The 72,089-nt window shown below is 38.0% G+C and overlaps 1 pseudogene across 1 annotated transcript; it reads left to right on the forward strand.

The window, feature by feature from the left end:
* The first annotated feature begins 26,638 nt into the window (after window positions 1-26,638).
* On the forward strand, window positions 26,639-27,942 carry LOC308550925 (heat shock transcription factor, X-linked member 3 pseudogene; annotated as a pseudogene). Its single transcript has 2 exons — window positions 26,639-27,103; window positions 27,382-27,942. The product of its transcript is annotated as a heat shock transcription factor, X-linked member 3 pseudogene (transcript).
* Window positions 27,943-72,089: the final 44,147 nt, after the last annotated feature.

The following is a 72,089-nucleotide window of genomic DNA, read 5'->3' on the forward strand; positions in this document are numbered from 1 at the left end:
TTTAGTTCTGGGTATGTTGTTATTGAGCTATATAATCTTAGGCCAACCACTTAGGATCTTTGGGTTTTAATATCCACATGTATAAAATACAAGAGCTAAGTTATTAAGATTCTATTCTGTTCTGATCATACTAATTCTATTATTTTACTCATTGTGGGACAACAAAGAGTATAAACGAAGAAACAAAATTATTTAAGTATTGATAAAAATGACCCATGGGAATCTGGGGGCACATATCTTTCACTGAGCAGATTAATTTTATGGCATTAAACTGAGTCTGCACAGAAGACGCAATACCTCTATATAGCTATATTTATATGGGAACTCCTAGAATCTGACACTATTTATTCAAACTTTTATCCCTAAATTTTCATCTGCCTTTTGCTCAAATGGAAATTAAAACACCTTCTTGTTGGTGGCAGCAATAATATAATTTTACCTTTCATAAAAGTAAATTAAGCATAAGATTTACAGGAAATTAAGTGGAAAAAGTTAACTATATAGTAGAAACTTTTTCCTTTCCCAACATGCTGAAACACATTTTAAACTATTAAATACAATAAGTAGGAAAGGTATTTCATTCTTGTCCATGTTACAAATAATAGTAAATGAATTTACATATCCAGAGTATGCACATACCCATATTGGTGAACCTTTCAATGGCACAGAGATGTTAACATTTTTTTCTGTATCTCATTCTGTTTATTCCTTTGTACTGGTCTCTAAATAGCTGAGTATTGAACTTGGTAGGTTTACAAATGAAAAACACAACCTGGTTTGAGCAATTCTGGGCAGCTAGCTTAACAGGCAAATGTTTGAATTCAGTTACTATTTTAAATCTCCATTCACCTTTTTCTTTCCCTTCATTTTCACTGACAATGCTTCTGTAGCTCTTAAGTATTCTACATTTTCTTACTGATGGATAGAGCTACCTGCTTATGACCTGCATCCCCTCTGGAAATGCATATAGTTTATATTTTCTCCTATGTATATAATATTGGTATTTGACTTATCTGTAGGTATTGGATATTGTTAATGAAATATATGGGCCTAAACCAAACATATGCAACCAGTCTGCCATTGGTGTGCAGCTCATGGGTCACAGATGAGCTGAGACATCATTATGCTCGGTCCTGAGGTGGCTGGGTAGGGCCTGAAGCAGCCAGAGCCCCTGGAGTCCAGTTGTTTCTTGCTAAGAGCAGTCTTATCTGGAAATGGCAGTGCTTTACTAATATAGATTATTATTTTCTAGAAACAGAGAAGCTTTTGCTACTCAAATTATAGCCCCCAACAAACTGCAACATCATTAGAGGCTTTAAGAAATGCAGAACCTCATTTCCCAACTAATGAATCAGAATCTATATTTTTACAAGATCCTAAGGTGATTCATACGCACAGTAGAATTTCAGAAGCTCTGGACTAAGATATATCCTTCTTGCCCAGATGTTTTGCAAACTTATCTGCACTTCAAAACCACCTGGGGGTGAAGTGGGGGGCTCTTACAAGTCCCGATGTCCAGGCTGCACCTCAGGCTGCATTTCTGGGACTGGGTCCTAGGCATAGTGTTTTTAAGGTTTCCCAGGTATATGCAGTCAATGTTGGGCACCACTGATCTGGCAAGTTTTTCACTTCTAATAGGTGAGAACTACATGTCATGAGATAGCAGAAATCCAAAAGGAAAGTATAATATGGTAATCAGCTGCTCATTGTGCATTGTGTGATATGTGAGTGTATGTGTGTGGTGGGAGCAATGAATTAAGAGGAAATTGTGTATTATAGAAATGAACATAATTTGTGGAAACCTTTTAGTGTCTGCAACTTTGAGTTGGGTTTGTAGTGTCATATTGTCAATAAAATAATCAAAGACTCTACCCCAAGGAAACACTTTGTTGCTTTTCTCAATTATACCACCCCTGGGTCCATGACTACTGGTACCCTGGTCTGAGTTCCAGGGTAACATATTCAACAAATGCTAGCTATAAATACATTGTTTTCTTTAATCAACTTAGGTAAGCCCTTGCTTTTATCTTTTACTTTGATTCTGCTATCAAATTTTCAAAGACATAACCCATTTCTCTTGAAAAACTGTCTTCAAATAAAAATGCTATTTTGATAGCTATAACTGAGATATTTCTTTAAACTATTTATGTGCATAGACAATTTTGTCAGGAAGAAAAGAACATAACAAAATAAGAATATTGAAAGCTAACAGCCATGGAAATGGGAAGAATTAATAAGTTTATTTCCTCATTCTGGTTTTAAAACTCCTATAAAATTTTTATAATAATCCTTAGGAACAGTAGTGAGTGTCCACCCCCGAGATTTAAGGTGTTGTTTCAGGGGTATGACCTTAGGAACTCAGTTTTTGCCCCCTGTCTCACTTAGTAGTGACTTAGCACCCAGACCAGCTGTTGGCCATGTCAAATATTTGTATAAAGTTTTCTGTGACTGCTGTAACAAATTACCACAAACTTGGTGGCTTAAATCAATGGAAGTTTATTCTCTCAATGTTCTGGAGGCCAGAAGTTCGAATTCAGTATCACTAGGTTGAAATCAAGGTGTGGGCAGGGCCACGCTCCCTCTGCAGGTTCTAGTAGAGAATCTGTACCTTGCCTCTTCCAGTTTCTGGCGGCTGTCAGCACTACTTGGCTTGTGGCTACATCACTCCAGCCTCTGCTTCTGCACTCACATTACCTTCTTTAAGCAGTGCAAAGAACCTGAGGGTATAAATGATAACTCACAGGTATATATTCTAACTACAGTGTATACCTAAGAAGGTTTCTTAGAGAAATCATGTTTCTAGATCCCTTTGTTCATCACCAACGGTTATCATTGCCAGCCCAGCTCTTTCTGCCTGGAATCCCATCACGTCTGATTTCATCTACTAAGTTCACCCTGGTTTTATCAGTAGCCCAAGCCAGCACCTTTACTTTCCCAATGTCCTTTGCCCCAGCTCCACTAAAATGGTCTTATGTGATACTGGCGTCACTGAAATCGGGCTGACCTGGCAGAAATTTGGAACTAGTGAATGCTTACATACTTAAGTAGCTACTTCTAGAGAGTGCTTATGGCTCTAATGTATAAAACTGAAGAGATCAACACTATATATAAATCAATGTTAATATATCATTTCATTAAGAGGTAAACAACACAGCAACTGTTCATTTTGCTGTTCAACAAGTATAAAGTTTCGGTTATACAAGATTAATAAGTTCTAGAGCTCTGCCGTACAACACTGTGCCTGTAGTTTACAATATTGTATTGTACACTTAACAATTTAAGAGGGTAGACCTCATGTTGTGTTCTTACCACAATAAAAGTGAATATTTTAAAAAAGAGGTAAACAGCACATATGCAAAGTGGACATGAATCACATCACAAGAGCTAGTGTCCTATTTTACCAGCCTCCTATGACCTGCTCTTTAACTCTAGAAATGGTCTAATGTTGTCCTTGTTTCCACTGTGCTCTTTTATTCTCTAAATACTCTCAGAGATCAACTGAGCCTGGCAGCCATGTTTCCTTAATTGGAATGAACCTTTCAACATCTGGGGTATGTTTCTCAGATGACTCTTAACTCCTCTTCTATGGCTTTACAACCGTATTTCAGTGCTTAACCCAGAGCCAGTCACATAGTAGGTGCTTGCAAACTGCTTGCTGAATGAATGAAAGGAATGGCTGGCTATCTTCTGATTTGGTGAGGGAACAAACAAACTGGCTTATTACTGATTAAAGCAGACTGGTAACATCTGGTATTGAGCATGAACCGTTTCCCTTTCTAAATTATTTATAGAACTATTTGTTAAAGGCATTGGACTTTCTATCCCTTGAAAATGTTCAAAATATCTTGAACCTAACCAATTTTTAAAAATGGTTTTGGTATCTACCCCATACCCAATATCTAGCTTTGATTCTATGGAATGACCTATACTCGACTGACACGAGAGAAGCTATGGAGTAAGCCATTCTCTTCCTTGTCACTCACTGCTGCTTTTTTCCCCAATTCCTCACTAGTTTTCCTTTCCATGAATGTTTAAATCTGTATTTTTGTCTATTACTGAGTACTTATTATAAATTTATATATGTAAGCAACCTTATTTACATAGTTTTACTTAAGATTTCTGTCTGAAAACATGGATAATGCATACGCCACAAAAGATTAATCATCTACCTAGCTTCATAAAAAAATGTATTCATTGGAATGAAAGACTGGTGTCCAGTATCATAGAATAATATTTTTCAAATTATAACCATGGTAAATGAAAATGTGTTTGAATTGCTATAAAGTTAGTTTGCATTTCACAGCATAAATCCCATCTCGCTTCCCAATTTATAGGCTGAAATTTGTAAACATGACATAATGTTAAATAAAAGGAAAATATACTGCGGTAATAGAAATCTAAACATAATGATTGCAAACTTGTTCATTTGTTTATGACAATTCCCAGATGGAGTTACATGGAGCTGGAATGCCTGGAGAGAATGTTAAATGTCTTTGTATATTGCTTAACTCTTTAGAGCATGAATAAGAGTTAAACTAGTTGGTTTCTTAGGACACATTCATGTAGCCAAATGAAGCAAAAGAAACACAATTACTTGGTGATAGTGAGGACAGCTAATCCCAATATGTTCCCTTCACTCAGTTTATGACATTTATACCCAAAGAATGAAGGAGGCAAAACATTTTGTATAACTAAGATTGCCATAGAGCAGAAGTTAACTCTGAGTACCAGAGCTTTATTTAACTGATTTCGTTTTGTAGAAGTTTCCAAAAATGGGATACACTTTTTTTGAACCTCATTAAGTATGTTACACTGTCGTCTAATTTTCATTAGTGACTCAGAATCATCATTTCAGGCTTGAAAATATAGCGTCGGTTACTCTTGATGGTGTAACGACCTCAGCAAGACTTTGGGCCTTCCTTTCTGGAAAAAGATCCTGAAGTGAGCTTTCATTTTAATCTCATACCTCTCTGTATAGAGGGTTTACAAATGAACATCCTGAGTATTATAATACAGCTATCTTTATGCACAATTTATTAGTATATTGAATGCTAAAACCAAGTGGTTTTCTTATTCGGCGTCTTAATTTCTCCTTGACTTAGATGCAAGATTCAGAACACTATCTCTTATTTCTTCATCTTTAATAGAATATATCATGGACTTATCTTCATCAGTTCATATGTAATTCTCTTACTCGCATTATTTGCTACCAGGGTATAAGAAGAATCCACCATCACCATTTCAAGAATTTGTAAAATTGTGCTCTGCTGGAGGGTATATCTCAAGAGTGACAAATTGTTCATTCCCTATCAGGCGGTAGCAGTCCTGTAGATGAAACATCACATCTCTATTTCCTCAAGCCTTCCATAATATTTGACTTCTAATAGAATCCCAAGCAAGCAATGACATATTAAAATGTCTCTATTCTATGTTAAAATCAGAATGAGAGCCTTGCATCATCCCTGCATAATGCATCAACTTTCCCAAGAAATTTCATCTGTCATAATATATCACATTCTGAAAAGCACCTTGTGTCATAGGATTAGTAAGGTAACATTCTGGGAACAGAGAGGTGGTAAAAAATTGTATTTCCCGGAGAACTAATGATGGTTCACTTGCTGTTTAAAAGTGAGCTCTTAAAAAATCCAAGGCAGTGGCTCTCATACTTAATGAACCATCCCTTGGGAACTGGTTAAAAAATGCCCCACCTCCTATCTCCGGATTTTGTTAGTGTGGGGTGCAAGCAAGAGTTTGCATTTTTAATAAATACTCTAGATAATTCTGATACAAGTGGTCCAGAAACAATGTTTTAATAAACAATGTCTAGACAAATAGTTTTCAACCCTGACTGAACATTAGAATTATCTGAGGATATTAAAAAATGTCAGTGTTTGGGCCCCACAGCAGACCAATGAAATAAACCTCTGGGAGTGAGGCACAGACATTGGTAGTTTTAAAAAAAAACTCTCCAGGTGATTTCAAAGCGCAACTGTGATTGAGAACTGAGAATATAAAGGTAGCTGTTTTCTTATCTTCTGGTTCTAAAGGACACAAAAGATAATGGGACAAGAAAAAAGAAAATATTTCTTTCTATCCATGCATTGACTTGCGCTCTGTTGCAAGAGGCAAAGGGTGATGTTTTTGAAAACTCTAGGATGATTACATTTTCCAAATTTTCTTTTTTGAGAGCTTACAGCATTAAGCTGTACAGATCTATACTGCAACTGGTTCCAGCAGAATCGGGCTGTTACACTGCAGCTGCATGAAACTTCCACCAAATCCAACTGTAATAATATATTTGGTTCCCAGCTCATGTAGCCTCCCTAGCATTGCAGGGCCATGTAGCTCCTACATGTATGTTCAGAATCGGATTAAACCTGTCACTGGGCAGGAGGACTACAAAGAGCCCTACCCTAGTAATTTACCCACTCAGCACTGAATTAGTTATGCTGCTGGTCTCTTTTGACTCTGGTTTTGTCAACTGAGTTCTTGCCTGGTTCCTTGCTGACTAGTCTTTGTTTTACATTCTGGTGTTAAAAACCTGGTTTCTTTATTATCCACTGGAAGCCTGGGCCCCTACCTACAGTCAAGATTTGATACCTCCACACATTGATATTCAAAAGCATTCAAATCCCAAGATGGAATCCTAACTGTCTTGCCTGAGGATTTTTGTGTTTTAAATGTTTATTTTGGTGTAAATTTATATTTACAGATAAGTTGTAAGAAAGTACAAAGAGCTCTCACATATCCTTTACCCAGATTCACCAATTGTTTATATTTTGCTTCTCTCTACTGTGTATTTTCTAGGAACAAGAGCATTCTCCTACAAAACCACAGTTGCTATCAAAATGAGAAAACTTAATATTGATATACCACTATTGTCTATTCCATAGTCAATATTCAACAATCCGACCTCAGATCACCCACTAAAATTAGTAGTCATGTCTCTAGGCTCCTTTAATTCAGAATAGTCCCTCTATCTTTGTATTTTCTGGCTTTGACATTTTTGAAGTGGATAGGCCAGTTAATTCGCAGACTATCCCTCAATTATCTTTCCTTTTCATTCAGGTTGTATATTCTTAGTAGGAGTATCTCACAAATAATATTGTGTCCTTCTCAGGGAATCTTAGCAGGAGGGTTGTGATAGTGGTTTGACCCAGCACTGGTGATGTTAGCTTTGATGATTTGATAAAGGTGGTATCTGCTAGTTTTCTCTATTATAACTTTGTAATTAATAAGTTATTTGTATGGAGGTCCTTCAATGCTGGGGGTATACATTGTTTTTTGTCAAACTTTCACCCATTGGTTTGAACATACATTAATGATTTTCTAACTCCATTATGAACTTGATGTTTATTAGCTGTTTTCCTACTGTAAGAAAGCCATTCCCTTATCCCCTATTTATTTATTTATATCCACATGGCCTCATGGATTCTTATTCAGTGGGATAGAATCTCTCACTATTATTATTTATTTGAATATTCATATTGTTCCTTTAGCTATCCCGTGTCCTTTGGACATGTCCCCGATATTCCTTAAGTGCTTCTTTATTTTCTAGTTCCCAAAGATGTTCAGGGTACATCTTGTACTTTCCCTGTCCTCACTCTGGAATCAGGCATTTCTCCAAAGAGCCTTGGTTCCTTTTTTGGAGACTAATATTTAGAAACCGAGATCTGAGCTTCAGGTGTTCTTATTGTTATTGAGGTGTCATTTCTTTTAGGTTTTTCAGTAGAATGAGCTAGGCAACACATCTTTGTAGGGGTGTATATTCTCCTCCCCCCTCTCTATATATGAGTTCACATGAGTTGATACTGATACTTTTAATTCCAATTCAGCAAAACAGGATATATTTTAGTATCCTTACTTTCCATGTTTTTAATGTGTAGGAAAAGGGGCCACATACTAAACCTGACAAGCTCAGAGAAGGCCAGCCTGGTGGCCTTGCAAACTCAGAGACCTAAAGTAACCACAAAAGATGGTCTGAAATTAAAACTTTTTAACTAAAAGCAGTCTATGGTGGGTAATCATGCCCTAAGGCAGTATTTTTCCTTTACAAAGGTTAATTTTCACCTTAACTAAGCCTGTCCTTTGTCTTTTGCATCTGAGATAACATACCTGATTAACATAGGCCTTTGCAAAACAAAGTAATCCCTCCCCCTCAATGCACCAGGGCAAAGACCTGGAATCTTCTATTTACAACTCCCCCTTTGATTGTAACCTATAAAGCAAGGTCCAAAACTGCCATTCTCTCCAGCATTATTTCAATCCGTTGAGATTTTGTTTTCTCAGCATATGTCAACAAATTTTGCTCAATTAAACTCACAAAAAAATTCTTCACAGGTTTGAATGTCTTTCTAAGTTAACAGTAATTCTCCCAACAGTGAGAAACTTAGCTCTTATTACCCTCGACATATTTAATTATTTGCTCAAGTCTGGAATATACAGAAGACAGTTTCAAAATGTCTAACCCATGCCACTGTAAAAACCTTGCCTGGGTTTTAAGTTTAAGTTCCAAGCCTCTAAAAATGTAATCCTAATGAACAACATCCCAGTTTGTTCTCCCAAAGTCCTTTCTGAGATTAGTCTTTTTCTTAAGTGTTTTCAAGTTCTAACCCACAACATTTGCTGAGACTTCTCTGAATTTTAAGATTTGCTTCCTTGAACCTTTCACTTATTTTCAATAACACTCCCAGTCCCCTAGCAGCACATTGCAAATGATTTCTGCTAGGGCTTCTCCATATCTCTTGCAGGTCTGTGTGATCTCCAACCTAGTTCACTTCCAGTCAAGCCATGGTTCAGACCAATACATGAAAAAATTGATAGGTGATCCTTAATTGTGTTTAAAAGTTAACTTGAACTCTGCGCGCGCGCGTGTGTGTGTGTGTGTGTGTTTGCGCGCGCAGTCACACATATGCGTCTGTGTGTAGAGGAGTTTGTGGATGTGTGTGAAAATGATTTTTTGACAGGCTCTTACGAAAGTCAGAGTTAGCAACTATTGTTGAAACCGTTCAGTTTTACCAGCATTGCAAATATATAACATATTCAGGTAATTTTCAGAGTCTTTTTTTTTTTTTCCTGGAAAAAATTACATTCTTTTGCTGCATCATAAATCGCTGTCTTTTTTTTTTTTTTTAATACCAACTCTATGTAGCCTTCTAATGCTCCATCTCACTTTGAAATGTCAAACTCATCCTTCTAAAAAGTCACATAATTAGGTCAAATATATTGCCTAATAAAAATCTTTCACCTTCTGTGTCAATGAGCACTGGGATAAAGATAAGAGGCTTTTAAGAACCATTCACACAAGATATGGCCTGGGTCTTCTAATTTGAATATCCAGAGTTTTAATGATTCAAAATCTATTTTAAAAATCAAACACTAATCTTTCAGGGAAGACACTGACGAGACACAATATATCATTAAATTTTGTGAATTCTTGAGTCAGACATAGCTGAGTCTAAGTTACTTAACTTTTCTATGATTCGGTTTCTTCTGTAAAATGGGTATAATGATAGTACTTAATTTGCAGGTTTGTTGCATTAAATAATACATTGCAACAAAACATTTAATGGTGTACCTGGCACCTAGGAAATACTCAGTAAATGTTACCTTTTTTTATAAATATAATTCAGATTTGCAATATTTTCCTATGCTTTTAGTTCTCCATTGTTTTGCCTTTCCCCTTGTAACCATTTTACAATTCTGCTCTTTGCCCTTCATTGAAGGGAGATTGTTTAACGATTTCTGTGCTGCACTCGGTTCAGCTGAATTGCTTGCACACACGGTATTGGTTGAGGTTTATTGTTTATTCCAATATAGTTCAGCTTGTGCCTGTGGAGATTCCAGATCTTCAGAGGCACTGTATTGAGGTTTCTAATATCTAAAGTGATATTAATGAGGTGCAAGAGACTCTCAATCTTTGTCCTACCTCTAACTACAGTGCCAAGCAGGTTTTATCTTTTGTCTTTTTATTGTTGGCTATCTTCTCTCTGATATATGCTGCTTTTTGCTCTTCACGCCTCCCAACTGCTTCAAGCCACTGCCAATATACCAAACTTTTCTCTTTTCTTGCTTTATTACTTCTCTAATATTTTCTCTCCTTTTTTGTCTTAAGCTGATATTTTATATAAATCACCAATCAATGGAATACTCTTCACACTGCAAAGTGAATTGATCAATCATAATATACTAGTTGAAGTATTTGGGTCTCTGGTTCTTCTCTCCTTTGTTCATTTATTGGTGGCTATTTAGAAGCCACTCCTTTGATCTTAAATATAGCTTTATTTTGTTCGGATAACTTTTAAGATATATGCTATCACAGTAGACTAAAGCTTTTAAATAGCTTGCTTTTGAAGAACTGAAGTCTTACCACGCTTTAAACCCAGGAACATCTTTTCTATAACATTGTATATATATATATATATATATAAAATCAGGAGTTTCCTTTTCTGGGAAGATAGCAGGAAGAGGCAATATAGGATTTAAGAATGTAGCCTCTGGAGTTACACAGATTTGTCCTTGGAAAGGCTCAGATAACATCCTTTTTGTCTATCTCTTTTTCTTAATTTTTATCTCTAATGAAACTACTCACGGAGGCAAGGTAATCTGAAATCATGTAGGGCCATAATCTCATCACCTTTCTATTCCAAAAGGAGCACAGAAACCTTTTTTAAATAAGGGAATCATATTGGCTATAGGTGCTGGTTTCTGTTCCTCTTCAGAACCAAACTATCTGAGTTTGCACAAGCATGAAGCATGTGACTTAGTCGGGTAAGGGTGCATAAGAACCTGCAGAGGGCTTGGTCTAGAGTAATGATTTCAATGATAATAGCCATCAAAATATAATGTTCCCATAAAAGCAACATTTCCTGAGAGTTTATCATCTATCAGGCATTCATAAGCACATTTAGTTTTGCAAACACTTTTATTATTATCCTTGTTTTTACATATGAGTGAACTAAAACCCAGAGAGGTTAATTAACTTGCCCAAGTCACAGAGGTACAAAGATACAGAGTTGGATTCAGATTAAGTGCTGTTTTACTCTATTTTTTCTTTTTTCCATTGGTTTTCAGAGAGAATGGAAGGGAGAGAGAGAAAAAAACATCGATGTAAGAGAGACACATTGATTGGTTGCCTCTAGCATGCACCCTTACTGGGCCTGGGATTGAACCTGCAACCCAGGTACATGCCTTTGACAGGAAATAGAATCCAGGACTGTTCAGTCCACAGGCTGATGTTCTAACCACTGAGCAAAACTGGCTAGGGCTAAAGCTTATGCTTTTTATCACACTAGTCTGCTTATAGACATACATGAGTCTGGTATACTCTGCCCTACCCTAGACTCACACACAGAGAAGGAATCAGACTGGAACTCATTTGCAGAAATAAGGTTCCAGATGTCTAGGTAAAATAAAGACATATTTATTATTCACCCACGTTCAAAACCAACTGAACAATAAGCATAATACTCAGAAGACAGAGATTAAAAAATCACATTTATTACTGTTATATTTGAGGCAGTGGCTTAGCACCCACCCACCCTTATTTTGAAACTGTCCACCTGAGGGTAAATTTGGTTCTGCAGGGGATACCACTTATCTAGAGTTGCTGCCTTAGACTGATCCGGTGTGAAGAGGGAAGGAGAATGCTTAGAGATTTAGATTATTGGTTCACTAATATAATTTCGGACCAATGGCTATATTTTATCCACCAGATAACTTACAGCATCTCAGGGGAGGGGAGTACAGGGTGGGGCAAGAGGCCTAGAGGTTTAATTCTTACTCAGAGAAACCGGAGTATTGAGGAATAAACATCCCTCGTAATATCTTGAAAGTTTAGAGATTTTAACCAGTGACTTAAACATTAAAAATGACATATCAAGGATATAGTCTATCTGTAGATTTGTTTGAAAGAAAAATAAAGGTTAGGTGAAAAGAAGCCAAATAATTTTGCTTGTTAGAAATATAGCATTTCTATGGCCCATTCAGACATGGCTTTGAGGTCAATTTCCTTTTGAAATCAATGAAACTTACATAAGTGCTTTTCTGCTGAATCCTTTAGGTGTTTATATTTCATGAATAATCCATTTTCCCAAGAAAATCATATTACAGAAATGCATTCTCTTGGTCTTCCAAAAGCATATATTACTAAGCTGTGGGAATATGGAGGACACACTGGGCAAGAAGCAGAAGAGCAACTATGTGAATGTGTGTATATCTCTTTTGTCCATCACAGAAGTGAATAGATATATCTGTACAAATAAATGAAAATTGAACTCAATGAGTTTCTATGAATGATGATTTTTATAAAATGAAAAAAGAATGGTGATTTTTATCTTGTCTGTGTAGTTTTTAAAAGGAATTTCATGACTTTGGTACTTGTATACAAAATCAGATGTTGACAACATATCAATAGTAATAATGAAAATATTAATAATGCCAAAAGTTAATGTATGCATTCTTGTATCAGCAACCATGCCAAGATTTTACATATATGTATTATTTTATTTAATACTCACACATCCCTATTATATATATGACTATGAGTCACATTGTTATGCACATAGAAAACTAAGGGGCAGAGAGTTTAAGTGACTTGCTTAAGTTTACTAGTCTAAGTGACTTACTAGTAAGTGATTCAAGTCTTTCTCACTTCAAAGTCAATACTCTAAACCACTATGCTTTAGTCTTCATATGTTAAGATACATAATTCTAATCCAATGATTCTGGGATTTAAAAACCTGGAGCATTTAGGTATAATTTGTTCATGTAGTTATTTATTCTAGAGCTTTAATACATATTTATTTAGAGCTTACTATGCTAGGCCTTAGCAAAATCAGCACAGTCCCCTGCATTCATGCACCTCACCATCCAGTGCCCCGTTGAGACTCATCTCACTAAGTGAGGGCAGTTTAATTGTCCTGGTTTACCTCTGGATTGGAGAGAGGATGAAACTTTATAAAATACCACAGAAAAGCAAACTAATTCTCAGATTCCAAGATGATTGTAGGGCAAGTGGAAGCTCACTTGCTCCCAGAACCAAACCAAATTTACAGCTAAATTATAGAGCAATCAACTTGAATAACCAACTGAAGGCTAGCTGAACTGAAATATAATAACCAAGGGTTTACAGAAGATGCCACCTAGAGCCTGGCAAGAAGGGCTGAGATGCAGAAAAGGCTGGCCCCTGCACCCACATACAGTGTCTGAGAAGCAGGAGGGATAGCTTGACTGCAAAACTCCTTCCCACCAGGAGCATGGGGTCTCAATCCCATGCAGGGGTCTCCAACCCAAAGCAAAAGATATGGGATGAGGAACCTGCATAGCCTCTGGTGGTGAAAATCAGTGAGGATCAGTCTGCCTGGGAGAGAAGGAAGTCTGCCTGAGAACCAGACACCATCTTCTAAGGGATGGGCACTCTTATTGATACATCACTAGCCTGAGCAGTGCTCAATTTTCCAACTATTGGTGACAACACTCTGCTGTGCTTAGGTCCTGCAGAGAGGTTTGCTGGCTGTATGATGCAGTGACCTTTGGGGCACTTTTTTTTTTCTTTCTGGCTCTTCTTGATAGAGACTCAGACAGTGACTGAACTGTATGGCTTTGGAAAGGGGACCAGTCTTCCCCACCCCAAACTCAACCAAGACCCACTCCTGCCACCTGTTGAATCACTTGGCTGGTCCCCTCCTGATGAGTTCAGTCATGCAGGGGATCAGAGTGCCACAAAGATATGGGACTTTTGGAGTGTGTCTACCAGGGAAGCTTTTGTCCAGGAATCAGAAATGCTGTTGCTAGGTTGTGTGGCTACATTGTAGGGGGGGTCATTCCAATATCCCCTTGGAGTTCAGCCCCCACTATCCCAGGAAGGGGAAGAAGTGCCCACCCCACTCCTACAGGCAAGCTGGCAACACTCACAATGGGAGACTGTTTTGATCTGCCCTACCAAATCCTGGTGGCTCCACCCTGCTGAGCTAGTTCTGTAGGGGGAAAGCTCTGCTGCTTGGAGTTGGGACATTTGCAATGTGTCTCCCATGAAGGATATTATAGGGGACTAGGACAAAGTTCTTGGCTTCTTCCTGTGGGCTTGGCCTGTATGACCAGCAATGGGAGACTCTTTTGAACTGTCCTCCTGAACCCCAGTATATCCGTACTGTTGGACTTGCTTCTGCAGAAGGGGTGGCTGGCTACACCCAATCTGAACTTGCAGTATGCTCCTTGGGGATCCAGAGTTGGGGACTCTGTCAGAGACTGAGTGGTTTGGCTAAGGGACCTTTGGGACATCAAGTGTAACAACATCTGCATCATACAGATGCCAGAAGGTTCTGAGCCAGGGATACAGAACCTATTTGAAGAAATAATGGCTAAAATTTTCCCTATCCTGGTGAAGGAAAAGTTGCAAAAATTCAGTAAGCACAGAGAATCCCAATCAAGATGAACCCAAAGAGGACAACACCAAAGTACATCATAATTAAAATGGCAAAGGCTAAAGACAAAGAGAATCTTAAAAGCAGCAAAGGAGAGACGGTTAACTATGAGGAAGCTCCCACAAGGCTCTCAGCTGGTTTCTCAACAGAAACACTTCAGGCCAGAATGGATTGGCATGAAATATACAAAGTGATGAAAAGCAAGGACCCACAACCAACAACCAAGACTACTTTACCCAGCAAGAATACCATTTAAAGTTGAAGGAGAAATAAAGACCTTCCCAAACAAGAAAAAGCCGTAGGAGTTCATTTCAACAAAACCAGTATTGCAAGAAATGTTACAGGGCTGCTTGAAGAAGAAAAAAGAAGAAGAAGGAGAAGGAGAAGAAGGAGGAGAAGGGGAAGGAGAAGAAGGGAGAAAGAAAGAAATATATAGAGAGGAACATAGGTATAAAGAATAAAATGACAATGAATGAGTATCTTTCAATAATAACCTTATATGTAAATAGATTAAATGCTCCAATGAAAAGATATAGGGTAGTTGAGTGGATAAGAGTACATGACCCAAATATATGCTGTCTACAAGAGGCCTACCACAGAAGAAAAGATACACAAAGACTAAAAGTGAAGGGATGGGGAAAAAAATACAAGAGAACAGAGACATTAAATGACACATAGGATGGGATGGCTTTAATTGATATTTATAGAACACTTCATCCCAAAGCAGAAGAAAATACATTCTTTTCAAGTGCACATGGAACATTGCTAGGACACAAAATAAATCTTAATAAATTCAAGAACACTGAAATCATACCAAGCATCTTCTCTGACTACAATAGTATGAATCTAGAAACCAATTACAATTAAAAAAATTCTGAAAAACACTCAAACAAATGGAGGCCAAATAACATGTTATTAAACAATGAATGGGTTTACAAAAAAGTCAAGAAAGAAATCAAAAGTAACCTGGAAACAAATGATAATGAATACATTACAATGTGAAATCTATGGGACACAGTGACAACAGTCCTGAGAGGAGAGTTCATAGCATTATAGGTCTACCTCAAGAAACAAGAAAAATCTCAAGTAAACAATCTAACCCTACACCTAAACGAACTATAAAAAGAACAAAAACAAAGCCCATAGTAAGTACAAGGAAGGAAACAATATAGATTACAGTGGGAATAAATGACATAGAGATAAAAAAATGTATAAATATGATCAATGAAACCAAGAGCTGGTTCTTTGAAAAGATGAACAATATTGACGAACCTCTAAACAGACTCATCAAGAAACAAAGAGAGAGAGACTAAAGATGTAGGCAGATTGAGTGGAAACTACAATGACACTCTCCAGGGACCAAACTGGAATTACAACTAAAATAGAGAAAAATCATCCTGAATAATCAACTGCAACTGAAGGTGAGCTGGAGAGCACCTTCATAACCAAGGATGAAATGTGGAGAATGCATAGAGACTGGTAGAAAGTGCAGAGGAACCAGAGGGCTGGCTGGGCTCCCACAGGCAGCAGCTGAAGGTCTGGAGGGATATCTCAGCTGTGGGGGATTCCCACTGAGGACTCTGGGGCCTAAACCCCAGGCTGAGCTTCCCAGCCAAGACCTTCCAAGCAACTTTTGCCTGAGGGGGAAGCAATTGCCCCACCCTGGTAGAAAACCCGTCACCCCACCACATGAAGTTTTTACAGCCTGAGGTTCATTAAGAGACTGATAACAATCAGCCACACCACCCTGTGGAGATTCTATAGCCTGAGGCTTATTAAGAGAATCAGACTAATCATCCTGCAGGTAGAGGCAGACTTCAGAGAGCTTTAAGTATGCCTGATCTGCTTCTGGACCCGGGCCTTGGGAAAGCACACTTTGAGTGCATCTTGGTCCTGTCCAAATGCACCAAGCCCCAACAAACAGGACCTCAAGCGGTGGGTTGTTGATAGTTCCAAACAGGGTACTCAAGGCCAGTCACAAACAGCGTCTGACATTGGCCTGCACCAGACATCCTCCAAAGAGACTGAAAGTCCTTGCAAGCCTACTTAATACATAGAGACAAACCCAAATAGGCAGGCAAAATGGGGAGAAAAAAAACAAGCCCCAAATGAAAGAACAAGAGAAGTCTCCAGAAAAAGAGATAAATGAATGGAGATACACAATATATCAGATATAGAGATCAGAATACTGATTGTAAGAATGCTCAACAGCATGTAAAAGATATGAAAACTATAAAAAATGATCAATAAGAAATGAAAAATGACATAGCAGAAATAAATAATACATTGGAAGGAATATACAGCAGATTAGAGGAAGTTGAGGATTGTATAACTCAATTAGAAGACAGGGCAGAAAAAAAATCACTCAATCACAGATCCTAAAAAAAAAAAACAATTAAAAAACAGGAGGACAGTTTAAGGGAGCTGTGGAACAACATGAAATGTAACAATATTTGCATTACAGAAGTGCCAGAAGAGGTAGAAAATAAGCAAGGGTCAGAGAACCTGTTTAAAGAAATAATGGCAGAAAACTTCCCTAACCTGGTTAAGGAAAAAATCCCACAAGTTCAGGAGGCACAGAGAGTCCCAAGCAAGAATAATCCAAAGAGGCCCATGACCAGACAAATAAAAATTAAAATGCCAAAAATTCAAGAAAAACAATCTTAAAGGCAGCAAGAGAAAAGCAATCTGTTACCTACAAAGGAGCTGCCATGAGGCTGTCAGCTGACTTCTCATCAGAAACTCTACAGGCCAGAAGGGAATGACATAAAGTATTCAAGGTAATGCAAAACAAGGATCTGAAACCAAGACTACTCTATCCAGCAAGGCTATCATTCAAAATAGATGATGAAATAGAGAGCTTCCCAGGCAAAAAAAAGGCTAAAGGAGTTTATCACCACCAAACCAGCATTGCAGGAAATGTTAAAGGAACTGCTGTAATAATAAGAATAGAGAGAGAAACATAGGCAAAAAAGAATTAAAATGGCAATAAATAAGGACATATCAATAATAACCTTAAGGACTTTAAGGGAGAGATCAACAGCAATTCAATCAAGTCAGGGACTTTAACACCCCACTGACCTCACTGGATAGATCTTCCAGACAAAAAGTCAAAATAGAAACAGTGACTAAATTGCACACTACATCTGATGAATTTAATTTAAGAACATTTCACCACAAAGCTGCAGAATATACATTCCTCTCAAGTGCACATAGGTCATTCTCAAAGATATACCACATGTTAGGACACAAAACAAGTCTCTACAAGTTCAAGAAGGTTGAAAACATAACAAGCATCTCAGATCAGAAGGGCATGAAATTAGAAATCAACTACAGTAAAGACACTCAATAACATTCAAACACATGGAGGCTAAATAGCATGTTATTAAACTATGAATGGGTTACCAATACGATAAAAAAAGAAATAAAAAACTTCCTGGGAACAAATAAAAACGAACACACAACAACCCAAAATCTATGGGACAGAGCAAAAGCAATTTTAAGAAGAAAGTTCATAGCACTACAGGCCTATCTCAAAAAACAAGAACAATTTTTAGTAAACTATCTAACCCTACATATTACCCATGTACCATTTCATCAAAAAAATTAAGATAGTTAGGAATAAACTTAACCAAGAGGTAAAAGGCCTGCACTTGTAAAACTATAGGACATTGCAAAAAGAGATAGAGGAAGATATAAACAAGTGGAAGAATATACCATGTTAATGGATTGGAAGAATCAGCATCATTAAAATGTTCATATTACCCAAAGCAATTTATAAATTCAATGCAATCTCTATGAAAATACCAACAGCATATTTCACAGATCTAAAACAAACACTCCAAGAATTTATGTGGAACCAAGAAAGACTCCAAATAGCCAGGGCAATCTTGAGAAGGAAGAACAAAGTTGGAGGAATCACAAAACCAGATATCAAGTTATACTACAAACCCACCATAATCAAAACAGCCTTGTACTGGCAGAAAAATAGAAATATAGATCAGTGGAACAGAACAGAACAGAAACCCACAAATCAGCCCAAGCTATTATGCTTAATTAATATTTAACAAAGGAGGCAACAACATACAATGGAGTAAAGACAGTCACTTCAATAAATGGTGCTGGGAAAATAGGACAGATGCATGCAAAAAAAATGAAGCTAGACCACTAGCTTACACCATACACAAAAATAAACTCAAAATGGATAAAAGATTTCATTGTAAGACATGTAACCATAAAAATCCTCTAGGAAAACATAGGCAGCAAAATCTCAGACATCTCTCATAACAATATGTTTGCAGATACATCTCTTAGGGCAAGAGAAACAAAGGAGAAATAAACAAACGGTACTTCATCAAAATAAAAACCTTCTGCACAGCAAAAGAAACCATCAACAAAACAAAAAGGGAGCCCACTGTATGGGGGAACATATTTGCCAATGATACATCTGATAAAGGGTTAATATCCAAAATATATAAGAACTCATACAAGTGAACAAAAGGAAGACAAACAATCTAATTTGAAAATGGGCAAAGGACATAAATAGACACTTCTCCAAAGAGGACATATGGATGGCCAAGAGACATATGAAAAAATGCTCAGTCACTAATCATCAGAGAGATGCAAATTAAAACCATAATGAGGTATCACTTCACATATGTCAGAATGGCTATCATCAACAAATTAACAAACGACAAGTGCTGGTAAAGGTGTAGAGAAAAGGGAACCGTATTACACTGCTGGTGGGAATGCAGACTAGTGCAGCCACAATGGAAAACAGTATGGAGCTGTCTCAAAAAATTAAAAATTGAATTGCCATTTGACTCAGTGCTAGGAATATATCCTAAGAAACCCCAAACACAAATCAGAACAAACTTATGCACCCCTACATTCATAGCATCACAATTTATATAGCTAAGATCTGGAAACAGCCCAAGTGTCCATCAGTAGATGAGTGGATAAAAAAGCTGTGGTACATTTACACCATGGAATACTATGCAGCTATAAAGAAGGCTCTCTTACCCTTTGGGACAGCAATGGATAGAACTGGAGAGTATTATGCTAAGTGAAATATGCCAGTCAGAGAAAGACAAGTACTACATGATCTCACTCATATGTTGAACATAATAAACCAAATAAACTGATGAACAAAATAGATCCAGAGACACAGAAGCATGCAACAAACTGACCAGTCTCAGAGGGGATGGATTGTAGGGGAGCAATTTATCAAGGAACTTACATGTTTATATGTATAACTTATGGACACAGACACTGGTCTGGGGAAGGCCTGGGGGTGGTGTGGATGTAGGATTGAGGGGATCAATGAGGGAAAAAAAGGGACATCTGTAATACTAAATACAAAATATTAAATTAAATTTAAAAAAGAAACAAAGATAGAAGATCCAAATAAATAAAATTGGAAATGAAAGAAGAGAAGTTACAATCATCACCACAGGAATAAAAAAGAACTTGAGAAAATATTCTGAACAACTATATGTCAACAAATTTGACAACTGTGGCAAAATGGATAAATTCCTAGAAACATACAATCTTCCAAAACTCAATCAGGAAGAATCAGAAAATCTGAGTGGACTGATTACAACCAAGGGAATTAAAGCAATAATGAAAAAACTCCCATTACTCAAAAATTCTGGAAAGGATAACTTCATAGCCAAATTTTACTAAACATTCAAAGAACTAACACCTACCCTTCTCAAACTATTCCAATAAATTAAAGAAGAGGGAAAATTTTCAAGCTGTTTTTACAAAGCCAGCATTATCTTAATTCCCAAACCAGATAAAAACACTTCAAAGAAAGAAAATTACAGGTCAGTATCCCTGAGGAACATAGATGCTAAAATCCTCAACAAATTATTAGTAAACCAGATCCAGTGATACATTAAGATACCAAACTCCATGATCAAGTGAGATTTATTCCAGGGATGCAAGTCTGACACAATATTTACATATCAATAAGCATGATATATCACATAAAGAAAATGAAAAATAAAAACCACATGATCACATCAATATATGCAGGAAAAACATCTGATAAAATCTAGCACCAATTTATGATTAAAAAACAAAAAACAAAAACAACCTCTCAGGGAAGTGAGGATAGAGGGATCATGTTGCAACATAATAAAGGCCATATGTGACAAACCCACAGATAACATCATACCCAATGTACAAAAACTAAAACTATTTCCCTTAAGATCAGGAACAAGACAGGGATGCCTGTTTTCACCAGTCTTATTCAACATAGTACTACAAGTCCTGGCCACAGCAATCAGAAAAGAAGAGGAAATAAAAGGCATCCAAATTGGAAAAGAGGAAGTAAAACTGTCATTATTTGCAGGTGAAGTGATATTTTACATAGGAAAACTCATGACTCTATAAAAAAACTACTAGATCTAGTAAATTTGGCAAAACAGTAGGATACAAAATTAATATTGAGAAATCAGTGACATTTTAATATACCAATAATGAACTATGAGAAAGAGAAATAAAGAAAACAATCCTATTTACTATTGCAATAAAAAGTACCTAGAAATAAATTTAACCAAGTAGATAAAAGACCTGTACTCAGAAAATTATAAGATACTGAAGAAATTGAGGGAGATACAAATAAGTAGAAGCATATATCGTGGTCATGGATAGAAAAAATTAACATCATTAAAATGTTCATACTACCTAAAGGAATATACTGATTCAACTCAATTCCTATTAAAATACCAACAGCATATTTCACAGATCTCGAACAAAAACTGCAAAAACTTATATGTAACTCAAAAAGACCCCAAATAGCCTCAGCTGTTCTTATTGAGAAAGAAAAACAAAGTTGGAGATATCACAATACATAATATCAAACTATATTACAAGGCCATAGTAATCAAAACAGCCTGGTACTGGCATTAAAACAGGAACATAGATCAATGGAACAGACTAGTGAGCCCAGAAATAAGCCCACACCTTTATGGTTAATTAATATTTGACAAACAAGGCAAGAATGTACAATGGTGTAAAGACAGTCTCTTCAATAAATGAAGTTGTGAAAATTGGACATATATATGCAAAAATGAAACTAGACCACCAACTTACACTATATATAACAAACTCAAAAATGTATTAAAGACTTAAATGTAAGTTGTGAAACCATAAAAATCCTTGAAGAAAACAGGCAATAAAATTGCAGACATTTCTAAGCAATATTTTTGCCAATTTATATCCTCACGCAAGGGAAACAAAGGAAAAATAAACAAATGGTAGTACATCTGACTAAAAATATTTTGTACAGCAAAAGAAACCATCAACAGAATTAAAAGGGAAACCACTGAATGCACGAACATATTTGCCAATGACACAAGCGGTAAAGGGTTAATTTCCAAAATATATAAATTATACAATTAAACTCCAAGAAGATAAACAACCCAATTAAAAAATGGTCAAAGGATCTGATAGACACTTCTCCAAAGAGGACATACAGATGGCCAATAAACATGAAAAAATAATCAATGTCACTAATCATCAGAGAGATGCAACTTAAAACCACAATGAGATGTCACCTCATGTCTGTCACAGTGCCTATCCTCAATAAATTAACAAACAACAAGTGATGGTAAAAATGTGGAGAAGGGACCCTCGTGCACTGTTGGTGAGAATGCAGACTGGTGCAGCTACTATAAAAAACAGTATGGAGGTTCCTCAAAAAATTATTAATGAGGAAGTAAACAAGATGGTGGCGCAGGTACCAGCTGCACCCACTGCCTCCCACAGCCACATCAAAATCACAACTAAAATACAAAACCACCATCACTCAGAGACTCCTGAGATCCGGCTGCACAGAAGCCCCACAACCAGGGAACTGAAGCAGCACCTAGACCGGGAGGAGGGGCGGGGACTCGGGCGGATCCAGAATAGGTCCTGGAGACACAACCCCAGATACACACCCGATGCTGCTGTTTAAACCCGGGAGGGGATCTCTGCGGTGGAGGTTTCCCAGAAGCATGAAGGGGCCTAACCCTACAGCAGGCCCCCAGCCCAGGGCTCCAGGGCCAGGAAGAGATGTCCCCACAACTCTGAGCTGTGAAACCAGTGGGGACTATCTCTGAGGGTCTCGGAGGCTGCGGGAGCCCCAGCAGCTCCTCTTAAAGGGCCTGGCACGGACTCACTCGGACGCGCTCCCTCTGAGCCCCGGCACTGGGCAGCAGCCTGCAAGGACCTGGGACACTGGGGGAGGAACTAACCTGCCTGAAGTTGGGGTGAGAGCTGGAGGGGCGGCTTCCTCCCAGGCAGAAGGGCTGGCGGAGGCCGTTGCTCCTTTGGCGAGTCCTCCACGCACACAGCCAGCAGGCAGGCGCCATATTTGAATCACCAGCACCTGACTCACACCTTTGGCCCCGCCCCGTGATTCCCAGGGCCCCGCCCCTCCCCACCTGCAGCTCATCCAGGCCATTTCCAGGGGCTTTTCTGTGCAAGTGGCCTCTCAAGTCTCATGCTTAGGACTTTCCAAAAACCTCTCAAACAAGCAGCAGCAGGCCCCATATGGCTTGACAAGCGGCCCCAGGCCTGGCACTAGTTGCAGCCTGCATTGGCTCATAGCTTGGCCTCTCCTGGACACCCCCAATCCCAGCACAAGTAGCATCCAACTACAGTTTGCTGTGTAGCTCATGCTGGGTGGCCCTGGGCAAGGCACTGGCAGAGGCTGACATTGCGCCTCCCAGGAGGCCCCACAGACAGTGCACCTGGTGGTCGGACTCAACCACACGGGATTACAACCCTACCACACCCACCAGTGACACACTCAAGGGGCACACTTGGGGTACACCAAAGCTCCACTGAAGTAAATCCTGCTCCATAGGGGTGTCTCCAGGACAGCAGCTCTCTGGCTGTAGTTGCAGCTGGTCCTCACAGCTGATTGGCTTGGGGTCAGTTCCTCCCAGTGATGCCAACAGCAACCAAGGCTTAACTACAACCGGACAGTGCACACAGCCCACACAGAGGAGCACCTAGAAGGCCCAGCTCAGGTGGCTGGGGAGGATGGCTCACTGGACCCCAAAAGACACCTACTGCACAAAGCCACTCTACAAATTCCAGGAGACATAGCAGCTCTACCGAATACATAGAAACAAACACCTGGAAGCAGCCCAAATGTGAAGGCAAAGAAACATATCACAAAGGAAAGAACAGAAGAAATCTGTAGAAGAGGAACTAAATGAAACAGAACCAAGCAAGCTAACAGATACAGGGTTCCAAATTTTGTTTGTAAGGATGCTCAAACATGTTATTATAAAAACAACTGAGAAAATTGATGACATGATAAAGAACCAATTTGAAATGAAGGCTATATAAACTGAAATGAAAAATAATTTAAAGGGAATCAACAGTAGAGTAGAGGATGCTGAGAATGAAATCAGCAATTTGGAACATGTGGAAACAAAAAACACCCAACCAGAAGAGCAAAAAGAAAAAAGAATACAGAAATATGAAGACAGTATAAGGAGCCTCTGGGACAACTTCAAGAGGCCCAACATTTGTATTATTGGGGTGCCAGAAGAAGAAGGAGAGCAAGAAATTGAAAACCTATCTGAAAAAATAATTACAGAAAACTTCCCCTATCTGGGAAAAGAAATAAACTTATAAGTCCAGGAAGCACAGAGGGTCCCAAACAAGAGGAACCCAAAGAGGCTCACAGCAAGACACATCATAATTAAAATGCAAAAGGTAAAGACAAAGAGAGAATCTTAAAAGCAGCAAGAGAAAAGCAATTAGTTACCTACAAGGGAGCACCCATAAGACTGTCAGCTGATTTCTCAACAGAAACTTTGCAGACCAGAAGGGAGTGGCAAGAAATATTCAAAGTGATGAAAAACATGGAACTATAACCAAGATTACTCTACCCAGCAAAGCTATCCTTTAGAACTGAAGGTAAGATAAAGAGTTTCACAGATAATAAAAAGCTAAAGGAGTTCATCACCACCAGACCAGCACTACAGGAAATGTTGAAAGGTCTTCTTTAAGAAGAATCTAGTGAACAAAAGAATCTGACGAACTAAATAGGTCCAGAGACATTGACTCATGCAAGGAGGATCATATTTCAGAGGAAAGATGGAAGGGGGGGTGGAGGGGGGGAAGAGATTAACCAAAGAAGTTATATGCATATATGCATAACCCATGGACACAGTCAATGACAGGGTGAAGGCCTGGGGAGGGTGTGGGAACGAAGTGGAGGGGGTCAATTAGGGGGGGGGAAATGGGACACCTGTAAATACTTTCAATAATAAAGATAAATTTTTAAAAAATTATTAATGGAACTGCTTTTTGACCCAGCAATCCCACTTTTGGGAATATATCCTAAGAAACCTGAAACACTAATTCAAAAGCATATATGAATCCCTTTGTTCATTGCAGTGTTATTAACAATAGCCAAAATCTGAAAATAGTCCAAGTGCTCATCATAGATGAATGAGAAAAAAAAAAAAAATGCTGTGGTACATTTACACAATGGACTACTTCTCTGCCATAAAAAGAAGGAATTCTTCCCTTTTGTGACAGCATGGATAGACCTGGAGGTTATTATGCTAAGTGAAATATACCAATCACATAAAGACAAACATCATATGATCTCACTTATATGTGAAATCTAATGACCTAAATAAACTGAGGGACAAAATAGAAACAGAAGCATGTATACATCCTGACAGCTGTCAGAGGGGAGGAGGTTTGAATGAAATAATGTGAAGGGATTAAGCAAAAAATGGTATATATAACACAGATATAGACAACAATGTGGTGATAGCCAGAAGGAAAGGAGGGTTGAGGGTTGGGGTAGGGGGGTAAATTGTGAAAAATGGGGACAGAAAGAGATTTTTCTTGGGGGATGGAGCAGGATGCAGTGTGCAGATGATGTTTTACTGAGTTGTACATGTGAACCCTCTAGGGTTTTGGGGCCCAATGTCACCCCAACAAATTCAATAAATAAGAGGCCATTTTATCTTTCTTTCTTTCTATCTGTCTATCTCTCTTTCTCCCTCTCTACTTTCACCTCTGTAAAATCAATAAGAACATAAAAAGCCCTGGCTCAACTCATCCTATACACCCAAGAAGGTGGTGGGTTCAATCCCCTGGCAGAGCACCTATGGAAGGCAATAGATCAATGTTTCTTTCTCTCTCTCTCTCTCTCTCCTCTCTCTCTCTCTCTCTCTCCCTCCTTCCTCCCCTCTTTCCATTGCCCCTCTTCCTCTGTCTCTGAAATCAACAATGAAAAGAAAGAGGCCATTCATCAGTAGATGAGCAGATTAAAAAAGCTGTGGGACATTTACACCATGGAATACTGTAAAAAATGCAGCTGTAAAAAATAAGGATCTCTTCCCCTTGAGATAGCATGGATGGAACTAGAGAGTATTATGCTAAGCAAAATAAGCCAGTCAGAGACAGACAATTATCACATGATATCAGTCATATGTGGAATCAAATGAACAAAATAAAGGGATGAACAAAATAGAGACTTGGAAGCATGGAGCAATCTGACAAATTTCAGAGGGAAGGCGGGGTGGGGAGTGGAGTGTGGGGAGAGATTAATCAAAGAATTTATATGCATATATTCGTAACCTATGGACACAGACAATAGTGTGGAGAGGGCCCGGGGGGTTGGGGGTGAATGCCTGGTGGGGGGAATCAATGAGAAGTAAAAGGGGACATCTGTAATGCTTTCAACAATAAAGATAAAATTTTTAAAAGATAAATAAAAATTAATAAGTAAAGAAAAAATAAAGAAGCCATCAACAGGCCTCCCCCATGTGTAGGGGTGGGAGTGGAGGTAGAATCATAACTTTTCAATCCATCCAGCCCCTAGCAACATGAAACAATGTGCCTGGCAGCGGATGAGAGTCCTTTCTGGCAACCTGAACCCTATTCTTCTGTACTTTCATCTGCAATGAGAGAAGCTGGGGCCTTTTAGTTTGTATGTCTACCAACACCCACCCCCCCACATGGCCAGGGCCCACTCTCCATGACAACTGTAGCCACCTTTATGACATCATAAAGGACTGTGACTTAAGCAGCTGGTTGCCCCACGACAGAGACTCAAGAATTTTGAGGACAGTGTATATAGGTCATCCCTGCAGTGACCAAAGGCATTTCTGACTCTGGTGTTCAGTGATAAGATCCCGGGTAGCAAATGCAGCAGCTCCATGTCTAGTCACAGTATCAAGGGGATGGAAGAAGTCAAGCTGGCTCCATCAGAGGACAGAGCGCCATCAATAAGGGTCCAATATACATCCCCAGGTCCAGATATGGATCCAAGAGAGACTTTGGCGACACGCGAGGACCAAGCCAGGAGCCAAGATCCAAGCCCCCAAGACAACCCGCAACCACAGGACTCAAATCAAGGTGCCGCCAACATGGAAGTAAACAACGATCTTCCTGGGCTGTCCTTCCTAAGAAAGCTTTGGCGGGTAGTCGAGGATGACGCCTTCAGGTCTGTGTGCTGGAATGAAGACGGAGACAACGTGCTCATTGACAAAGATCTTTTCCCGAGTGAGGTTCTCTGCCGTAGAGGCGCAGATAAAATCTTTGAGTCAGACAGCCTGAAGACTTTCATCCGCCTGATGAACCTCTATGGATTCGTCAAAATACGCCTAAGTGACTCTTCAGTTGCCTCTCCAGGGAACAAGATTATGGTAAAGTAGAAAGTCCTCCTGTTTTTCAGGGTCTCTGTTACTGGAACATCTTCCTAGTAGACCAAAAAGAATGATATACTAGAAGGGTTTCATTTCAGGGGATAACTTTTTCCTGTGAGACAGTATTTATCAAATGATGAGAAAGTATAGATTTTCATATGAAACTAAAAGCCCCTTAGAGATAACCTGCAGGAATGGCTCAAGATTCTGAGAGGCCAGTTAATGTCAAATAGATATATTTTCTCCCAAAATGACTAAAATGATTAATTTTGTTTCAGATCTACCGCAACTTCAGCTTTCAAAGAGACAAGCCTTGGCTCATGGAGAACATTAAGACAAAAGGTAACCAGATGACTTCTACTTGGCCAGGGACCAGCGCAACACCTTCAAAGAGAAAGAAGCAGCTAACCCCTAAAAGACACTCCCCACGGATTCACCGCAAGGAAAGCACCAGAGAAGGAAACCGAAAGGCCCAGAAGAAAGCCACGGATGCTTGGGGACCCAGTGACAGCTGGCCATTCAAGTTCTCAGGCCTGAAGTCCACAAGCAGTGCCATGAGGGTCCAGCACACAAGTGAGCCAGGTGGCCCAAGTGGGGAAGGCACATCTAGGAATGCCATGTTTGTGCCCACGGCTACTGCCGGAACCAATGGCACAGGGGCCCTTCCCACCAGGCCCCCAAATTACCCACTATATGATTCAGTGATGTGTTTGTACAACACCTGTTATTCTCTCCTAATGGCTGCCCTTTCAGTCATTTCCCCATCCGAGGAGGAAGAGGGCTCTTCAGATTATAAGAGTGTATTCTGTGAGCCCGTCAAGGACAACACACGCCCCTAAGCTCACGGGTGACTAAAAACAGTCACCACTCTGTAACCATGAATCCATGGTAATAAATAAACAATCCAATGAGAAAAAACTAATTCTTTAATTGGTTTATGTTCCCCTTATTCTTTGCCCAAATTTATATGTCAACCAGATTCTGTGACTTGAAAGCAAGTGATTCTGTAAAAGAAAATTATCCCTAGGTGATGTTGCATGTGGGAGTTGGACGGTTAATGCCTCAAGAAGGATGCCTTCCAATTCTGGAGTAGCAAAGGGGGGAGGAGCACAGCGTGTGGTGACTTGGTGCTATGTTTTGTCAAGGACACAGACAGATTACTGGCTATATCCCTAGCAATTTCATTAGAAGCCAACTGGTAGCAGCTACACAGCTGTGGTACTCCTCAGTGCTGGCTTTCTGAGTCAGCCCCAACAATGGGAGGGAGTAGGGGCCAAGGTGGTATTTGGCTCTTGGGTGCTAGTTTTGCATGCCACAAGTGTGGAGGGAAGATGGCACACAACAGATAAAATAAGAGCTCATGTATTAACATAAGCCAGCTTTCATCTAAGTGGACTGTGGCTTCTATTCTACCTTTGTACTTCACTGAAGCAAAGTACACTGAAACATCTGCTTCCCACTTCCTGCCTTCATTTATTATAAACGCCTTATGGATGATACTATTGATCTTCCTTTCACTACTGTAATTTAAAAATGAGATATAAAATTTTAAATTTGCATGACATTTGAAGGGCAGTGTAATCTAAAGTGATTTTCTACTAATACATAGGCTATAATATTAAAGACTTTATTCTTTGGGTAGATGTTAATAGTTCTGTTACCATGGGACATTTATTCCTTTAATTTCATGTAAATTTAAATTTTATGATGTTTGCTTCTCCAAGATTATGTAATCTTTTTTTATTATTGAAAAGAATCCCAATTATGAAAATGATTATATCCAAGGAGGCAAGCAACAATTAACTGTGAAAGACAGGCTGTTACTGTAAGAATTGTATTTGCACTGAATGCAATTGGGCTTTTCTTAAAAAAAACCAAAACCTTTAATAAGAAAATTCAGTTAGTGCAATTTTAAAGCCAAGCAATTCGTTAAGACAAGTTTGTACTCTTGCCATAATAGTTTTGCATTTTAATACTTATAGTTTTCTTTTACTCTAGTATGCTTTTAGCTCCTGACTTATAAAATACGAAAAGGACTGCTTCAGCAAGTAAGAAATATGTGCAGACAGAAAAAAATCTCACTCAGGTTTATATAACTTGAACTTAACTACTTACTCTTGTTATTAAGAAAACTGGACAATGATAATCCTTTTAAAGATTTTTTTTAAAACCTAAATGTGCTTCATTTTTATTTATAGCTTCTCTAAAATTAAAACTAGTTTTCATTATGATTCTTCAACATGTATTGAGCTGGAATTTCCCTTGGGCCTACTCTTTGGTAGTAAATTGCACACAGAGTGAAGGGCTTTTACTGCTTTAAGTGGTGAGGCTTCATTTACTGCATTTCTTTCGCTGCTGTCAACAATCACAATTCAAGGTGGTGTAACATACTACTTAAAAGTAAAGATTATTTTAGAACCCAGCAAACTGGGTTCAAATCCTGCTACTTTCATTTATTAACTCTGTGGCCTTGGACAAATTACTTAACCTCTTTGAGTCTCAGTGTGTCCGTTTGCATAAAGGTTCTAATAATAGAACCTTCTTCATGAAAATTAACTGAGTTAATCCAGGTTTAGCACAGTGTCCAGCACATAGTAACTACTCACTGTGATAACTGCTATTATTATTACCTGCCTTATTGAGTAGTGTATACTCTGGAGTACTGAGTCTAAGAAAGCAACATTCTAGTAGCATTCTTTGGTGAAAAGCAGAGATGGGATAAAGTACCAAAGTTTACACTCAGACTAAATTTCTTAATCCAATTGCTTATGTTCATATGGTGATTTCTCACATTTGCAAGGGAGAACAGGAGGAAGATCTCATGGACACAGACAACAGTGTGGTGATTATGGGGGGTGGGGGAGTGGGTGGAGGTGGAAGTGGGTAAAGGGGGGTAAATGATGACGGAAAAAATAAATTTTAATAAAAAAAATAGGCATGATGAAAAAAATCTGTCATCAATTGCATCAAGTCATCCCAGGAAGAACCAGATGACTGCATATGTTGATCAGAACAAGAAAATCATAAAGCACCAACCAACACACTTGAATTGACATTTAAATTCTCATTGGGCCTATAATTTAACTGGAAGAAAATGCAGAGGCAGGTGCATATTGTGATAATTTGGCCTAGAGGTTTCATTTTAAATTAAGAGCCGCAGGTTTTCATAGACTCTTTGGCTGGAAGGAACCCATTAAGGAAATTTAACCTCACTTATTAGCCTGGGATCATTGGGGTTGGATTGTAATTTAAAACATCTAATATAAATAGCTTTGAGGACCAAAGGATTTAAAAGGCAGCATCGACTCCTCTAAACTACCAGTACCACCACCACCATCTACACATTCAGTTTCCAGTTATGCATGCTGAATCCCAGTTAATTACCATGGATCTTGGGGGGAGAGCAAATAATGGAGCAGAGGCAACAGACTTCAGAATGAAGCATATCAGAAGAAAAGCCATTGCATGTTTTTCCCTTTCTTGTCCCCCATCCTTTATAATTTGCTGAGTTGTAGTCCTGGCTCTGCCACTAAGTGCCCATGGACAAATTACGCATATCCTCTCCCTCTTAGTTTCCTCTCTTATGGAGAGGGTAACATTATTAAGGTTCTTCCTAGCTCTCACAGTTTATGATCCTTGGAGAAGATTGTAAGAGTATGGGTAGCTCAGTGAGTCTGATTCCAGCAATATGATAATGGATGAATTTTCTCCCGCAGACAGGGTTATTCTCACATGCTAATTCTAATAGGAGTGGTGCTGGTGCTGGTCATTGTGTGTGTGTGTGTGTGTGTGTGAGAGAGAGAGAGAGAGAGAGAGAGAGAGAGAGAGAGAGAGAGAGAGAGAGAGGCAAGAGAAAAAAGAAGAGGATGGGGAGGGGAGAGGAAGAAGGGAGGGGATGAGGGGGAGGGGAGCAGAGGGGAGGGGGAGGGGAGGAGGGGAGAGGGGAGGGGGAAGGGGAGGAGGGGGAGGGGAGAGGAAAGACAGAAACAAATGAATCAAAGAGAGAAGATGAGAGGAGAGAGAGAACATGATTGTATACATTGAAAGGAAGTTGGGACTGGGGAAATTTAGACTCAGAATCTTTTGAAATGTTTCCTTTTATACTTCTACTCCTTTTGGTTCCCTGTAGGAGCTCTAACTTTAGAATCACACACAAACTTAATTAGTTTTTCTCAAATTATTAATAAGTTATTCAAACCAGATCCTCAAGCCCAGTGAGCTTCCCCAGACAACTGCTACCACAGAAAGCGTCCTACAGCCTGATAAAAGAGAAGCAGCAGAAGTACTCCAGGGCTTCTGCTCCTCACCCGCGAACAGACAGACCTAGCTATGTGCTTTTAAACAAGACCAATTCATTAACAGAGAAAGCTGTTTTTAGTGCTGGATTAGCTACCTGAGAGACCATCTGTGCCTGCTATACCAAAGCAACAGAGAATGACTGTGTTGGGAGGATTGTATCATTTTCATAGAGGTCAGAATCAGGACTTGGGGGAATTAAATATTTGAGACCATTCTTCCCCTTAATATTTACTGAAGATTTGTCTCTCTCAAGTCAGCAATCTTAAAGTAACACACTCTTTCAAAGTATTTGCTTTCATAAGTTGTGGGTTAGACTCTCATAAACTGCGACATGGCTATAAGAGATGGTATTTTTGCATGAATGTCTTCATACAGTAGAAATTACAATAAACTTTTTACTAGAGACATCCTAATGCATTGCTGCTTATTTTATTTATTTATATCCAAGGGTAATTATAGTAAAGCTTTATGCAGGAAAAATCATGTTTGAAGTGCCCTCAACTCTTTTCTATATCAGTTGTCAGCCCAAAGTACCAACCCTATCCTCACCCCATGTTGGTGGGAGGTACTTCAGTATACTGGTTATACACAGGGGTGTGGAAAAGTTGGTTTACAGTTGTGTGTATACAAAACACAGACTTTATTCTTGTATTAATTCTTAATTATTGCATTATTTATTTGTGTTACAACTGTAAAGCTACTTTTGCCCACCCATACTTTGGAGTGTTTATGCCTTGGAGAAAGACCTGGGTTCAAATCCTCTCTCAGTCACTAAATCCAGAGACTGTTCTCTCATTTGTAAAATAGGATAAGTAGGATGTAAGGATTCATTGAGATAATATTCATAAAGAGCTTGACCATGTTTTGGTCATAACAATAAATCTGAGCTTTTATTATTGTTGCCCTAAAATTACCCATAGTGAACGTGTGGTTTCAAAAATATGTTGCAAGCTTTTTATTTGTTTGTTTGTTTGATTGTTTTAATCCTCACCTGAGGATATTTTTTCCAATAATTTTTTTTTTTTCTTTTCTTTCAGAGAGAATGGAAGGGAGGGAGGTTGGGAGAAAGAGAGAATGGGAGAGAGAGAGAAACATCAATATGAGAGAGACATATCGATTGGCTGCCACCCACATGTGCCCCAACTGGGACTGGAGATTGAACCTGCAATGCAGGTAGGTGCCTTTGACCAGGAATAGAACCTGTGACCCTTCATGTGTCCAGGCTCACATTCTAACCACTAAGTGACACTGGCCAGGGCTGTTGCAAGCTTTTAAACATTTAAAAAATAAGGTTATTGAATATGACATTGCATCTCCTTGTTAAAATAGGGTTTTAAATATTTATTTTTTTATTTATTAAAATGCTTATTTTAAAAACTTTTAATTTTCTGATAATAGGAGATTTATATGCACTTGTGAGACATAATACAGAGATCTCATGTAACCTACACCTAGTTCCCTTCAATGGTAACATCCTGTAAAACTATAGCACAATATCACAATCAAGGTACTGTCATGATACAAGTCACAAATCTTACTCAGATCTCCCAGTTTTATTTGTACTTATTCGTGTGTATGTATGTGTGCACGTGTGCATATTTGTTTTAGTTTAAATTTATCATATGTCTAGGTTCGTTTATCCAACACCACAAACAGGCAAGGAAATGTGAGTCATGATCCAATCATCCGTGGATGGATGTAGAGTTGATACTCTTAACAGTGCAGTAAGATCTCTCTCAGGAAATCTTAGTCCATGCTAAGAGTCCAAATGCTTCTACTACTAAAGGAAGTCTTTGATGAGCTCCAAAATATTTTTCTTTCTCACTCAGACCTTATTGAGCCTCTGTCATGAGTTAAAATTCATGCTTGGCACTGGGGATATGAAGATAAATAACATATAGTCTTCATCCCAAAGAATTTTTAAGTTCTGTTTTTCTTAATACTGTACTTTGATGCTCCCTCTGCCTTTATATTTGCACTAGGATTAAAATGGAAAGAAAACTGTTGTAAAGCTCCAAATTTAATACTGCTATGTGATGAGAGGAACAAAAGTGTTTTAGAAAAAAAAAATAGCCAAGTGGCATGATTGACAATGTTTCCATTTTTATAAGCATAATGCTTCATTGTGTATATATCCAAGAGCTAATGTGCTGTGGTGAAGAGTGCCCAAGGTTTAGAGCCAGACAGATCTGGCTTTGAATGCTGGCTTTGCTACTTATATGTTCTATGACACCTATGAGCTTTATATTTTTATCTACAAAATGGGAATAACTGAATCTAGGATAGTTTTGGAGATTAAATGAAATGGTATATATAAACAGCCTGGGACATAGTAAACATTTAATAATTGTTAATCCTTAAATCTAAACCTTACCGACCTCCCTCACAGTCTCTCTCAGTGGTTGATAGTTACACTTTTTAATAATAGTCCAGCTCTTCCCTGCCAGTGGGACTCGGTGGTTGAGCATCGACCCATTATCCAGGAGGTCATGGTTCGATTCCCAGTCAGAGCACATGCCAAGGTTGTGGGCCCAATCCCCAGTAAGGGGCATGCAGGAGGGAGCCAATCACACTCTCACTGATGTTTTTAATCTCTCTCTCCCTCTCCATTCCTCTCTCTAAAATTAAAAAAAAAAAAAAAAATTAGACTCAGAAGATGGCAGTAGACAGGACCTGACTGAGGGTGAGAGTGAGAGTGGGTGAGTGTGTGCTAAGGTGAGTGTGTATGGGTGTGAGTGTGGCAGGCATCTGTCAGTCTGGTGGGTGGGGGCTCCCCTGAGGTTCGGAAACTGATGACAGAGGAGCTGCCAGTCGCAGCTTGAGCTGCTCAGGCTCACTACTCTCTGATTGAGAGTGGGGAGCACGTTATTTTGGAGGATCCTCAGGGTTCTCCTTGGGAGGAGGCAGTGGAGAGTGGCTGATCCAGTGTCCTGAGGCCAAGGAAGGGCTCACGGACCCTGTGGGTGAACAACCAGTGCTACCCCTACCAGCCTGACACTTGACGCCTGACACAGCACACCTGAACTAGTGCCCTCGGAAAACTGCACCACCTCATTGATCCAGAGTGTACAGCCTGCCTGACAGTGGTGCCCCTCCCAGTCTGCCTGCCTGCCTGCCATGCTCCCTTTACCCAAAGCCCAAGGCCTGCCTGCTTGGCCCACCCCCTTGACAGGGTGTGCATGGCCTGCCTGCTTGCTTGCTGTGCCCCCTTGATGCACAGCCTGCCTGCTTGGCCTGCATCCTTAAAGGGGCACTCCCAGCCTGCCTGCCTACCTGATGTGCCTCCTTGACTCAGTGTGCAAAACCTGCCTGCCTGCCTGGAGTGACTGCCTGCTGCCATGCTTCCTTGATCCACAGCCCATGGCCTGCCTGTACTGCCTCATTGAAGGGGTGTGCCTGGCCTGCCTGCCTGCTGCCTGCTTTGCCTCCTAGATGCAGCATGCACAGCTGGCCTGCCTGCTGGCCTGCTGTGCCTCCTTGACACTGTGTGCACGGCCTTCTTGCCTGCCTGCCAGCGGTGCCCCCTTGACCCACATCCCATGACCTGCCTTCCTGCCTGCCTCCTTGAAGGGGCAAGACTGGCCTGCCTGCCTACTACTTGCCTGCTATGCCTCTTAGTTGCAGGGTGCACAGCTGGCCTGCCTGCTGTGTCTCCTTGAAGAGGGACACACTGCCTGCTTGCCTGCCTGCCTGCCTGACCTGCACCCTTGACACTACATGCCAGGATTGCTTGCCTGCCTAACTGACTCCTTGATGCAGATCAACCGGCCTGCCTGCCTTCCTGGCCTACAGACTTGAATAGTTCATCCAGCCCTGCCATGGTGACCCAATGCCTCCCAGACACACAGACCTGCCATCAGGACCTGGCTGCCTGACCTTATCCCCAGGGACTATGGGGCACGAGGCTTTGTTCACGTCCTGCAGCCCTGACCTGGCGACCCCTGACAACTGGCCCACTAAAATGAGGAGACAAAGAAACAACACTCAAGTGGAAGAAAAGAAGAACTAAGTGAAATGGAAGCAAACAATTTATCAGATATAGCATTCAAAGTAATGGTTATAAGGTTGCTCAAACAACTTAGTGAGAATTACAAGCAACTTAATGAGAACTATAAGGATTTTAGTGAGAAGGTCACAAGCTTGAAAAAGACGTAGAAACCATGAATAAAAATCAATTGGAAAAGAAGCATGTCATAGTTGAAATAAAGAATACACTGGAGGGAATCAAGAGTAGATAAGAAGTTGAGGACCGAATCAGTGAATTAGAAGACAAGGTAAAAAACAACAGCAACCAATCAGAGCAGCAATTAGAAAAATAATTTAAAAAGCCAGAGGACAGTTTAAGGGAGCTTTGGGACAACATAAAACATAACAATATCCATATCATAGGGATACCAGAAGGAGAAGAATCTAAGCAAGGATTAGGGAATGTGTTCAAAGAAATAATGACAGAAAACTTCACTAACTTGGTGAAGGAAAAAGTCACTCAAGTTCAGGAAACACAGAGAGTCCCAATCAAGCTGAACCCAAAAAAACCCATACCTAGAGACATCACAATTAAAATCATAAACATTAAGGATAAGGAAAGAATCTTAAAGCAGCAAGAGAGAGACACAAAGTTATCTACAAGAGAGCTCCCATTAAACTTTCAGCTGATTTTTCAATAGATACACTTCAGGCCAGAAGGGAGTAGAATGAAGTATTCAAAGTAATGAAAAGTAAGGGACTGAATCTAAGAATTCTCTGTCCACCAGGGCTATCATTCAGAACTGAAGGTGAAATAAAGAGCTTCATGGGCAAAAAAAGTTTAAAGTAATTTATTACTACCAAATGAGAACTACAAGAAATGCTAAAGAGGCTGGTGTAAGAAGAAGAAATATAGAGAAAGAGAGGAACACAGACACAAAGGAAGCATGACAATAAATAAGTACCTATCAATAATAACCTTAAATGTAAATAGATTAAATGTTCCAATAAAAAGACATAGGGTAGCTGAATGGATAAGAAAACATGACCCATATATCTGCTGTCTTCAAGAGACTCACCTCAGAACAAAAGACTCACATGCGTTGAAAATGAAGGGGTAGAAAAAAATTTACCATGCAAATGGAAATGAGAAAAAGCAGAGGCAGCAATACTCACATCTGACAAAACAGACTTCAGAATAAAAGCATAACAAGAGACAATGAAGGTCACTACATAATACTAAAGGGGTCGATCCAACAGGAAGATATAACCCTGGTAAACATATATGCATCCAATATAGGAGCACCCAAATATATAAAAATGTTCTGGAGGACTTTAAAGGAGAGATTGACAACAATATAATCATACTAGGGGACTTTAAGACTCCACTGACTTTACTGAACAGAGCGCCTAGACAAAAAATCAATAAGAATACAGTGACTCTAAATGACAAAAGATCAAATGGATTTAATTAACATTTACAGAACATTTCACCCCAAAGCTGCAGAATATACATTCTTCCCATGTGCACATGGGACATTCTCAAAGATAGATCACATGTTAGGACACAAAATAAGTCTCTACAAGTTTAAGAAGATTGAAATCGTATCAAGCATCTTCTCGGACCACAGACATGAAATTATAAATCAACTACAATAAAAACCCTAAAAACCTTCAAACACATGAAGGCTGAATAACATGCTATTAAACAATGAATGGGTTACCAATGAGGTCAAGAAAGAAATAAAAACTTCCTGAAAACAAATGAAAATGAACACACAACAACCCAAAATCTATGGGACACAATGAAAACAGTCCTGTGAAGGAAGTTCATACCACTACAGGCTTACCTCAAAAAACAAGAAAAACTTCTAATAAACTAATCCTACAACTCAAAGACTTAGAAAGAGAACAACAAGAAAACCTCAGAGTAAGTACAAGGAAGGAAATAATAAAGATCAGATAAAAAGTACATGACATAGAGACTAAAAAATAAAATAAAATAAAAGATCAGTGAAACCAAGAGCTGGTTCTTTGAAAAGGTAAACAAGATTGATGAACCTTTAGCCAGACTCATCAACAAACAAAGACAACCCTAGCGGGTTTTGCTCAGGTGTTGGAGCATTGGCCTGTGGACTGAAGGGTCCCGGGTTCTATTCCTCACAAAGACACTTATGTCAATTACAGGCTTGATCCTTGACCCCGTTTGGGGCACATGCAGGAGGCAACCAATTGATGTGTCTATTTCACATCTATGTTTCTCTCTCTCTCCCTTCCATTCTCTCTGAAAAGCAATGGAAAAAATCCTCTGATGAGCATTAAAAAATAAATAAATAAAAGGAACAAAGAGAGAGGACCCAAATAAACAAAATCAGAAACAAAAGAGATGAAGTGACAACTGACCCAACAGAAATACAAAGGATTGGAAGAAAATACCATGAACAACTACACACCTACATGCTGGACAACCTGGACGAAATTGGACAAATTCCTAGAAAAATACAACTTTCCAAAGGTGAATCAGGAAGAGTAAGAAAACCTGAATAGGCCGATAACTACCGGATGAAATTGAAGTAGTAATGAAAAAACTCCCAGCACACAAAAGCCCTGGTCCGACAGCTTCACAGGGGAATTTAACCAAACATTCAAAGAACTAACACCTATCCTCCTCAAATTATTCCAAAAAGTCCAAGAGGAAGGAACACTTCCAAGATATTTCTTCAAGGCCAACATTAGCTTAATTCCAAAATGATATAAAGACACAACAAAGAAAGAGAATTACAGGTCAATATCCCTGATGAACATAGATGCTAAAGTTCTCAACAAAATATTAGCAAATCGGATCCAGTAATGTATTGAAAAGATCATACACCATGACCAAGTGGGATTTATTTCAGGGATGCAAGGCTGGTACAATACTCACACATCAATAAACATGATACATCACATAAACAAATTAAAAGAGAAAAATTACATGATCATATCAATAGAATCAGAAAAAGCATTTGATAAAATCCAACACCCATTTCTGATAAAAACTCTCAGCAAAGTGGGAATAGAGGGATTATACCTCAACATAATAAAAGCCATATATGACAAACCTACAGCCAACATCATATTCAATGGGCAAAAACTAAAACCATTTCCCCTAAGAAAAGGAACAAGACAGGTGTGTCTACTTTCACCACTCTTATTCAACATAGCACTGGAAGTCCTAGCCATAGAGATTAGACAAAAAGAAACAATAAAAGGCATTCAAATTTGAAAAGATGAAGTAAATCTCTCATTATTCTCAGATGACGTGATATTTTATATAATATACCCTAAAGAGTTCACCAAAACACTACTAGATTTAATAAATAAATTCGGCAATATAGTAGGATACAAAATTAATGCCCAGAAACCGATGACATTTTTTTTTTCCTCACCCGAGGAAATTTTTTTTCCATTGCTTTTTCAGAGAGAGTGGAAGAGAAAGGGAGATAAAGAGAGAAATATCAATGTGAGAGAGATGCATAAACTGGTTGCCTCCAGCACACACCCTTACCAGGGCCAAGCCTGCAATCAAGATATGTGCCCTTGACCTGAATTGAACTCAGGACCCTTCAGTCCTCTGGCCAATGCTCAAACCACTGAGCCAAACCTACTAGGGCTGATGGCATTTTTATATACCAATAGTGAACTCACAGAAAGGGAACTAAAAAAACCCACCCATTTACCATTGCAACAAAAAATTTAAAACACTTAGACTCTGTCTACAGGAATCCCACCTCAGAAGAGTAGACTCACACAGGCTGGAAAAAAAACCAAAAACTTTCTGGAGGACTTTAAAGGAGAGATTGAAAGCAATACAGTCACAGTAAGGAACTTTAACACCCCAATGACTTTACTGGATAGATCTTTCAGACCAAAAAATCAACAAGGATACAGTGACCCTAAATGACACACTAGATCAGATGGATTTAATTGACATCTACAGAATATTTCACCCCAAAGCTGCAGAATATATATTCTCCTCAAGTGCACATGGGACACTCTCAAAGACAGACCACATGTTAGGACACAAAACAAGTCTCTACAAGTTCAAGAAGATTGAAATCATATCAAGCATCTTCTTGGACATTTACACCATGGAATACTATGCAGCTGTAAAAAGAAGAACCTTTTACTCATTGAGACAGAATGGTGGGACATGGAGAGTATTATGCTAAGCAAAATAAGCCAGACAGAGAAATACAAGTATCACATGTTCTTACTCATATGTGGAATATAATCAACAAAATATATAGAGAGACATAAAAACATGGAACAGACTGATGAATCTCAGAAGGAAGGTAGGAGTGGATGGGTGGGTGGGGAGAGAATCACCTAAGAACTTATATGCATATATGCATAACCCATGGGCACAGACAATAGTGTGGTGAAGGCCTGGAGGGGGGTGTAAGGTAAAGGGGATCAATGTGGGGAAAAGGGGGACATTTACAGTACTTTCAACAATCAAGATAAATTTAAAACAATTAAGATACTTAGAAATAAACTTAACCAAGGAGGTGAAAGACCTGTACTTGGGAAACAATAGGACGTTGACATAAGAGATAGAGGAACATATAAACAACTGGAAGAATGTACCGTGTTCATAGATTGACAGAATTGACAGCATTAAATTGTCCATACTACCCAAAGCAATCTATAAATTCAGTGCAATCTCTGTTAGAACACCAATAGCATATTTCACAGATCTACAACAAACACTCCAAAAATTTACATGGAACCAAATAAGACCCTCAGTAGCTGCAGCAATCTTGAGAAACAAAGTTGGAGAGATCCCAGTACCAGATATCTAGTTATACTACAAAGGCACTGTAATCAAAACAGCCTTGTACTGGCACAAGAACAGACATATAGATCAGTGGAACAGAAGAGGGAACACAGAAATTGACCCAAGCCTTTATGCTCAATAATATTTGACAAAGGAGGCAAGATCATATAATGGAGTAAAGATGGTCTCTTCAAAAACTGGTATTGGGGAAATTGAACATGCACATGCAAAAAAATGAAACTAGACCACCAACTTACACCATACACAAGAATAAACTCAAAATGGTTAAAATACTTAAATGTAAGGCATGAAACCATGAAAACCCTAGAAGGAAACGTAGGCAGCAAAATCTCAGACATCTCTCATAGCAATATGTTTGCCGATATATCTCCTAGGGCAAGAGAAACAAAGGAGAAAATAAACAAGTGAAGCTGCATCAAAATAGAAAGCTTCTGCACAGCAAAAGAAACCATCAACAAAATGAAAAGGGAGCCCACTGTATGGGAGAACATATTTGCCAATGACACATCTGATAAGGGGTTAATTTTCAAAATATATAAGGAACTCATACAAATTAACAAAAGGAAGACAAACAATCCAATTTGAAAGCGGGCAAAGGACCTAAATTGACACTTCTCCAAAGAGGACATACAGATGGCCAAGAGACATATGAAAAAATGCTCAAAGTCACTAATCATCAGAAAGATGCAAATTAAAACAGTGAGATATTACCTCACACCTGTCAGAATGTCTACCATCAACAAATCAACAAACTACAAGTGCTGGCGAGGGTGTGGAGAAAGGGGAACCCTAGTACACTGCTGGTAAAAATGCAGACTGGGGCAGCCACTATGGAAAACAGTATGGAGGTTCCTCAAAAAATTAAATATGGAACTGCCATTTGACCCAGTGGTCCCACTTCTAGGGATATATCCTAAAAAATCTGAAAGACCAATCAGAAAGAATATATGCACCCCTATGCTCATAACAGCTCAATTTGCAATAGCTAAGATCTGGAAATAGCCCAAGTGCCCGTCAGTAGGTGAGTGGATAAAAAAGCTGTGGGACATTTACACCATGGAATACTATGCAGCTGTAAAGAAAAAAGATCTCTTATCCTTTGGGACAGCATGGAGGGAGCTGGAGAGTATTATGCTAAGTGAAATAAGCCAGGCAGGGAATGACAAACATCACATGATCTCACTCATATGTGAAATCTAATGAACCAAATAAACTGATGAACAAAATAGATCCAGAGACATAGAAGCATGGAGCAGACTGAGGAATTTCAGAGGCAAGGCGGGGTGGGAGAGTGGGGTGGGAGAGATTAATCAAATAACTTATAAGTATATATACATAACCCATATTCACAGACAATAGTGTGGAGAAGGCCTGGGAGGGGGCAGGTGTGGATGTTGGGTCGAGGGGTTCAATGGGGAAAAAAAGAAGACATCTGTAATACTTTCAACAATAAAGATACATTTTTAAAAAGCTAAGTTTCAAAATGAAATATAAGAAGATGTTATACTAACACTGAAAAATACTAAAATAAAATACTAAAATAAAATAAAATCCTGTTCTGTAACAAGAAGTTTTCTTTAAAACTGAGAATGGCAGGCCCTAAAAAATTGAAAACATATCAATTCCCCTGTGAGAATGAAGTCAGATTTTTGTAAGCACGAACCCTGGCAGAGGATGCCACATGCCCCCCTCACACTCCATCCTTTAGTGACTGAGTGGGTGATCACCGTGCCAGGAAGTTTCCACTGTGTACATGGGGTTCAGTGAGAGAATGCTGCCAGTCTGAACTCATTGATATCTACTTTTTCAGCTTTAAGAAAAGAATATGTCGCTTGTGTAAACATATTCAGTACACTTTCTTCAACTATATATGTCCATTTCAAAGATGGAAGGCAGCAAGCTTGTCAGTCTCGTCAGTTTATAAGCGTTGGAAGAGAAATGTGGAGCCATTTAGCTGACAGTTTCAGGAAAACAAATCTTACAATCTTGAACTCTCAGACTTTAGTGTCTGTTTTGCGTGCTCACCTGAAATAGATTTACAAATTAAAGGATGACACCCTGGGAGATGGCCGCCCATCTTAGGGGCCCAGACAATCACAGCTGGCTGGTGGCCCTGGCCTGGTGGGACAGAGGCCAAGCTTGTGTTATGTTTGGCTTCTACTACCCCTGTCTTTAACCTTTCCTCTTCCATCAAGTCACCCACTTTTCTTTCCTTTCTCCCCACTCACCCAAACATGCTTTCAGGAGCAAATGAAAAACAGTTATTTAGATCTTAGCATGAACTTAAATCAAGTTGATTACCTCTTGTAGGGATATTTTTAAGTCTTACATTGACATTTTTTTACTTACTCAACAAATACTGAATAAGAGAATTGCTTGGGCATTCTGAGTACTGGGACTATACACATCTTTTCTGCCATCATGAAGTTTACCATTTAAAAGAAAGAGACAGACACTTTTTAACCTCATAAATGTATATAATTGTATACTTTGATGAATTCAGTGAATTATAAAATGTAGGTACTATGATAGAATTTAACAGAAAAGCCTGAGACTGGGAGGCCAGGGAAGATACCTCTGGGGCAAGTTCATGTAAGCTGAGATTTGAAGGAAAGGTAAGACACATCAAGCTGAGTTGATAGCGGATAGAGTCAGGGCTGAGTGTTGAGGTCAGAAGGACTAGCAGGTGTAAAGGGCATGTGGTGGGAAGGCTGAACTTTTACTAAGTCTGGTGAGTCTGAAGGGCTTTGCTTCTAAGGAATGGAAGGCTCTCTAGTAACTCTGAAGTGAAAATCCTGCCTATAGCTACTTATTATCTCCTATGATATACTGGGTCTCATCCCTCTATACACATTTCCCTAATATAGTCTGTTAAGACGATATTTTTCTTAACTTAGCCTATTTTCAATTAGGCCTGGCTAACATCAGATTATATACTCGGGCTTTTATCCAATGCTTCTTATGTAAGAACACTCTGAAAGACACGACCACCTTTGATAGTCGCATGAGTCCTATGATATTGACATTATAATTATAACACTCATTTTACAGAAGAGGATACCAAGGCTCAAAGAAATTAAAGGACTTACCCAAGCTATAAAGAATTCATATTTGGCACCAAGTTTATTCTCTCCACCTCTTTGCAAAAATATCTGTTCCAAACTGGGATTTAATTTCAAATCTGAGTTTCATTAAATTAGGTCTCTACATGACAACAATAAGTAAGAATACTTCTTCAATTTATGGAGCTTAAATGGGTAGTCTTGGTCTACCAGTAGTTAACATTTTATTGGGGAAGCAATGACTGAACTAATATTTTTTAAGAAAATGCCAGCCTCTTGGCAAATTTTCATTGTGAAATTGTCAAGGAAGGTGTGACAATGCCCCATTTAAAATGTTAATTATCCTCAAAGATTTATTTTTTACTATTGTTCGAAACCATGAAGAACACCTTCTGCAACCAGATTTAGTTTGTTTGCTGATGCATTTATTAGAAGAGTACACATTCAGATGAAACATAAATTAAATCTGTTATGTGAAGTTACCGGTTATATAAGGCAACTTCTATAGTCTGAATGTTTGTGTCCCTCCAAAATTCTTATGTTGAAATCCTAATGCCCAATATGATTGACTTAGGAGGTCGGACCTTTTGGAGGTGCTTATGTCATGAAGGTGACCCTCATGAAAAGTACTAGTTCCCTTATGTAACAGGCCTCTGAGAACTAGCTCACCCCTTCCATGTGAGGATACAATAAGAAATCTGTAGTCTAGAAGAGGACCCTCACCCGACCATGCCAACACCCTAATCTCAGATTTCCAGCCTCCAGAACTGTGAGAAACAAATCTCCATTGTTTATAAACCACCCAGCTTGTGGTATTTTTCTTATAGCATCCCGAACGAACTAAGACACGTACCATTCAAGTTCCACTTGTCTGGAAATATTCCCATATAACAGTAAGTTGCTCTCTCTGTTTAAAGTCACATACTACTATCATAGGTGAATATGGCACATAGTCAAGACACAGCTTGACTAATTCAAGGTGTTTTAAAACCTGGCCACAGTGGATAGGGTTTGATGAGAGGAGTAGTTAGTTTGCAGGAGTGAGAAGGCCGTGGTTGGAGGGCCATGAATGGTAGGCAGGGTTGGATCTTCTCAAGTATTAGTGGATGAGGCTGGCTGAAGAAGCAGAGATGATTATAGTAGGGTCAAAAACACTGGTCAAAAAAAGCCAGGTGAGCAAGAAAGGCTGGGTTATAGCTAAGGAGCTGAGATTAGACAGAGAAATGGCATTGGCAGAAACTAAGGTCAGAATTTAAAAATAACTCTAATTGATCTTATTAATATAACAGCAGCGTTTTACAGATTAACTGAACCAGAGGTTGCAAACTGGCTCCTGCAGGACAGATCCAATCCAAGATGTGGTCTTTTCTGGCCTGCACAATGTTGTAAAATAATTCAAATTAATTTCTATCATTTAAAGGGAGAAAGTTTGCATACAAATCTGGATATCCGGTTTCTTTTCATGAATCAGAGGTTTGTCAAAATGGGACCCATATTCTCTCAAAGCAATAATCTGCTGGAGAAATTACCTTAGTCATGGCTGCTCCCTTTAAATCAAGCTCAGACTCTCAAGTTTACCTCACTTCCCACCACTCCCTATTGTTTCCCTGATTCTAACGCAGAGAATCAATTGTTATAACCCTGTTGCTGAGGCTGTTGATTTTTCTCACACTGAGCACATTTATACGATCTGATGTATATTGTCTGCCTGGCCCTTTCAGGCATTTGAGTTTGGGGCCCCGAGATCTAGGCCAAAACTTCTATTTTAGAGATGCTAAGGTCCAGGGAAGCCAAGTGACTTGCTCATGGTCTCAAGGCTTGTAAATAACAAAACCTGGAATAAATATGACTCCTAGTTCATTGTACTAGTTTTTACTACATCCCATTGTGCTGTTAGGCATGTGTAGCACATTGTGGCTTTTAACTGGGAGAAGTGAGGTCTTCCCACATCAGTGATTTCTCATTCTTTCCTCTTCCTCTTCAGACAGGGAAGAAAAACTCTTCTCAGTTATAAATTATTATAGCCTGTCAAGATGAGTCTTATTTCTTTATGTATGCCTTATTATCCATGAACAGCCCATAGCTCTGTCAGGAAGAACTGTAGTTCCTTATGGCAGAGTGAGTTATAGCAAGGGTTTGAGAGGAGGCTGGGTCATTGGAGCGTCTATAATTATGGACATTGGATTTGTGCTCTTGAGCCCTGCTGGTTTCTGAGACCCAGCTCTTAATAGCTGTGATTTTGACTAGAGTTCTCATAGCTTTCCTCATGAAAGGACTGGGCAAATTTTTCTTCCTGTTTCTCCTAATAATGCTTCAAAAAATAAAGATGCCCTATAAAAAATTCTGTAAGATCTATTATCATGCCCTAAGCTTGAGCCTGCATATATTTTCAGGATGAATAGAAATATCTAATACAATTCACATGTAATATCTATGCTCATTCATTGTTAGCATTTTCCAATTCACAGAGTTGGTTCAACAAAGCAGAAATAGGGGAAATTTTTATTTGCTTCAAATTATCTAATTCAGCTGTCTACATATATACCAGTAATGGTTAATATTTCAAGTTACATAGACTTGGATTTTGACATCCAATTAATTCTGAATTGTCCATTAGTTTTATATCAACAATAAAACCAATGTGAGCCCTGGCTGGTGTGGCTCAGTTGTTAGAGCTTTGGCTTATGCTCCGAAGGGTCGTGGGTTCCATTCCCAAAGTCACCTACTTGTGTTGCAGGTTTGATCTGGTCTGGGGACCTGTGGGAGGCAACCAGTCAATCTTTCTCTCTCTCTCTCTTTCTCCCTCCCTCTCTCCCTCCCTTTCACTCTATCTAAAATCAATGGAAAAAATATCCTCTGGTGAAGATTAACAACAACAACAAAAAAACAACAAACAAAAGAAAACACAAACAAACCTAACCAATTTGAAATTTATTATTTTTAATTTGTCAATTACAGTTTAATATCAATATTACTATGTATTACTTTTAGGTGTACAGAATAGTGATTAAACAATCATGTACTTTACAAAGTGTTCCCCCTGGTAATTGCTATACTCACCTGGCACCACACATATATACAATGGAATATAACTCGGCCATAAATAAGAATAAAATCTTACCATTTGTGACAGCATGGATGGACCAAGAGGGAATTATGCTCACTAAAATAAGTCAATCAGAGAAAGAAAAATAACATATGATTTCATTTATAAGTGGATTCTAAAGAACAAGATAAACAAGCAAACAAAATTGAAACAAAGGTATAGACACAGAGACTAGACTGGTGGTTGTCAGAGGGGACGGGATGTTGGAAGACTGGGTAAAAGAAGTCAAGGGACTGAGAAGTACAAATTGGTAGTTACAAAATAGCCATGGGGATGTAAAGTACAGCATAGGGAAAAGTGATGTGAAATTTAAATTGTCAGAGATTCTTCTAAACATGGGGATCTATAAAAGCTTGGGATTTAGAACTTCAGTCCAAAGGCTTCTATTGCTCTTCTGAGCAAATTGAGTACTGGGAGCAGGCATTGGATGAAAGACCCTTAGTAGGCTTCAGGGAAGAGAGAATCTGCACACATTTAGGTTATGGATTTATCTTGCTTCCATTTCCATAAATATCAAGGTGTGTATGCATTTTATATAGCTTCTAGTTACAGAGGGAGAGTATGAAATTGGCATATATCTAAGAAGCTACAGGTTCTTGCAGAAATTTGCTAAATGGAAACAGAAATTCTCATCCCATTTTACTTAACATAAGTGTCTATGCTCATGAAGTGGATGCTAATCAATGAGCCAGTCAATTCAAAATGTATTAGCCAATTCATATTGAATTTCATGCACTGGGTATTGGCATTTAGTATTTCTCTTTTAGATTGTCTACTACTATACCAAATGATAAATTAACTATATGTTTAGAATAATGGAACTTAGGTTGCTAAAAAAATATTTCTAAACTCCTGGGGGAAACGTTAATGTTGTCAGAGAGCTTGAAAAATACCAAAAGAGTAATGAAAATAGTGAGTCATTTTTCCAACAGAGAGCTGGTTAAGACAGAACTCTACATATCTGAAATGTCAGGGTTTTCTCTGACATCAAGATAATTAGGACATATCTGGTCCAGTCTCCTATCTCTGACTTTTAACCTCACTGACAGAACATAAAATAGAATACTTTTCTGTTTTGATCAGAGTTTTATTTCAATTGTACTTTCTTGTGATAAAAATTGATCAAATATGGAGATGTTGAGTTGTCTTTCTCTTTACCCCCTCCCTCACCCCCCGGCCACATACATATACACAGTAGAAAATTAAGCTTAAAAACTGTTTGTGCAATGCTTCTAGCTGTTTTGCCTTTAAAGGTTTGTGAATGTGTAGGTTTTATCACTAAAGGTATTCAAGAAGAGAAGTACCACTGTCCATAGTGATGTTTAGATATTGCCCAAGACACAAGATGAGGTGACCTCTTGAAATAATGAGGCAAGAGATTGTTCTCTTCATGGTCATCACCCATATCGGTTTGGAAAGGAAAGTAGACCTAGCTGGTTTGCTCAGTGGTTAGAGCATTCTGGGTTTGATTCTGGCCAAGGAATCATACCTGGGTTGCAGGCTCGATCCCCAGTCCAGGTTGGGAGGCAACCAATCAATGTGTCTCTCTCACATCACATCAATGTTTCTCTCTCTCTTTGTCCCTTCCACTCTCTCTGAAAAACAAAGGAAAAAATATCCTTGGGTGAGGAGTAAAAAAATAAATAAATAGAAAGGAAAGTCATTTGATATATTGAAAGACCACAGGTCCAATATCCTGACATTATACAGATTAAGGGTAGTTTGGCAACATTCAAATGATTTCCTTTATAGTTTAACCATTAATATGGGACACCAGGCCCCCAGTCATGATTTTCCTTGTTATTGGTTACTGCAACTTGATTCATTTTAAAAACAACCACAAAAATATTAAGTGAGAATGCTTAAAAAAATAATTCCACTGTTTTGAGATAACTATTGCTAACACCTTGGTTTAGTTCCTTCCAATATTTTTCCTGTGCATAGGTTTTGTGTGTGTGTGTGCATGAATACATACAAAAGTTTAACAAAAATTGGGATTATAGGGTATGTGTTTATTTGTATGTTGGTGTTTTTATTTAAGAATATACCACAAAGATTTCCCCATGGCACAGGCAAACATGTTTTTGACAGCTGCTTAATGTTTCATGACTATACTTTATTTTGCCACTCTCTTGTTGGAAATTCAGGTTGTTTTCAATTGATCAGCATTATAAATAATTCTGCAACCATGTTTATGTACATATATTTTTCCTACAAATGATTAGTTTCTGAGGATACATTTTAAAAAGAAATATTACTGGGTTAATAGTATGGACAATTTTAAAGCTTTTGATATATGAAGTCATGTTGCCCTTCAGAAACATTGTTTGATTTAACTCTAGTACCAGAGATATCTTTTCTTTGCATTCTTTCCAGCACTAAAATGTGTGTGTATACACTCACAGATAATCTTTTGTCAGTGTGGGAAACTGTGATAGGCAAAAACAATGTTTTATTACTTGATTATCTAATTAGTCATTGTTCTTATCCACTAGGACATTAAATTTTGAGTAAATCCTTCATCCCTTAAGATAAAACAACCAAGTAATGCAACTTGTTGAATAAGGAATGAAAAGTCTCACTGCCTGATTCTCTGATATGTGTCTAGAAGGATAGGGTTGGGGGGGAAAGGTGATGATAATAAAAGCCATGATGTATAGAATCATTCATATATAGTAAATGTTTTAATTTATTTCTAACTTCACCATACTGTTTCAATAGACTTTCCTCGTTAAACTGATGAGGAAACTGAGGATCAGGAAGCAGACTGGTATAGCAAAGAAGGTAAAAGTATAGACATTAGAATCAAATAATCCTGATAAATTAGCTTCATAATTTATTGGCTTTGTAACTGTGTGTGAACTCATGTAAAATGTGAGTCATCATACTTACATGGTAGAGTTGTTATGCAGATTAATAAAATGATTCATTGCAACCTGGAACTTAATGATGCTCAATATATGGCATTGATTATTGCTGTTTTTATTATAGCAGTGATGGCAATCATGGTGGTGATTAAATTTGCCTAAAATCAAATTACTGTTGACTATTAAATTTAAAATTTGAACCCAAATCATACGCCTCCAGCCCCATGTTCTTTTTATTGCATACTATTGGTCAGAGCTATCACAGCAATGTTTGATGATTTGTAGCCAATGAAACAGCAGCAATTTGAACCCAAAATTATGTGATAGATGAGTTAGCAATGCTATTTTCACCTCTGTTTTTCCTCAGACTTCTCAACCTAGACACATGTCCCAGTAGGACTGCACAGACTCTGAAACACATGCTAAAAAACTCATGAAGATCCTTTCTTCAGAAAGATCATTCTTTTCTTCTTTTGTGTTGGGTATCAAGAGTTCAAAAATAATTAATTATATGTTGAACATACCACTGTCATTTGATTGCAGTTTTCTTGTTCTAAAAATGTTCATTTACTTTAAGATGTTCTTAAATGAAATGTTAGAATCAGAATCATAGACTCTTAAGTGAGAAGAGACTTTAAAGTTTATATAGTACCTTGGAGATTGTATGGTTCATCACTCTCATTTCCCCAAAGTTACACAATTATTTTATTTAGGGGGAAAACCAGAACTACACAGCACTTCTCTTGATTTCCAGTAGGGCTGCTATATACTATTGCTCATACTACAGTGTAATTGCCATCCCCCTTAGCACAGTGCAGCATTTGTACCTAATACCCAGTTTCCATTATGTCCTGCTTTTTAACTCCACTCTTATAACATTGACCACCCTCTTTTAGATATTGCTCTGTAATATTTCCCCTTAAAATGCAGTGTTATGAATTTAGTATAACATTAAAGAAGTGAGCTCACCACAGTAAAGGAACACAAGCACCTGTTGTTGTTCTTGTAGTGGAATCTACATTTTCTATATAAATCTACATAAATGCACCCTAATTCAACATTTACTTCTTGTTGGTCTTATCACATTTTAATATGTAAGTCAGTTTTTTAGTAAACTAAAATTCCTAGGTGTTTTTTTTAAATGACTCTTTTTCCAGGTCTCCCTCTATGTTTTAACAAGCTCAAGCTGTCATAACAAAATACCATATATTGAGTGGTGTAAACAAGAGAATTTTTTTCTCTCATAGTTGTGGTGGCCAGAAGTTCAAGAAAGGCCAGAATGGTCAGTGTCTGTTGAGACTCTTTTCCTGGCATATAGATGGCAGCTTTCTTGCTGTGTCCTCACATGGCAAGGAGAGAGAGAGAAAGCAAACTATTTGATCTCTCTTCTTATAAGGGCATTATAAGATCATGGCCTCACCTAAACCAAAGGCTCCATCTCCAAATACATCACAATGAGGGTTAGGGTTTCAATATATGAATCTGAGGGGTGAGACAATTCAGTACTTAGCACTATATATCATATGAAGTAGTTTTATGAACTTAGGTACTAGATTTTACATATACTTAAATTAATTTAACCTGGGCAATTTCATTCCCTTCTTTCTTGTACAGGATGAAGTCTCCTGAGCCTGGAGAGTAAACTTAGTTATTATAAACTTAGTGTCCTCTTATGATATATCCTTGATCCCTGAGTTTTAATTTCCTCTTCCCAATTTTTGTTCTGTCTTTTCCATTTGGAAAACCACTCTACTTGCTACAAACTTTTATTTTTTAGTCCACTTGACTAAAAATCTAAGTTACTTCTACAAATGCTATTCTACTGAAATCTTTCTACTAAATGACTCAAATTCTCCTTGACCAGAGCATAAGCTATGTACCACTGTTAACAGTGTCAAAGAATAGTAAGAGATATTCTTGTTACACAGAGTACAACTGAGCATTTCTTTTTAGCCTCTGAAGATCAAGAGAGATCTGAGCCTTTTATGCTATCAAAGGTCCCAGTGCAAAATTGGAGCTGTTGACATGCAACAGAGCCATAAACAGCTATATAGGTGTTAAGGCATACTTTTATCTTGTTTTCCATAAATTGTTCTAGCACTTTCCTCAGGCCTTCAGTAAGTGAAATGGTATTCACTATTTACAAGCCTCCTTTGTTTCTAGCCTCTTTCCAAAGATTGTTTTACTTTAAAATCTTTGTGTCAAATATCAGTACTCATATGCTGTATGATTTTCTGTGTGAAACATTTAAAACATATAGAATCATGCATAGATGTGCACACATGCATACACATACCCACATTAGATTTATATATTTTCTTCACTTTCAAATTAATGTTTCTTATTGTAGACCAAAGCTGTTCCCAAGCTAAGTTTTGAGGTCTGTCTTTGGCTCCCTTCCCTCATGTATTTACATAAATCTCCCTTCTTATTTTTTTACTTGTCTTGTCTAAGCATCTTGTCTTCATGTTACTGAGGAACTATCACAGGGAGTTTCAATATAAATCTACATTTTGTATACAGTAAATCTTGTTTTCCTGCCCTCATCAAAATGTACCTGTTTCCCTTCTTCCAAGTTTTACTCATGTTTTTCATTGCCACTCCTAGATAACCTGTGCAGACATTTAATAACTGGTAATGGTTTTATTCTTTGTAGGCAATATACTTTTACTTAAATTGGGATTTCATTAAGATGCCACCTTAATCTAAAATAATTGCTCTGATGGCTGGAAGGTCAGGCACTCTAGTGAAAATGACAGACATTTCTTTAGTGCCTAAATCTGATTCACTAACTAAAGTCTTTCTCCAGATCTAGCATGCTCACCTTTTTATAGTAAAAGAAAATATTAAATTGTAATTTAAGAAAGTTGAAAATGGAAGGTTATAATGTTACTATGATTGATAAGAGAGGATGATAGCATACTTGTAGAAGGAAATGATCTTAAATATAAGTTTCACAGATATATAACCCTTTCAGGCTGGTTTTAAAAAGCTTTTGAAATAGAACTGGGATCAGGAAAATACCACTTCATGGATTCTCTGACTGGTATGACTGTCTCTGTGGTCATAGTCTTAGAAGAAACTATAGCTCTTGGCTTGGAATATTTTCCCCAATACAGCAGGAAAGATGTGGTAGCATCTCAGTAAATAGAAAGGGGAACATTAGAATATAATCACTGGCTATTTCATGATGATTGCAGATAAGAAACTCTTATGTGCTGCACTAAGTTTTTTAAAATGTATCTTTATTGTTGAAAGTATTACAAAGGTACATTTTTTCCCCCATTGGTCCCCTCTCCACTGCACCTCTCTCCCCAGGCCTTCATAACACTATTGTCTGTGTCAAAAGGTTATGGATATATGCATATAAGTTCTTAGGTTAATCTCTTCCTACCCACACATCCACTTCCACCTTCCCTCTGAGATTCATCAGTCTCTTCCATGCTTCTATGTCCCTGGATCTATTTTGTTCATCAGTTTATTTTGTTCCTTAGATTCCATATATGAGTAAGATCATGTGATACTTGTATTTCTCTGTCTGGCTTATTTTGCTTAGCATAATACCCTCCAGATTCCACCATGCTGTCTCATAGGGTAAGGAATTCTTTTTTACAGCTACATAGTATTCCATGGTGTAAATGTCCAAGAAGATGCTTGATATGATTTCAATCTTCTTGAACTTGTAGAGACTTGTTTTGTGTCCTAACATGTGGTCTGTCTTTGAGAAAGTCCCATGTGCACTTGAGGAGAATGCATATTCTGCAGCTTTGGAATGAAATGTTCTGTAAATGTCAATTAAATCCATCTTATCTAGTGTGTCAATTAGAGTCTCTGTTTCCTTGTTGATTTTTTGTCTGGAAGATATATCCCATAAAGTCAGTGGGGTGTGAAAAATCCCCTACTGTGATTGTATTGCTGTCAATCTCTCCTTTAAAGTCCTCCAGAAGTTTTCTGTGTGTTTTGTTTTTCAGCCTGTGTGAGTCTTTTGTTCTGAGGTGGGTCTCTTGTAGACAGCATATATTTGGGTCTTGTTTTCTTATCCATTCAGCTACCCCATGTCTTTTGATTGGAGCATTTAATCCATTTATATTTAAGGTTATTACTGATAGGTGCTTGTCTATTGTCATTTTATTTCTTTATGCCAATGTTTCTCATTCTCTCTATTTCAACTTCTTATTACAGCAGTCCCTATAACATTTTTTGCAATGCAGCTTTGGTGGTGATAAACTCCTTTAGCTTATTTTTGTCTGGGAAGCTCTTTATTTCACCATCTATTTTGAATGATATGCTTGCCAGACAGAGTAGTCTTGGTTTCAGATACTTTTTTGCATTCCCTTGATTATTTCATGCCATGCCCTTCTGGCCTGTAGAGTTTCTGATGAGAAATCAGCTGACAGCCTCATGGGAGCTCCTTTGTAGGTAACAGATTGCTTTTCTCTTGCTGTCTTTAAGATTCTCTCTTTGTCTTGAAATTTTGGCATTTTAATTATGATGTGTCTGGGCATGGGCCTCTTAGGGTTTTTCTTGCTTGGGACTCTCTGTGCCTCCTGAACTTGTGTGACTTTTTCCTTCACCAAGTTAGGGAAGTTTTCTGCCATTATTTCTTCAAACAGGTCTCTAATCCTTGCTTACTTTCAACCTCCTCTGGCACTTCTATGATGTGAATATTGTTACGTTTCATGTTGTCCCACAGCTCCCTTAAACTGTCCTCCTATTTTTTAATTGTTTTATCTTTTTGGATCTCTGATTGAGTGATTTTTTTACCCTGTCTTCTCATTTGCTGATCTGATCCTCAGCTTCTCTTAATATGCTATTTATACCTTCCAATGTTATTTTTTTTATTTCTACTATGTCATTATTAATTTCCTTCATAGTTTCCATTTCATTTCTCATGCTGTTGAGCATCCTTATGATCAGTATTCTGAACTCTATTCTGATAGATCTCCATTTCATTTAGCTCTTCTTCTGGAGAATTATTTTGTTCTTTCATTTGGGGCTTATTTTATTGTCTCCCCATTTTGGTTGCCTGTTTAAATTTGTTTCTATTTATTGGGTATATCTGCTAGGACTCCCAGTCTTTTGGGTGGTCTCTGGTGAAGGCCAATGTCAGATGCTGTTTGTGACTGGCCTTGATTACCTTGTTTGAAGCTTTCCTCACTCCACAACTTGTGATTCCCTCTTCTGGAGCTGGTTGTGTTTGCAGAGGACCAAAATTCTCACCAAGGTCTGCTTTTCCACACCCTGGGTCCAGAAGCAAATCAGGCAAAGACTCAAAGGATCCAGAGACTGATTGTTATTCAAGCTCTTAAGGAGTCTCAGGGTGCAGAAACCCCACAGGGTAGGGTGAGGGTTTTCCAACAGGGTGGGGCAATTGCTTTCCCCTTGGCAAAAGCTGCTTGGACAGTAAATATCTACCTGAGAAACTTTTCCTCTGCCTTATATGGGAATGACTCAGCATAGGAATCCAGATGGCTGCCCTCTGAGCTCTATCCCCCAAGCCAGTATCTCTGGGTTCTCCTTACACAGCTCCAGTCCACTCTGCCCTCCTTCTGCTGGAGCCCAAGGTGAGTAGCTGCACACAAAAGTTTGTTTGTTGGTCCTTTAAGAGGGTGCCTGCATTTCCACTGTCTGTCCCTGGCAGACAGAAACCCTGCTGCTTTTCACAGCTGGATGTTTTGTGGGCACCTTTCTCAGTTCTTGTGCTCTGGGCTGGGAAGCTCAGCCCGAAGTTTAGGCCTCAGAGTCTTCAGTGAGAACTTCCCACAACTGAGATATCCCTCCAGACCTTCACCTGCTGCCTGTGAGAGCCCAGCCAGCCTTCTCATGCCTCCACACTTCCTACCAGTCTTTATGTGGTCTCCTCTTTTCCTCCTTGGTTATGAGGGTGCTCTCTAACTAGTCTTCAGTTGCAGTTGATTATTCATTCAGGCTGTTTTTTCTATATTTTAGTTGTAATTCCAGTTTGGTCAGGGAGAGTGTCAGCGAAGCTTCCACTCAATCTGCCACCATCTTGGAATCCTGCACTAAATTTTTACCTCTAGATTTAATAGCTGGAATGTGACATTAAAAATAAGTTAAACTGGCCAAGGAAAATATTCAATAACTAATATCAACGAACTTTAATTGTGCTTGGCATTTTCACTATTAAAATAATATAAAATGGCATTGATAGAAGAAAAATTAAAACCGCATGTTACTACTTTAGTTGTTTAAAAATTATGTTATGTCTATGAAAATCTGATTCTTAAATAGAACTTTAGCAGTCGATAGTTTCAGGACAGCAAACACTGGAACAGATGTGTGTATCAAATGAAAATTAGGCACAGGAACTTGCCACAATCTGCTGCTCTTTCTGTCTACCCTGCCTTTTTTCTTAGGGGAATATATATATAGGCCAATTTAGAGGAAGTAAAATAAAAGTGTTTCTTTGAATTGTAGTAATTGCTATACCTGATAAATGTTCATGAAAGAAAAAAAGGAAGAATGGATGGAAAGATGGAGAGAAGTAGGAGAGGAAGAAATGAAGGAAGGAAGGCACAATACAATTCAATGAGAACTAAAGCTTTAAGCTTTTCTCTCCTTTATCATTTGCTTTGATAATGTGAGATAGAGCATCTAAGTGATTTCTGAACAAGATGCTTATGCACTTTTAACCTAATGAAATAGAAATGCTCTTACCAGTCTTATTTTCAAATTTTTTTAATTTTTATTTTCATAATCATTTGGGATTTATGTTACCAATCCAAACAACTTGATCCATCACATTTTTCATTATCCTTGCCCAGAAGTGGTCCATTTTATGCTTGTCAAAAAATAGCATGGACCCAACACAGTTGTAACAAAGTTCATATTTTAAAAATTAGAATAACTGAGCAGTTAAACAAATTTAATATTTTTATCAATAAGATGGGGAAGTTCATTTTTTTCTTTAAAGCTAATTAAGGTAAAAAAGAAGTTATGAAAATGACATAATTTTCCCTTAAGGAGAAATTCCTTTAGGTTGACTTTGGCCAACTAATAAAATCTCTGGAATATGATGTTAACAGTAGAATTTGTATTCATACATGGAAGGCAAGTGAAGCAATCAGAATAGACTTCTTAGGGGAGAAGAGTTTTGTCTGGGTCTTAAAGGTGGAAAGGAACAGAAAATTATGCATGGAAAGAAAAGATTCCACATGAAAGAAATATAGACACAGATCTGGAAGCTAAGGGAGATGAAATATGCATATATTACTTTACATAGAGAATAGCTTGACAAGGTAGAGCAGAGGAATGGTTGGGGCTTCATAAGAACTTTAAATATAAGGGTGCTAATGTATAAGGATGAAGGAGAGATTAGGGATCCTGAATTCAAAGCCAAGAGTTATTCCTACATGTAATAATGCAAGGGTTAATCATACCAGCATTAAATTACACTGGATTATACAAAAGACCTTGAGGTATACTTATTGAAACTTTCAGAGTCACTTTCAAATTTCTTACATGTATAGAGCAACTTTATCATCTTTATCACTGAAACCTGACAATACATCAATACATGAATGCTGAAAATGAATGTGAAATGGTGAGATAATCTAAGCTCCCTCCCCCCAAATGTGGAACTCAATCAGCTTAATTCAGTGCAGGTCTCAACACTGTTTATAGGTCCCACTTACAAGGCCAACTTTATTCTCCCACATCCATATCAATCTGCCAACTGTTTCCTTTTAGAGTGTGTTTTTTTAAAACAATCTTATGTAGAGGTCAGAAACTCTCAAAAACTCTTTTTTTTTTTTTTTTAATCTAAGAGGAAGTGAGTGTTGTGTTTGTTATTTACTTTTTTGGCCAGAGCAATTACTAGGTTCAGTGATACAATGAAAGAGAGGTAGACCTTTGATCCTGAGAGAAAAGTTTTAAAAAATTGAGTTGAACAATGGCTTTTTCGAAAATATAAAATATTCTGTGTATTGTAGATTAGTAGACTAGAATATTCAATTATCTTTAGCTGAGCAGGAGGTCAGTCCAAAAGCACAAGCACTGTGTATTAGAATCTAGAGGAAATTCCAAGATAGACAAGAGAAAAGAAAATAACAAGGACTAATTGCAGAGATATTTTACTGCTAAAAGTTTTAAGTTAAGCTTCATGTGAAAGAGCCAGGCAGCTGTTACTCTATTACTGCAGCTGCTGCAGTCTCCAGGTCGGAGTTTTGGTGGAGTGGTTTTTTTTGTTTTGTTTTGTTTTGTTTTTAACAATAGTAAATTAGCAAAATTGAATGGAGTTGTTGCTGGGGAAGTATAGGGCCATTTCTCCTACCAGCATAGTTCCCAAACCAAAAAAAAATGGAAAACAATTGTTGTAGATATAGCATCCAGATAAGAATTTTACTTTTCTATATTCACCCAGGTTTTTAATATTATGTGGGTTTTTACAAAAACTAGTTCTTGCCAATTCTATTTTTTTACAAAATAGCTTATTAATATATATTATACAAATCATAAAATTCACCTATTTTAAGTGTACACTTTAATGAATTCTAGTATATTTACAGTGTTGTGCATCCACGGCCAAAGCCTAATTTTAGAAGATTTCTATCATTTCAAACAGAAACTTTGTGCTCATTTATAATCACTCCCTATTATCTTGCCAGTTCTTATACTCTTACCAGAAACTGGTTTTATATATGAGGCACACAAGCCAGATATGAGCCAGGCTTTTCTCATTCCTTGTTATGGGAAATCAGTTTTCCAAGTCTCTTTTATGAGACACTGTAAAGCAGGGGTTCCATGGACAATATGTATACACCTGAAAATGTATTATAAAAGCAGATGGACCTGTTGTTAAGAGGGGGGTAGGGATTGGTGAGATAGCCTCATTGCAGTGAATCAGGGAATCATATTGTTTTTCTTTTCTTTCTAGTTACTCTGAGTGCCTCATAATAAGTTATATTTTTTGCATGACTTTTACCACTATATAGTGTGGGAAAGATGAAGATTGAAGATAACATATGCATTTACTGCTACAGAACAGGATGAACTGAAGACAGAAGTAGATGTTAGTCCCCTGGTATATAAATACACTTTTTTAGGTTCTGCTTTGGACTAATGACAAACAGAGCACTCAAAGTCCCCCTTTATGCCCTGTCTTCAATCCACTAACCCAGTCAAGATATCCCTTGTTTTTTCCTGGGCTCTTGATAAGCAGCCAAATTATTTTGCAGATTATCTTCTTTGGGTTTGATTTTCCTAAGAGAATGTGTGCCTCAGCTGAAATATTTTTCTTTTTGATAACATCTGTAGAATAGCAATAAGCCTTGTTTGGCATGAACATCAGGAAACCATGATGCCTAACCAAAAATCAGTTTTAGAGATGAATATATATACTGACCTTCAATTAGGGCCAGGGTTAAGACAGTATGAGAAAATCAATAGCTCATTTCCTCTCACTATTATTTTATGCTTACATTTTGGTGTTTTCTAAGATAAAGAGTCATAACACTAAAGGCAATCATCTTACTGAACATCCGGTGAGGTTACCATGGGCTCAAGGGGGTCATGCTTTGGCCTAATTATTCTAAATCTACCAAACCAAGTCTCTCAACATGCACCCCTTCCCACATTACACAACACTGTTTACTCCCGCATTGGAATCAAAGGTTGTCTCCCCCCGCATACCTCGCTGCATTCGCCATGCTCCACCTCCTAGGCTGTCTGCAATGAGCTTAACATGGAAGGTATTAGGCAATTGGAACTCTGATCCTAGGGGAAAAAAACCTATGATGTTGAAGCATGTTGCTCAAGTTTATCACTTTTGCAGGTGTCAAAACTTACATCACCTCCCACGAGGAAAGAAGAAATTATGATCCTTGTCAAAAATGTCCATGGAGAAGCTTATTGCAATAAATATGTACACCAGAAAGAATTATGGAATGTCTATTAGTCTGCAATAAAGAAAGAAATCATGCAATGCATGGTTTTCCTTCTTCATCCACACTGATTTTTCCCTAGCTTCTTTACATGTACTTAGTCAACTAAATACATGTAAGCAAATTGGCGAGCTTGAGCTAATTGGCAATGGCATTCATAACAGACACATATACCATGGATGTTGAGAATAATCAAGGACAAGCCATTAAATTCTGAATGGCAGCTTCTAATCTGTCACTTTCCCTTCACTAGGAAGTGGTAGAGCCAAGATTTTATTTACTCTTACAGCACATAGGGTACTTAACACTGTTGCTAGTTCTGACACAAGGCAAATTGGAAATTTAAATAAACTGAGGCAGCTATTATGTGTAAAGTTTATACTTTGGCTCTTTTAATTAGTACAAAGAGAACCCTATGACTCAATGGGGAAATAATATGAAAATTGTAGCTCTTGATGTACACAGTCTATACAAAAGTTCAGGGTGGGGATGGGACCTGCAACCCAGGTATGTGCCCTTGAGCAGGAATAGCATCTGTGACACTCCAGTGTGCAGATGGACGCTTTAACCATTAAGCCACACTGGCCAAGGCAGATAACTGCACTTTTAACCACTACACATACTACCTCTTGGACTCTCATAAAAAAATGAGTTCCTCATTCCAAGTACACCACATTTTCCATGGCAGTAACTCGAACTTCTAAGGTACAATTTAATACTCTTAAACAATAAGCAACTAGATGTGCCAAATTCTTCCCACACTTAAGTCACTTCTTTATTGGAAGTCAGATTTCAGGAGCTAAATTAAAGGTTTTAGGCCATTAGAATAACATTTAATTTACTGCTGAAGTAATGTGATAAAGCATTATATGGTGCCCTTGAATGCTGTGTGAGAAATATAAGCCTCTAAAATAGTGTGTATAACCCTCAAGCAAATGCCATCATGATAAGGGTTTCTTTGTCAAATCTTCACAGAGTTTTAACTTTTGATCATGTACAAGACTCTTTCTTAAGCACAACTGTAATTGAAATTAGTTATTTTGGTCATGATATGAGAAAACCTATTTGGTATTTCTTTGCTGGGAAAATTCAGAAATAGCAACAATATAAATAGCACTATGGTTAAGGACTTGAATTGGGCTATGGGCTTTGAAATGTTTCATATTCCTGTTAATGAACTCCATTCTAGCATCAAAAATCGAATGTATCATTCATTCTCCACCTCATTTACCACAGCAACTCTCACAGAAAAGAACACCTGTTTACATTGCTTATACCTCTTGTCTCTCCTGCCTGGATGCCCTTATCTCTAAATGCATTCTTCACGGTATGGTTAAGATTATATTCTCAAAGTGGGTTGCATTATGCCACCTCTTCAAAAGCCATCATTACTCCCTAATCTTACTCCAATCATTTTTTCCATAATGAACTGAAAATTTCTTAGCATGATTTTTAGTCTTTGATGATCTGCTCCCCAAATAGTCTAGCTTCTTTTCTCAATACTTCATTCTATCAAACACTCTGTGTCAGTAGCTCCAGAAGATTTAACATGCTCCCAAGAATTGTTATATTTTTCCACTACTGCTTCTTATATACTATGAGGGAGCAGTTAAGGATATGGGTTTTGTGGTCAGATTGCATGATTTTGAATTTCAGTTCTAATACTTACCAATGGTGTGGCCTTGGGCAGGCTATTTCATCCTTCTGATTTTTGTATAAATCATTTGCCTCGTGTATAAGAAAAATGGTATAATGATAGTGCCTACAACATACGGTTGCTGTGAAGACTAATGAGCTAAAGACATGAAATGTTCAGTAGAATTCTTGGCAGATAGTGAAAGTGCATTTTATTGTTGTTTTTGTTATCTTTATTTTATTTATATATTTATATATTATTTATATTCATTTTGTTATTATTTCTACAGCCCACAATATTTTCCTTCCAACTTTATATTTTTGTTCCTGTCATGGATCAGTTCAAATGCTACAGTCTCCATGAAACCTTTGGAAGTTTCCTCATATGTTATTAAACACTACTTTCATGTTTTAAGGTTAGTTATGTACTGGCTTTTTTACCTCTAATAAATGGCAATCTATTTTTAGGTCCTCTGATGCACATAACACAGTATCCGGCATACAGTGATCAATAAGTACATGTTGAATTGGGCAGAAAAATCTTGCAAGATTCCATGCTTAAGAATTCCTTTCCACAGTTATATAGTTGGAGCACCATAATACTAACAGCAATTTTTGCCTCCAGTTCTATATTAGTGTGGAAAAGCTCAGTGGAAGGGAAATTATGTCATTTAACCTAGATGCCTTTTCCTTACGCCTTTTCAATCATCTACCCAGCATGCCACAAACTGACTGCCAATTCAAACATATGCCATATGGGCATAGTTTTCTCATTGCTCAAATTGGATAAGATATGCACATATGCTATATGACAATTTGTTCTGAGTCTGGTTTTCTAATGGTAGTGCCTGCACAGTCATAATACATTGTGTTTGCTGTGTACTAATTCAGAAATAATTATGCCTTGGGTCCTTTGAAATGCTTGGGGTAGAGGGTTTGAAATAGTTTCTATCTATCCCACCAAGCAGCTAAGGTACCAAGGTTTTATTTAAGACACTAGTTTTCAGTCTCTACTTTTCTTTAATCCAAGGGACAGTTGAAATTTGACAGGTTGATAGATGCTACAGATTTTACAGGGCACTGAAGAATTGTAGGAATGAAACATGTTCCAAAAGCTTAATTCAACTCTCTTCAGGATACTGTTCAGTGGATTACTGAGGCTAGAAACCCACTCCCTGATACTGAACAGATGAGATACAACAATATGGTCAACCCAACAGTGTTGTTAAAGTTTTACTTAACTACTTGCAGTTCCTCAAATGTACCATCCTCTCTTTCCTCTCCTGGTCTTTATACATGATGCACTCTCTGCCTGCAAAGCCAGTCTTTCTGCTATCCCAGCCTGTCTTTGCTTGTCTACCTCTTTCCATCTACAAGTCTCTCTGGGATTTCTGAGACACCTTCTCTGAAACCACCAAACTTGGTTTGCTTTATCTCCTGTTTGCACCCACAGCAACCTATGCTTATATCCCATCGCTCCAGCCACTCTGAATCATGATCATGTTTTCTTGTTCACTCTCCCCAACTAGACAGCAGAGGACTTGAGACTCATATGTTACCTTATTTGTCTTTGTATTTCTCAAGTTTTGGCACATCATTTCTAATGCTTTCTCATGATAAATGGAAGCTCAGTAAATGTTGTGGAATAAAACAATCAGTTTTGCCATGAAGACAACAACATTCACAACCAGATCTCATTTGCCTCTCCCCTAACCTAATAGTACATGCATGAAGATAAAGCATTCAATATAGAAGTGGTCCCAAGCTGCCTAAAGTGGTCACTGCACACTTTTTGGAGTCAAACAGAGATACAGATTCAAATTCCAGTTGTACCACTTACTACCTTTTTGATCTCTGGAAAATTTCTTCTCCTCTTTGTGCCTGTTTCTGTGTCTGTGAACTATGGATCATTCACTACACTCACCTGATAGAAAGGTTGAAAGGATTTTATGAGATGTTGCATATAAAAATGCTCCATATAGTTACTGATGCGCCACAATAAGCATTTCATCAATAATAATCATCTCTTATTATCATTAGGATTAATTATAGCCAGAAAATAGTTAATATGGTAAGAAATTTGGGGAGAATACCTTCATATCAATTTTTCTAGTTGTGAAAGACTTTTTGATGGAATGTGTATTAAAATGTATAGAGTTAGGTGGTACCTGAAGACAACCATTTTTAATGAAACTGACTTTGTCAGTACTTTGATGCTTTTAGTTTAATTTCTTCTTTTTCTTCATGCTGCTAAGTTTCCTCTAATTTTTTCTGATAGTTTTTTTCCCTTTCTTCTTTCTTCTTTCTTTCTTTCTTTCTTTCTTTCTTTCTTTCTTTCTTTCTTTCTTTCTTTCTTTCTTTCTTTCTTTCTTTTTCTCTTTCTTTTTCTCCTTTTTCTATTTTTTGCTTAACCCTCTAAATGCTTGCATGGGAAAAAACATAAAAATGTTAATACTGAGGATTTATTACCTTCTCTATTCCTGTAATAGTAACTATGAGTTGCCATTTCTTCTATATTCTAAGACTTAGTTACGAAGGACACCTACTTTTCCCAGAAAAGTGGGTTTTACTTTGACTTTTTTTATGGTTACAAATATATGTATATTTACCTAAAGACTCTAAAGCCTGTTTTGGGAATCCTAAATTATAACTAATTGTTACCTTAAACATGTCACCTCTTCATCTTTCAAATCTCTATTTTCTTACTCATCTGTCATTTAAAAAGGTTAAGGTCTACTCAAATAATGAGTCAATACCATTTACGCATACCCCCTGGAAGTGAAGCACTTTATACACAAAACATTCCATGGGAACTTATAGTGGAATAAAAATATAACTTTAAATCAAAACATAATAAATCTGTGCAAGGCCTATAAGGCTATAATAAGCTAGCCTATGGGCAAATATGCCTAAATATGTTTAGCAACTTTTAAAACTGTCAAGAGAGGTCACTGTGATATTACATGAGTAGAATGTAATAAGAATTTGCTGTTATCTCATTACCCAAAGTAATTTTTTTCCCCTAAGCTCTGAGCATCTCACATATCTTGTTTGTTACATTGAAACCTAATGCAAGTCTCTTAAAATTGTGACTTCTTGTAGCTTTTATTCAAAGGGCACTGACATTTCAGTTTGGTTTAGAAACTGCTATTGTGTTATCCCTTTTTAAGGATGGGCATAGGCATGACAGTCTTTTAATAACCAGTTTCCACAAAAGCTTCACTGCATGTGCACAATCCATTTTGGCTGTAAAGAGATACGGAGAAGTCTTTGTAGACCTTCAACCAATCTCAATGTGGAAAACGGTGTTAGAGAAAAGTGAACAAGAAGCTGTTTTCTAAGAAGGGCATATTACTTGAAGCAGCTTTCATTTCAAAGTGCTTTCAGGTATGAGAAAAAGTTTAGGACGCCCTTTAATGCATTACGAACAAATGGAGATGCATTACATGATGTTGGTATTCTGAGAGATCTGAATCAAGAAGGATAAATCAATACTTCATGCATATATAACTTCTTCCTTTCAAAAAGCTCAAAGCCTTAACCCAAAAACTCTAACTGAAGGCTTCATTTGCTTTTAATAATTTTGCATAAATATCAGATAATCTCTCCTTCAAAGTTCTAGTAAGCACATCTGACTCCAGTTTTGCATATAGAATGCTGAGGATGTTAACATGTGTTCAGGTTTTTGAATGCAGAATGCTACTTGAAAATGCAGGGAAGAGAAAAGGCAATTTGGGTGAATTCCCCTTTCTTTTCTTTCTACTGTCTGTGTGTTGCTATATATTAGGGTTTTGAAATATGTGAGGAAAAGTAACACTTCACGCATCCACCTATCAAATTTCCAGCAAAAACAATCACCTGGGGTGCAACTGAAAGCCAGAATTAAATGAATCACCTGAAAACAGCAAGTAATGAAAAACCAGCTGTTTTATACTCTTACAAAAGTAGGACTGTATAGAAAATTAAAGTTATCATTTTACTTAGCTTGGCTACTTGCTTTCCTCTGAAAACATTATGCCTACCTTGCCTTAGAATGTACAGCCATTTTTACAGATATCAGCAGATGCTGTTTAAAACATATGTCCACAGCTGTGAAAACTGATAGTTAACTACACAGAAGAGAAAAAACCCACTAACATTTAAAGAGAATATCAAACTGTAGTCATTAGTTGACTGCAATGATTTAATGATTCATTTAATCACTCAACACATACATATTGAAAGAATATTTTGTGCAAATGGATCAGCATGCACAAATGTGTCGACATATGAGAACATTGCTTATATGGGAAACAGAAAATCACTCAGTGTAGCTAAATAAAGGGCATATTATTGCAGGAGACTAGATAGGAATGGTGATAGTCATAGCTTGGGACCAGAGTATGAAGGGTCTTCAAGGCTAGGGATTTGAATTTTATTTGGGGGCAATGAGAAGCCATCATCAGAAGCTTTAAAGTTTGACAGTGCCATAATAAGACTTCTTTTGTAGTAAAGTTCACTCTGTGAAAACACAAGGTACAATGGGCATATTCTCTTTTTGCTTGTGTAAAAAGGAGAATATTTGTATATCTGTATGTATATAGTATTCATGCATGTGTTTATATGCATAGACTATCTTTGGAAAGACACACAAAATCTGGTAACAGTGGATGCCTCTGGGGTAGGAACATGGGGATCTGGAACCCAGGTTTTGTTTCGGTACGACAGAGTTGCTTTTTACTGTCTACTCCTTGCACTGTTTGATTTTCACTCTGTGTCTTAGCCTCGGTTTCCTTGGTTTAGAGTCCGAGGCTAGATTAATGTGCTGACACTTTATTTGAGAGGGCAAGACCAGGGATTTGGGGATAAAGAATAAAAGGGGAAGTGAACAAGGAAAGGTATGAAGCTGTGTGAGGCAGAGAATTACTGAGCTGGTTTCTGCTTCATCATGCCGCTGGTGCTTTGAAGAGACACAGCAGGTTGTTTTCAGTAGGTTTGTTGTCACTGCTGTTGCTGGATATTTCCAGAAAGCTTGAAAAGGGAACCTGCTTTTCAGCAGAAGGGAGAAAAGAAGAGGGGTTTACTTGCCTGACACATTTATTGGGAAAGTACATCTCATGGGGACCCAATACTTCCAGGCTGTGTTATCCAGCCACTCAGACACCCCACAGGAAGCCAGATCATTCAGCATGGTGTGGCATTTTATTCATGTCCAGATATGAAGAAATGGCTTGCTGCATTTAGTCTTGGAGTGTGAGATATAATGGTCTTGGGCTTTAAGTTGGAGTCTGGCTAGCTGAATGAACTCTATAAAGGGGGTAGCCGTATAGTCCAAGAGGTAGACAAACATATTTGGAAAGCTGATGCTGCTATTTGAGAAGGTGCACAGATTTGTATCCAGAATGTTTTTTTTTTTAATGTATCATTTTAATAAACATTCACTGGGAAAAAACACAGCATGCTTCTTCTGGTAATGGTGTGAAAGGTGGTTTGAAGAGGAAAGGAATCGAGGTGAAGAATCTAGTTAGGGCAGGATATTGTGATTTTTTTCAGTGATAATAGATTAACTAAAGCAATAGAAAAAAGAGAGGTATTAGCCATATTCAGAAAGTAGTATCAATAAGAGTAGGTTACTGACTGGGTGTAAGGAATAGGGCAGAAGATATTAAGAATTACTGTAATGCTATAGATCAGGCTATGGATAAGGGAAATGGGAGGAAGGACAACTGGGCTTGGTTTGTGAGTGAAGATAATGATGTCAGCTTTGTCCACATTGAATTGTAGGTGACAGAAGATAGAGATATTCTGATAAAGATACCTTGTTAGAGTTAGAAATATGAACCTGGAATTTAAAAGATAGATCAAGGCTGGAGAGACACCTTGGGTCATATGGATATGCATGGTAGGTAAATTTCAGTTGTTTGAATCTGAGAGAATGGAGAAGATTGTTAAAGTGTATTTTCATTATCCTTTGTTTAAAAGGCAGAGATACATGCACTACATTTTATTAATATATCCATCAAAATTATTTGTCTTAGCAAAATAAATACATTTGTTTTGTTAATTCAAAACATAGAAGCCACACTATCAGTAGTCAGTCAACATATATTGGATCCCATCACGTATACATCACCACCCTAAGAGCTCTGAGGCCGTAATAAAAAAATGGTAGGCAAGATACCTCACCAGATGCTGACAATATAAGTCAAAGACAAGCTGGATGATGAAACATAGACATTAGCCACTTCATAAAAACTACTAAAGACATCATGAATCAAACCTGTATATCATCAAATCAACAAAAACATATATGCATAATAACCATAAATATTATTTGTGTTAAAAAGGCAATTAATTATTCATCTGAATAGATTTGTTCTGTAACCAGACTCTGCTATGTTTAATATATAACAATAATTATACCGATGGTAACAATATCAGGTCTAGTGGGTCCAAATGGAGACAGTATAAACATCAACATTTTTAGGTCCAATGTACGGTGATGGGAAGAACTGGTTTTAAAATAATGAATCTTGTAAGTATAGATAATAAAATTGTGTAATTCAATACTGTAAGAGTTGAATCTTTTCCCTTTGAACTCAAGTGATCATCATTTATAAAATATTTACTATGCACTGGACAATCTGTTCACTATTTTAAAAATATTTATCTGATTTAGTACTTATAATAATTACTGCAAGGTAAAGTTTATTATTTCACTTTTACAGTGAGGAAATTGAAACTCAGAAAGGTTCAGTCATTTTCTCAAGGATATGTAAAAGTGGTAGTCATGATTAAAATCATGATAGTCATTACTAGCAGCTCTCTTTTCATTCCAGTATGCAGAATATTATACTTTCCTACCTCCTTGAAATTAGAACAGGCCATATGACTAAATCTGCCCAATGTAATGAGATCAAAAGTGTCATGTGACTTTCTGGAAGAAGCACTGAAATGCTTGTGCTCAACTCTCCAACCCTGTCTTCCCATGCTGCAGTGGATCCAGAAATTTTGTATTAAGATGACAGCATTTTAAGTTGGTGGAGCTTCCATCAGCCTAAATGAGGCTTATGTGGAGCAGACAGAGTTCCTCAACCTCCTGCTCCCCACCTTATGGTCAACCTGCATTGGGTAACTACCAATAGCAAGAAATAAGCATTTGCTATTTTATTGAAACCACTGAGATTTTTGGAGTTTGTTGATACCACAAAATAATGTAGCCTGTCTTGACTGACAAAAAAATATACATATTCTGTCTTCCATTATGCCACACCGTGTTTTGTTTTGGTTTTTTTTTCTGGAATTGCCTGTTTTATAGATTAAATACACCACATTATTGTTCCTTATTTCATTGTATTCCACAAATACTTGGTGTCTTATTATTTTCATTTCTTAAGTAGAATGGTGAGTTATAGAGGTCTTGACTACTTAGATTTCTTCAATTAAGCTGAGGGAAATCACAACACCATCAAGGAAATCACCTTCCACATACAGAATCTGCTGCAAATACATGAACACTAAATCATTTTATGTCATGTACTTGATCTTAACGCTGCCAGGAGAGAGAAATACTCATTAGTCTGAGGATCCAACTTCCTACTCAGCCTGCCAAAGGAATCTGCAAGCTCCCTGGGTGCATGGAGTTTGCTACATCCCTGGGGACTGGATGTGTCAGTGTATACCTTACGATGGATATTGATCTTTAGCTAACTGAGAAATTCACCAGTAAGTTCTGGTGCAAAAGTAAGTCACAGTCCACAAGAACATAGGTATTTTCCTTGAAGTATAACATGATGTTTTTGGGACTCGGCCAAATTATATGCTCCTCTCTTGCTGCTTGAATGCACCTTAAAGAGCATCTTAAGTAGTAGAATGAAAATTAAAGTAGCTCTGTGCTCCTGGAACTGAGTTAGGATCAACATGTAAAAATCAAATTTACGTCAGCGGATTAGACTTAAATGAGGGCAACTACTTGATTATGATTCATCTAGGTTTGGCCATAAGGAATAAATATATTATGGAACACAGCCATTCTGATGGTGACTTTTGGTATCAATTGTCAGATTGTTTCTCTATTAGCCATCATGATTTGAATGAGTGGAATTATTCTAGCACTGTTTGAGAGAACAGGTGTAAAGTTTCTGTGGGCAATTCTATCCAGGGAATAGAAGAATCAAATCATCTTCTTTGTGCATTTGACTTGAACTGTTAGTGGGTCTAACTTTATTTGGTAAGTACACTGGGAGTATCACAGAGTCAAGTTTTGAGAAAAAGTTTAAAATCATGCTAAACATAACTACTACCAGATAAAATCTTATTTCAATTAAATCGCCCCAATTCTAGAAAAACCATGTTGCTTTTGTTAGGAGAGCAGTGTGTCTTCATCTCCTTTAATTTCCAATTTGCCTTACATCTAGTTTGTTTTCACATTTTTTCCCTTTAAAATATGTTTTAATTGAATGTCATCTTGCAATTCAATCTTGAAGCTCTGCTCATGTCAAAACACCAGTGTGAAGTTTGTGTGATTTAGAAACAGCTACAGAATTCATAGATTGAATTACAACCAAAATGTTCTTTTGGGGCTCAATGATTGTATGTGAAACATATTCAAGGCATATTTATAAGTGACTAGTCATTTTACTATTTTCATGGAACGTCTCTTACGCACCAGTTCAAATCTCTCAGCCTCACCTCTTATTCCAGTCACATCTGTGGTAACCAGGTCCCAACAGACTCTGACTGTCTTCGTGCAGGTGAAACCTGACAGCAGCTCATCTCAAGCCTGCACTAAATGTCTCTTGCTTCTTGCCCTGTACTTGATGCACGGACCATGATGGGAATCTGCTCATTGCTCACACAAATGCAACCTGAAGTACAGGGAAGTTAAATCTTCATAGGACAAGCCTTGACCAAGTAGGAATGAAATTCAATGGATAAATGCTTCCCCCTTCATTCTCCTGAGTAGATCATTATAAGGAAGATTTCCTGTCTTTTCACAAAGTTCACAGGAACCACTAGTCAGTCACCTGTAGGAATTGTCTCCTTGATAAAGTATCCTTGGACTGGCTTTCTTTCCTTCTCTATTTCACTCTCTCCATCCCTTGCTCCTGTTCCCTGAATTATAATTCCTAATAAGCCATTGTCTCTGGCTTTATTTTAAGAAAACTGAGGTTAAGACATTGTATAAATTCATTAATTAAATTTACATGAATTCCAAATTGTTATCACACTTTACTTACCACATTATGATAGGAAACATCCATATTATGTCCCACTAAAATAAATCTATGATTTATTAACTCTTCTTGGAAGAAAATTACATCAGGGAGAGAACAAGTTTATTCAAGATAGATGACAATAGGGATTATATACGAATGACAATGCATGATGAGATGCACATGCTTATGCTGTTGTAATAACCTGGTTATTATTTAACAGAAAAGAAGGAAAAGGAAGACTAGATATAGGCACTCCAGTTATACAGCCTTGCCAAAAAGCTGCATTTAACACTTTCCTGGTCTCTTCCCTGCTGATTGATGGGGGAAGGGACTAGACAAAGGCAATTTTGACATATGCCCAGTAAGGTCTGAGTGATATGGAAAGGTGCTTGACCATCAATCACACCTGGAAACAGGTAATTGGCCAGGATGGGAGTGGACACTGCAAGTGCATGAAACCTAAATATATAAACTTTTAGACAAAGGAGCTACTCTTTCTTGGGCCCAGGGTGCATAGCTCCTGGGACTCCTGCTGCAGGGGTACACTCCCTTGCACCCACATGGTGCAGGGCCATGTTGGTCTCTACACATGGACTAATGGACTTTAATCTGGCCTGAATGCTGAACCACCCCTGGCTGCAACATGGAATGGAGGATGTAGACACTGGCCTTGTTTCTGGCTCTGCTGAACTCCCAGCTGAGTCTCTTTCAGGACTGGATTGGGGAAAATGGGGTATTGGAACCAGAGAAATGTAACTCCACACCAGTAAAATCTCCCACATCACACCCTCCCATGGGGGCTTCTGAAAATGCTTATTTCAGCATCACCCCAAGAACCTCCACCTCACTACCCCAAATGACAGGGCAGTTTCATTCTCCAGCATCAAAACTAGAGAGTCCTTGGTCTCACCTACTCATTCATTCAATATTTATTGAGCATATACTAGATGCCAGGGACTATGCTGAGTATTGTGAATGTGGAGCTAAGTATGACAGATATAATCGTCCTTATGGAGCTTACAGTCTATAGATTTTACAGTCATCAATAGAGATACATATCAACTCAAAAAATATGATCGGCAGAGGAAAAATGAAATTCTTCTCTCAAAATCATCTCCACCCTCAACCCCTAATAAGTCCAGAAGTAAATACATAGATACAAGTACAGGCCACAGAAGGGAGAATAAGAATAGTTAGTAGATCCAGGAGTTCATGGCAACATGTAGAAAACTTTCTGATTATGTCACTGACTCAGTTCCCTATTTTACCCTGATGTTTCATGACTTCAACTCTTCTCTGAAAACTTTATTTGTAAATGGTTCTGCTCATGGACTCACTTGCTACAATAACACTGATTTCCTCCCAGTGGCATTCTCACCAGGCTATTGTCAACATTGACTCAGAGAACTTAAGCTCAATGATGTGTTCATCACCTACAACAGATATGCAGCTGTGCAACCAAGAAGGCAATTAATTACTTAAGAAACTAAAGTAATTACTAAAGGAAAAAAAAAAAAAACACGGTTCTGTTAAGACTTCACACTGTACCCTAGCTATCCAGATTAATTTGGGCCTGGGTTTGAAATACCATTTAATTATGCATCTTTGCTCTGGGGTTCACTAACCCTTTTCTCAAGCTTCAAGGACTGCCACGTCACTTTCAACTCGACTCATGAGACCAGATGTGACTAACAATGCTCAGTGTCTCAATATGTCAGAGAATTTACATCTCCGTCCAAGTGTTTAATCTCAGGGCCTCTGCAGAGCTCACAAAACAGGGGGAAGCAAAGTGGAATGAGGAAATTCTGTTTTAAAAGATAGCCTATCAAAGTAAGCATCACTTAAATAAAAACTAATCAGGTTACTTAGAAAAACGAGGCTTTTTTTGTTGATTGTTCTTTCTATTTATTGGAAGGTTAAAGAACATACTTTGTTTTGAGATAGTTTCCAAATTGAGAGTCTCCTATACTGCCTTGATAAATGTAAGAAATATTCAGTACTCTCAATTTTGTGTTTGAATTCTTTGTTGTTGGTGTTGTTTCTGTTTGGTTTGTTTATTTTGTTCATTAGATTCCACCTATAAATGAAATCATACGGTACTTGTCTTTCTCT

This window comes from Miniopterus schreibersii, assembly GCF_964146895.1.
Source record: "Miniopterus schreibersii genome assembly, chromosome: X".
NCBI classification, from domain to species: domain Eukaryota; kingdom Metazoa; phylum Chordata; class Mammalia; order Chiroptera; family Miniopteridae; genus Miniopterus; species Miniopterus schreibersii.